This window comes from Macaca mulatta, chromosome X (assembly GCF_049350105.2).
Source record: "Macaca mulatta isolate MMU2019108-1 chromosome X, T2T-MMU8v2.0, whole genome shotgun sequence".
Lineage (NCBI taxonomy): Eukaryota > Metazoa > Chordata > Mammalia > Primates > Cercopithecidae > Macaca > Macaca mulatta.
In genome coordinates, this window is record NC_133426.1 from 80,407,881 (window position 1) to 80,479,969 (window position 72,089).

The 72,089-nt window shown below is 41.3% G+C and overlaps 1 protein-coding gene and 1 long non-coding RNA gene across 10 annotated transcripts; one reads left to right on the forward strand and one right to left on the reverse strand.

The window, feature by feature from the left end:
• Positions 1–10,597: 10,597 nt before the first annotated feature.
• LOC106995245 (uncharacterized) lies at positions 10,598–43,053 on the reverse strand. Of its 9 annotated transcripts, XR_013413109.1 has the most exons (11): positions 40,860–43,053; positions 31,418–31,447; positions 29,912–30,001; positions 27,552–27,615; positions 23,354–23,490; positions 21,167–21,374; positions 20,724–20,891; positions 19,190–19,353; positions 16,202–18,094; positions 12,016–12,157; positions 10,598–10,966 (listed from the first exon to the last, which is right to left on the reverse strand). It is a non-coding gene; the product is annotated as an uncharacterized LOC106995245 (long non-coding RNA). The 9 variants fall into 9 exon arrangements; XR_013413111.1 differs by lacking the exon at positions 29,912–30,001; XR_013413110.1 differs by lacking the exon at positions 12,016–12,157.
• A 22,226-nt stretch (positions 43,054–65,279) lies between these two features.
• Positions 65,280–65,850, forward strand: LOC706801 (putative FXYD domain-containing ion transport regulator 8). Its single transcript, XM_001095176.1, has 2 exons — positions 65,280–65,432; positions 65,716–65,850. Exons 1-2 carry the CDS (start codon positions 65,280–65,282, stop codon positions 65,848–65,850), a joined length of 288 nt encoding a protein of 95 aa, XP_001095176.1.
• Positions 65,851–72,089: the final 6,239 nt, after the last annotated feature.

The following is a 72,089-nucleotide window of genomic DNA, read 5'->3' on the forward strand; positions in this document are numbered from 1 at the left end:
TTACAAAGACAAAAGGTCTTCCTGCCCTCCCCTCTGCCATTTTTCACCCCTTTACAAGGCTTATCAGCTCAGAGACAGTGGCACTCGAAAATCTAGAAAATCTAGGAGCAGATTTTACTCTTCCCATACATTTATCTTCTCACATTTTCCTGCCTCTTAGAAGCCTGAAGATGCTCTCTTGCTTGTCTTGTCACTATAGGATTTATGGCTTTTTGTTAAAATACTATTTAAGCAAGGACCCTAAGCCACTGCCTTAAGGGAGAGATACTTTCAAGCTGAAGCCTCTCCTGCATGATGGGTGTAGCACAAATCAATAAGCTTCTGCTGGTTTTTCTCTTGTTAATTTGACTTTAGTTTTTAGGAGAGTGTCTCAACTAAGAACCTATGAGGGAAAGAAGAGAAATTATATTTTCTCCTCTGCACAGATAATCTGACCACTTCTCTGAGCCCTTCTAAATATAACACAGCTAAATTATCTTAAATAACATATACCCATTAGTCAGCAAGTCAGTACAGTGCCTCTGCTGGCATAGCTATAAACTAAATGACTTGTTTTTATTTCATTTATTTATTTTGAGATGGGGTCTTCCCTCTGTTACCCATGTTGGAGTGCAGTGGTACAATCTAGCTCACTGTAACCTCTGCCTCCCAGGTTCAGGTCATCCTGCCACTTCAGTCACCTAAGTAGCTAGAACCACAGATGTGTGCCACCACGCCCTGCTAATTTTTTGTATTTTTGATAGAGATGGAGTTTCTTCATGTTGCCCAGGCTGGTCTCAAACTGCTAAGCTCAAGCAATCCACCTGCCTCAGCCTCCCAAAATGCTGGTACTACAGGCATGACCCAAGGCACCCAACCAAAATGACTTGTTTTTAGACAAGAGGTTAGAAATTTCTTTCCTCAAAGGGCCAGAGAGTAAGTAGATTAGGCTAGGGTTTCTCAACCTCAACAGTACTCATATTTTGGGCCAGATAATTCTTTATTGTGGAGTGCTTTCCTTTTCACTGTAGGGTATTTAACAGCATCCCTGACTTCTACTCCCTAGGTGCCAATAACATCTTATTCTCAGTTGTGACAACCAAAACATTTTCCAGACATTTCTAGATGTCCCATAGGAGGCAAAATTGCCCCGAGGTGAGAATAACTGGTATAGACTTTGTATTCCATATGCTATCTGTCACAACTACTCAGCAGTGCCATTATAGCACAAAAACAGCCATAGACAATATGAAAACGAATGAACATGGTACTTTCCCAATAAGTACTATGTATGGAAACTGACATTTAAATTTCATATAATTTTTGCATGTAATAAAATATTCTTTAAAAATTTTAAGCATTTAGAGATGGAAAAACCATTATTAGCTTGTGGGACAAACAAAAACAGGTGGTAAACCATAGCTTTCCAACTCCTATTTGTTTTATTTTTGAAAGTTTAATAATATATGTAATTTAAACTACTGTATCAAAATAATATTATTTTAACATGATAATTATAAAAATCAATTCATAAATTCAGTATGTATTTTACACTTACAATATATCTCAATTTGGACTAGCCACATTTTAAGTACTCAATAGTCATATATGGCTAATAGCTAATATATTGGGCCATGATGCCCTAGAGTATTTGCTTTTAGTTATTAGGCATACTTCCTCTCAAGAGGCCCTAGTCATTGGGAACATGAGGTCACTTTCCTTTGAAGGTAAAAGCCTCTAAGTCCTGTTATTGATCTAAACTCACAAAAAGAAAAAAAAAAAAAAAAAACTGTAAGTAAGGTTTAAAAGACCACCATGACAAGATTTATCCAATTTGTGACTGTATTTCTGATTGGCAATTCAAAATTGTATTTGGCTTAGTAATTTTTCTTGCTATCTTGAAGAGGATCAATCCCAGAAGGTCTGATAGACAATGAGTGTTTTGGTGTAACTGGGTTTCTTTATGTACAAAGCTACAGAATTCCCCTTGAAGACACTGTCCTTGACATCCCTGAAACACCAAAATAGCCTTTTTTGTTTACTCCACAGCTATGTAGTATATGACAGTTAGTGCATTGTAGATAGGGCCATCTATTGAAATCTACATGTAATTATACTCTATCGAATATCTACTTTAAACAGCAAACATGAGAGCCTACAATTGACATCTCACTGTTTAAAAAAAACAATTTCACATATATATTCACAAACATACTGAAGTGGTCAATATTCAAAGCAAATAGTAAAGACTCAGATATTCCTCACTTTGCACCATGGTTTACTTAAATAATACAAGTACCCCAACAACACAGTTTAAATTTCAGTTACCATGGTATGTTGACTGTGATACTAAATAAAGTACAAATTTCACTGCTAGGTTTTCAGTATGTAAATTACTATATAACTAACAGATGTGAATCATGATCAATTATGAATCACATCACTTCTTTCAGTCTTTGGTGACTGGTCACTTATCATCTATTCAGTATATGTGCAGAGAACAAATCATGTGTTTATGTTGCCTCTTTGTCTCCCAGTGATAAACCCAAGTGACATTTAACAAAAATGTATAATGAAAGAGGGAATTGGCCAATAAAAGATGGAAGCTCAAGAAAGAAACTAAAAGGCACGATGCTGGAAATGAAATTCAAATCAAAGGTAAATGACGTTATAGAGGAAATAGCTGATGGTGGGAATGTTGACACTTCCACTGGTTGGAAAGGCTATATAGATATGAAGCCAGAGGAACTTAGTTAAATCAGACATGGACATAAATGAGGAATTTGGTTGTGACAAGCAATGCCTATTTTAGACCAATGGCTTGTGTCCTCATTAGGGACTGTCAGTATACCAAAAGAATGGGTGTTAAGTCTAGGAAAATTATAATACATCCTTATGTTGACTTTTAGTTCCCAAGATTTCCTATGACTATAATTACTGTTTTTAGTATTTAGATATTACTGCTAATGGTAAAATGGCCTATGAGTAGAAAATACGAAATTTACATTTCTCTTTATCCAAATTTCCCAGTGGATCCCTGGCCCTAACAATGTTTACCACTTCTTACTGTCCATTTTCACAGATATGGGGTACATGATTATATGCCCTCAACCCCTATGTTTTCTAGGTAACTCTACTACAGAATAAAGTGGTACTCAAATTACTCTCAGCTTGCTTAATATCCACTCTAGGACACTGAAAAACAAACACAAAGGGACTAAACAAGATGAATAGTATGTATCCCATTTCTTTTAAGTCCACTATCTTGATATCATGAGGCCCCCTCACTGGTTTTATGTAGATGTGCTACCGGAATGCATAAGCTAGTGCCAATTCTTATTTTCCAAAGATGTTAAAAGATTAACAAAGGATGGGAGGAGAGTGAGGATCAAAAAAACTACCTATCAGGTACTATGCTCACTACTAGTGTAATGAAATCATTTGTGCATCAAACCCCATGACACACAATTTACCCATGGAAATTTACCCATTGGCTTTTGCTGCAAAAGTACCCCTTGAACCTAAAATAAAAGTTGGAAGAAAAAAAATTAACATAGCAAATTCTTAGACAGTGTTCTGACTTGTTTGCAAGACCTATGCTTTCTTCCTAAGCTGGTGCTGGATAGTTCTTTTGATTTTTTTTTTTTTTTTCATTATCTATCTTCTCCCTCCCTAGCATTGCCACCAAGGGAAACTATTTCATGTAAGACATTCTTTTCCCTCCGGCCACTTGGTTGGCCCTAATTTCTCTGAGCACATCTTTTCTACCTGTATTGTGAACCACAGAGCAGGCCTACGGGAAGGTTATAAAGACTGTAAGATTGGTCTGTATTGTCTCAGTCTCTTTTAATATCTACTCCCTTGTGTATGGTCCTCCTTCTTCTCAGAGACTGAAGGCCTATTCTCTAGCTTCTTCATAATCAGCTTTCAAAATAGGATCTGCTGTCAGTGATTTATCCCTTTAGTGCTAGGATGGTAAATAAATTTTATCTTGCATGCCAACTCTAAATTATCAGTAGCAGTCACCTGAAATGCTACGTGAAGGATTCTGGGGATGCATCCAGTTGAATTAGTTATGAGAATAAAAATTGGTTACTATAGGAAAGAGAATCAACAATTCAATGGATTAAAGAGAAAGAATGTTAATTATTTCTTACATGACAGTATCAATGTAAAAAGTTCAAATCAGAGAGGGAATTCTGTTTCTTAGTCATTCAGGGACTTGATTTCCTTCCAAGTCACTGTACTTTCATCTCATAGGGAACCACTCCCATCTGTATGACTGAAACTGGGTAGCCATTACATCTGAGTTAAAGCTGGTGGGAGAAAGTATGGAAAGGAGAGCATACCCTGTGTCTTAGGACCCAGGCGTGGAAATGGCACACATCATTTCTACTCACATTTTATTGATTATAACAATCATTTGGCTATGCAGAACTACAAAAGAAGCTGAAAAATGTAGTCTAGTTTGGCAGTTACACATCAAGGAAGAATGGGAGAATGTATTTTGGTGGGCAACGAGCAGTTTTTTCCTTACTAGGCTTAACAGGAATCAATGCTGTGATTAATGAATGAAAGTTTCCACGAGTTGGAAAAAAGAAACTGTGGCAACCACCCATATTATGGTATTAGCTGATCTTGCCTTAAGTGTGAAATGGAAGTCTTGTTTTCTTTCCTAGAGGGTTCTGAAGTTTAAATATAATTCAAAAAAATTTAACAGACATTTTCTACTATGAGAAAGGTACTTTTGTTAGGTACAAAAATAAACTAGTCCCTGCTTTATCACTTATTGTAGAACCAAAGATTCATCTCCAGATAACGGAATTTCAGACATCAGCTACCAAGGAGGGCAAATATAGGCTTGGGAAAGAAGGCCTTCTTGTATGAAATCACACCACACAGGCACGAGACAGCTCTAATTACATATAAGTTTAGCTCTATAAAAATGAGATTGGGGTGTTTCAGATATTTTATTAGGAAATGTACAGAGAAAACAGTTGATGGGGCAAAAGCTATAAACACTAAGGTGAGAAGGAATCAGAATATAGGCAAGAGTTATAAAAGCATCTAAATGGCATTTGTATCTGTTTAATCAGCCTATCAGGTAAATCTGCCCACTTTTCTCCCTACCAGTGAACATCTGTTTTGAACCTCTAGGATATGGGACCTCTTGCTTGATACCACAGTCTTTCTGTGCCTACCTATACTAAAGCCTGATGTCATCTTCTGTGCCTTCCCTTACAGGCTTATTTCCTTCAACACTGACCATTCCTCCAGCATTTCTTATTCTAAAGATGAACAGGTAAAGAAACTTCGTTGGAGGGAAAATTAAGCAGCGATTGGCATTAGAGAAGGAGCTGTGCACAGTCCCTGTCTCAACAAAAATAGCTTAAGATGAGATGAGTACCTTACTTAGCATAATCTTGCTACTGAAGGGGCTATTCTAAATGTCCCCCAACCCAACACCATTATGTAAACATTCTCTAACATTCGCTATTTAATTTAGATAATCCACCTTTACTTCTGGCCATTGCATTCCTTATCTAGTAATGCAGGAAAAGGGCAAGAAATCAAAGGGAAGGAATAAAGGGACTTCTGATTCCAGACTGTATTTTGAAGGGAAGTCATGGTTGGTTCACAATTTTCTTTAGCTTTTGCTTTGCCTTTGCAGAATAGTTAATATTATTGTTTTACCTATGGGAACTGGTATCCAATCTAGTGCCTAATGGGGCTATTGTTACTAGAGCTATTTTCTGTGAACCTCATAGCGTACTCTCTTCTGCTGAAAATGAGACTTACTATTCATTCTGGGTTCTCTCGAAAGCCAGCCCGCCATCTACAAGAATTAGCGGTCACATCCGTTTGGCTATAGTTCAGGTAAGTCCCATACTTCATGTCCTGCTTCTCAGCAATCTGCTGCTTAGAGCCAAAAACCCTATCTTAGAACCCCAAAATATATGTCTAGTTGCTGTATTAAAAACCAGGTAGCAGCCTTTACAGAAAGTCCCTTCTCTCAGAATCTAGTTGAGCCAATACTAGGCAGCGGCCACTATATTCTTCTTGGTTCATTCTCTTTCTTTTGGAGGCAACAGCTTAATATGGTGAGGACAACTGGAATCCATTTCTATCTATTCACCACTTTTTAAGTAGTAAAAGTAGTAGCTCAAAAGTAACTTTATTCCCTGCTAAGTCTCGCTCTTTCCAATTATTATTCAAACATGAGAGGTGACGATGAGAAGATTGGTTTGGCATTATAGGATGGTACCATGCAAGGTACTCTAACAACCTGCCTTCTCTCTCATGGTCTATCTCCCTGCAGATTCAGGTTGCATCAGCTGTCCTCCTATGTCCACAATCCAAATGCTATGGGATACTGTGCCAGACAAGTTTTTCAGTTCTTCAGGAAGTAGCAACTGTGAGTACTCTAGCTCACAATGGGAGGAGCACAATGACTGGACTCCAGCCATGAGCAAATACAAGTAAAGGTTTAGCTGAGACTGTCTGCTCCCCAGTTCTCCAACCCCTGCCTACCCCAGGCCCCTTTTTGTCTTCATTTATAGTAGAAAAGTAATAGCCGGCCGGGCATGGTGCCTCACGCCTGTAATCCCAGCACTTTGGAAGGCCGAGGCAGGTGGATCACCTGAGGTCAGGAGTTCTAGACCAGCCTGACCAACATGGTGAAACCCAGTCTCTACTAAAAATAAAATAAAATAAAAAATTAACCGGGCATGGTGGCAGGCGCCTGTATTCCCAACTACTTGGCGGGCCGAGGCAGGAGACTCATTTGAACCCAGGAGGCAGAGGTTGTAGTGAGGTGAGATCACACCATCGCACTCCAGCCTGGGGAAAAAGAGCGAGACTTCGTTTCAAAAAAAAAGAAAAGAAAAAGAAAAGTAATAGTCACAAAACGGGTATAAAAATAGAGGTAACAATGGGAAACTACAGGAGGGCAAATTAATACTTTTATAGTTTCAGCAGACCTGTAGTAATAGAAGAAAAACTGATTTTCACTTGGTTCTGACTATCTCCCTAGGCTAGAAGGTATAGGGCCAAGGTAGAGGAAACGGAGGTAGATGAATTATCTTCCTGTGTCTTCCTTTAAGTAGTTCACATTGCTCCCATTTAGGTACCAGCTAATAGTCATAATTACTATAATCCCTCTCTTTGGATATTCTCTAAGACTTTATTTCCCCATGAGCATAAAGACATACAATAGTACACTGGAGGTTAGCTATGATTAGGAGGAGCCATTCTAACTATAAATTACTCATAATCCAAGCTCTTTCCTGATGAGCATGTATCCATTATAAAAGAGGCTATGATAATATACAGTGAGAAAAGAATTCATTTAGAAATTAAGTGAATTTGGATCTAGGGTCACTTCAGCTATTTTGCACTGTGACATTGAGCGAGTTATTTTCTCTGGGTTTCAGGTGCCTCATCTTTATTTTGTGCATTTAGATACACAATTCTAATTGGTCCAATGGGAATTACACAGCTAACACAATCATGCAGCAAAACAAAATAAAATACAGTGGAATTGAAGTGAGGGAGTAAAACCACCACACTATGCAGATGAGACTATCTGCCTAGTAACAAGACATTTCTTGGACTCTGGTACTTCAGCCAAATGTCCTCTGGGGGTGGGGAGGAAGACAATATAGCCCACTGCCAGATAGAACCCACATCTGTTCCACCACTCTCATTGTCATTGCATTTCCTGGGATACTTTCAGAATAATTCATTAGCAAGGAAAAAAAAGAAAAAAAAAAAAAACAGAAAGAAAAAGGCTACAAGGGGAAGGGTCTCTCTATGTCTTTGGGATATATCTAATCATTTCTTCATGGAATATTATAAAGTAGGGTCCACTCAAAGCTCATCCTTCACAAGCCACCCAACCTTTGACATTCTTCTTCTATATAATACGAGTCTTTCTAAGATTTTTTAAAATCCTGCCTGCAAAGTCTGCTTATGAACTTTTTTCCTTACCACAGAGTTCCCAAAAAGGTACAGGTTCTGCCTAAGTAGTTGACTACCTGCAAGGCTGCTCAAATCCAACTTTCTTTCCCATTCTACTTTGCATTCTACTCTCCCTTTGCTCTCCTTTCCTTAGGTCCTCAAGTGATGCCAGCTTTTGTTCTAGCACTCTAGAAAGGAGTTATAATTTTGATCCAGAGTACACAGGGAAGAGAAACTGGAGTGGGTAAAAGGAAGCTCATCACTGGGAAAGCTGGTACTGGGAGAAAGACTGTGGCAGACCCAGGAAATACTAACAACAAGAACCCCTCAAAAGTTCACCTTTATCAAGCCAATGGAAACAATATAGCTGAGTGGGGTTTAAATTTTGAGACCTATTCAAATGAGTCCTCAGCTACCATGTAAATTGCCTTGGTGCTCCATCTGCTATAATTCATAGGAAAGGTACTAAGGTCCTTCAACTGGTTTTCCTTGCTACCTCCACCTTTGTCAGAAGTTGAACCTATGACTAGCATACTTCCTGCCTATCCATTCACAGTGAATAGAATGGCTGGCTAAATTTTAGACCCCATTTAAATTATTCCACTTTGAAATTTGAATGATAGATGCTTGCCTAAGTCTACTAGCCTCAGTAACATTACCTTTTCTCATGACCAAGGGTAAAAGAGTAAACTGATAGGAGGCACAAGTTTTTGTGGATGTGGGTTGGGCTGGCACCAAATCTAACTACAAGCATACAGTGATCACTTCATACTCACCACATAAAAAATACAAAAGCTGAAAAATACTATCAAGTGCTTTGACATTTTCTAAACATTCCTACTGCCCCTATAAAATTGCCTTGTCTGACCTTTCCTCACTAACCAGGAGACATGGTGTTTTTCATTTCCTCTCCCTTCAAATTTTACAAGAGAATGAAGAGAATTTGAGGACCAAAGCACCACAAACACAAGGGTAAGCACAGCAGATATGACAAGGGGACTGAAGTAAGCCCCTGTGGGAATAGGATCGGCTGAAGGAATCAAGAGGGATGGACAGAGGAACAGAAGACACTCAGGAATAACTTCAGGAAGTCTCCTTACCTCGTCACCTGCTTTCCCTCTGTCCTACACATCTAGCCTTGCAAAGAAATAAGAGTAAAGTCCGTGTAGGACCATCCCAGTTCAGAAGCAACCCCTAGGATAGGGGTCAACTTTATCACCTCAAACTCTACTCATTTATAATGACAAAATTCAACTGTTAACACATAGGTAAGAGTTCTTCAGGCATTGGTTTTGAAGGTACATGTACTGGGACGGGCACAGTGGCTCACACCTGTAATCCTAGCACCTTGGGAGGCCAAGGCAGGTGGATCACCTGAGGTCAGGAGTTCAAGACCAGCCTGGCCAACATGGTGAAACCCAGTCTCTAGTAAAATACAAAAATTAGCCGGGCATGATAGTGGGTGTCTGTAATCCCATCTACTCTGGAGGAGGCTGGAACAGGAGAATCGCTTGAACCCGGGAGATGGAGGCTGCAGTGAGCCCAGATCACACCACTGCACTCCAGCCTGGGTGGCTAAGCAAGACTGTCCAAAAAAAAAAAAAACCATAGTTTCCAGTTTAATTTCCAACAAAGCAGTAGGAACTCTTGCCTATAGAATACTGTGCTGGGGACTCGCCACGGTGGCTTCTGCCTGTTATCCCAGCACTTTGGGAGGCCAAGGTGGGTGGATCATTTGAGGTCAAGAGTTGAGAGACCAGCCTGGCCAAAATGGTGAAACCCTGTCTCTACTAAAAATACAAAAATTAGCCCGGTGTGATGGTACATGCCTGTAATCCCAGATATTCAGGAGGCTGAGGCAGAATTGCTTGAATCCGGGTGGCAGAGGTTGCAGTGAGCCGATCACGCCACCGCACTCCAGCCTGGAGTGAGACAGACTCCGTCTCAAAAATATAATAATAATACTGTGCTGGTTCATTTGCCTATAGTCACCAATCTAATGTTCGGGTATTTGATCATTCCGAATTCTAGAAACACTGAGGATCCTTTCACCTACTCAGGGTATGGGCCTCTTTCATAAATGCTTAATTCCCACAGACTTAGTTTATTTATACCCTGCTCCTCTCCCACTTTTGGTCCTCAATAGTTTTTTGCTTCTCACATTTTTTATTGGGTTTCTGCTTCTCAGTAGCCTTGACCAAAACAACTGACGCTATAAGAAATGAGACTCAAAATCATTTACCCGCACTGGGTGGTTAAGGTAGTTTTAAAAAAGAAAGAAATGAGGCTGGGCACGGTGGCTCCCACCTGTAATCCCAGAACTTTGGGAGGCCGAGGCAGGTGGATCACTTGAAGTCAGGAATTCGTGACCAGCCTGGCCAAGATGGCGAAACCCCGTCTCTACTAAAAATACAACAATTAGCCAGGCATAGTGGCTCAGAACTGTAATCCCAGCTACTGGTGAGGCTGAGGCAGAACTGCTTGAACCCAGGAGGCAGAGGTTACAGTGTGCCAAGATGGCACCACTGCACTCCAGCCTGGGCAACAAAGCGAGACTCCATCTTCAAAAAAAAAAAGAAAGAAAAAAGAAATGAAGAACTTAGGGTAATTAGTGTGGTTAGGGACAGTGAGTTAGAAATTGTCACATCAAAATACAAAGTTTTCAAAGCAGTATATTTTATTTTACAATAGCAACCCAACTCCCCAGTTTGTTTCAATTGTGACATCTAGATGGCTTAAGATTACTTTTTGGTGGTCACCCATGCTGAACAGTATTTTTCAATCTTCAAAACAGCAAAGACTCAAAAGAGATTCTGCATTTCACATCAGTTCACAAGTTCAAGAGTCTTCCATTTATCTTAGCATTTTGGGATAAATTCTCTTTGAGGTAGAAGGGCAATGACGAAGCCACTTAATTCCTTGTGTCTGCATAAAAGCAGATTCATCACTTCATTTATGTGAATAAAGCAGATGATGATAAAATGTTCTCTTATTCTTGTTTAATCAGTAGTGGTAGTGATGCCAGAAACTGTGAAAGGAAGGCTTTTAGTTACTTTCTTCTTTCCATTTTCCAATAATGCATTCCCCATCCCCACCTGAAGAAGGGGGTGTTACTGAGTCCAGCTGATACCACACATTAAAAGACAAACATTAATATTTCAAATCTGATGTCTAACTAAAAATGTACAGAATGAAAGCTAGAAAATTTCAACCCCAGATTATCTTCAACCTTGCTCCCTCGACCAATCATACTTTGACATTTATCTATTTCCTTCTCCACTTATGGATGTAATTGACTTGCCATGGAAACTACAGTTTAGATGCTTTGAAAGTATGTATGAACTACAATGAACAATAAAGTCCTCTTCTTTTGAAGCATATTTTGGCTTCAGCTTTAAGATAATCTTATGACAAGAGGGGTCACACTGATTCACTTAATAAATTCCATTCTTACCTAACACAAGGTTTAGTTGATAAGCACTTGGACAAAAATAATTACTTTTCAAAAATATAAAGCAAACTAGTGAGGACAAAGGATTTTGTCCTCATCTCAACAATGATCAGTTATTGGAACTGCATGAAACTAAACACTTTAGACCTGGAGCTGGTAATGTTCTTAAGGCCAATTCAGAACAAAGGCAGGCTGCCCTTAAAACAAGTTTGACCTTTTCCTTCACTCTTCCTCCTGTCCCACCCTCTGTGAGTGATTTAAAATGGAAAAGGTCAAAGCCCAGCCAGGCCTACATTTAGAGAAATTAAAAAAAAAAAAAAAAAATTTCCTTTCAATTTTGGCCAATTATTTCCAATTTTTATTTTATTCTTAAAACTTAAGCATGGTAAAATGTTAAGCTGTTTTCATCCACTGATATTATTCTACTATAAAAAGCCCCTCTTGAGTAGATTTGATAAAAAGGAGGACATTTCTAAGGTATAAATTGAGAAGCTGTTGCATGAGAAATCATGTCTCCATCTCCATTTTGCTATGCGTTAGCTGAGGATTGTTTCTGAAAGAGATCTATTTAGGCAGTGTATGTATGTGTCAGCACGTAAAAAGTAAATAACTGAAAATAGACAAACCTTGTAAATGCACTTCAAAACCAACTGTGGCTCAAGTATGGGTGGTTCCCCAAGGCTGGTACCAATGAGACTGGGGTTTGGGAATTAGTCATCATCCCTCCTGCTGCCCAGCAGTGGTCAGTCATTTTTCATGAGGGATGGGCTAGGAAAATGAAGTGTCTATTATAAGGAGAGTTCCTTCGACTTAAAGGAGCAAGCTCACTACAAAACCCAGCTACCTGCTTATTGTAGTGGCCAGAGTGGTAGAAGAGATATGGAGTAGGAAGTAAACCACACAATGTTATTTAGGGACTAAGCCATGCCCCTAACAAGAAAACAAGCCAAAAGGAAAGTATTAGGCATTCTCTGGGAAGGCATGCATTTTTTTTCCCATGTCTCTGGGGCCAAAAACCTTATACCAAGTACCTACTGGCACCCAAATATATTTGTAGAATGAATGAATACATGAAAAAAAAAAAAAAACAGTAACCTTTCTCCTATATTCTACTTTCCAAGCCAGTTAATAAGCAAGTGTCTTTTAGTCATGATCTTTTTTGTTTTCTGTCTAGGATTTAACACAATGGTTGATATAACAGTCACTTCTGTTTGATGAAGAGTATCACTTCATTCCATTTATTGTGTTTTTGTTGCATCTCCAAGTCAAAATAAATGACTTTTGGAGCAGATATATTTCATTTAGCATTTAGTATCATCTTCATCAATATTCATATGAATGAAAAAATAAAAAGCCCTCTCTTATTCCCACTCTACAGAGCATGTCAAAGGTGATCTATTTAGTTTTTCCTTAGTATCGAACATATCACAGCTACTCAATGAAGTTTCCTCTCAACTAAAGAAACACAGTCTCTTAGAGAATGTGTTCCTGTGTTTCCACCATAAGATAAATGACATAAAGTGCACTTTGGTTTAGGTCTTTCAAGCACTTAAGAACAGCACTTTATTCAGTTTTAATAAATTTTTACTAAATATGGTAAATGGGAAAGAATTTTTTGTATTGCTCAAATGTCTTCCTGTCTCTGAGCCAGACCAATGAGCAAATACCTTTAAAACTAGTTGTTTCATCTTGAACCATGTAACTGTAATAAAAGCAGAATGTTTGCTTAATAAATTAAAGAACAAACCCTGAGCCCTTTTATCAGTCTCCTGGCTTCAAACTAAGCCAATGAGCAAGTGATTTGGGGGATTCCTGAAACTAGGAAAAATGTCTCTATTTTGAAAGAAACTTGCCTTTTTCTTTCTTTTTTATTTTTAAATCTCAAAGGCAATTGAGTGTGTCTTCTGGACCAGACCTATTTAATTTACTAATTTACCAAGCATAGTACCTTGCAGAGAATAGGCACTGAAATATTATTTACACAATCAAACTAAAGATGTTCTTCTATCTTCAGCTGTCAATGGTCTAATGCCCTCACCTCTGTCATCCTCAGGACCCAGAATGGTACATTCCACATAAAGGATGCTTTGTTTATCAAATGAATCAAAAAGCAAACCTGAGGCATTTATTTACTGTCTGTAAATTTACTGTCTGTAAACCTGAGGCATTTATTTACTGTCTGTATTTATTTACTCCTTTGCTGTCTATAAGCCAGACCAAGGTGGGTCTAATTCACTTCTATCATCAGCACTTAAGAAACTGAATGGAAGACCACAACACCTTGTTTTTTGCAAAAATTTTCCGTCTCTTCAATCAGGCCAGGGAGCACATATCTTCTGGACAGGACTTTATCTCTCTACTTAGCTTAGTATACTGCCTTATACTAGTCCATTTGTCCCATGTTTTCATCACTGAATAAACTTAAGTGACTTTTGGTCTGGATCTCACACCTATTACTTCATTTCCTTCTGTGAGCACTCTATAATGATGACATCATTTTTTTATATCCTAGGGCATGTAGTTCCGAGCCCCACAGAAAGTAATCACCATTCAGTAAGCCAATAGTTCATTCCTATCTGTACAGAACTGTAGGCTTTGTAAATCAAAACGTAATCACCATTCAGTAAGCCAACAGTTCATTCCTATTTGTATAGAACTGTAGGCTTTGTAAATCTACACAAAGGTCTCTGTTGTAGGTTCAATATGATAATAAATGTTTGTGCCCCCAGTTGTTATCTCTAAGGATATGAGTAATCAATGATCATTCAGCAGATACTGCTTATATATGGGTGGCAGTTTAGAAATTATAAATTGATTTTACACATATTTTCTTCTGCTACCCAGGACACAATAAAGATGGTTTATCTTTGCATCCCCAATGCCTAGCAATGAGATTGGCACACAATAGATAACTACTATAGTGGCATTCTTCAGACAACCAATCCCTTGCATATGTGTATTCAAAAGTTAATCATTGTTACTCAAATTTTCCTACTTTATTTGCACAATATAATAACTATCATACAATTGTATAAACCTAGTGCTCAGCACCAAGTAAGAAAATCAACAGTTACATTTATATGGTGCCTTAGAGTTCACAAAATGCTAACATAGGTATTGCCTTATCTTTGGCTGTGGGTAAATGAAATATGATAAATTTTCAGTGCCTTTAACAATGAGTTCACATAGTAGACAATCAAAATTGATCCATTTAACAGGTATTTAAACCCTTGGTTTGTATAACTACGTATAGAACCCTTCTCACTGTGGTTTAAGTATACAATAAGAATTTTGTAGAGACAGTACCTATCTTACAGAAAGTTTTATTCATATAGAAAGCATCGAATTTTTCACATTTACAAGTGCTTTATAATTTAGAAAGCACATTCGCAAACTTAATTAAGTGACTTTTGGTCTGGACCTCACTTCTATTACTTCATTTCCTATACTATCTCCTTCCCGGTTACCCGGGAAAATGTACCGGTAGTAATTTAACTTAACCTCACCAGTAAAGTCTTGATTGTTTAAAATTAAGCAATATCTCATTCCTTACATCTGAATAGTCTAGAGGATAAACTTTCCTCTTATTATAGGAGAATTAATCTTGTATTTCACAGTACCCAAAACAATAGCTGGTATGTGAGAGGCAGTTAATTTCATTCATTCATTCATTCATTCATAAGTATGTAGCCCATTGACATTTGTATTGTGCTTTAGTTTACAAAGCACTTTAATGTGCACCTTTCTGAAATTTTTTGTTCTATGAGAGTATTTTTTTCCCCTTTGGTAGCTCTAGTGCCCAGCATGGTATCTGGCACATTATAGGTGACCACAATAAGCTGAGTCCCTTATGTATTCAGTATACTTTAAAGTTTAAAAGCAGTTTCCATGTGTTTTCATTTCTGATACCTGGAATACTGCATTTTTACTCAAAATTACCAGAGCAGCAAACACAAATTGGCCTCAAATACACATATAATTTATTCATTTATCAAACAATTCTTTGTGTCTGCATAGTACTATATCCTTTTGAAAGAGCACTTTTTTATGCTTGCTCCTTTGTATCCACAATGTTAATCACAGTAGAATACAAGTGCTTTATAGTTTACAAAGCACATTCACTATTTTTCTTCAGGTCACCTACATGTGAATCATCGTTGCATTTTGAGTGCCTAGCACAGGGACAGGCACAGAAAAGGAAATTAGTAGTATTCAGACATTTTCTCTGAATAACGAATAATACATCAGGGGATAGTAAGCTATGAACAGCAGGCCAAATCCAATTGGCTCAAAAACTAAGAATGATTTTGACCTTATAAAAAGGTTGTTTAAAAAACAAATATGTAACAGAAACCGTATGGCCCACAGTCTAAAGTATTTATGATTTTGACCCCTTACAGAAAAACTGTGGACCCCGATTTACATAATGCTTCACAATTTCCAATGCACTTTCAAATGTTAACTATGCATGATTGCCAATGCACTATTAAGGAGCACGCCTTGGTTTTTCTCTTACGTTTTACGGTGCTTTCATATACATTATCAGTCATTTAAATCAACTTCCCACATAAACAGGAAGGAAAAAAATCAAGGAAAGTATTAAATGTGCTCAATAGTCCCAGGTTCTCTTGTCTTTAAGCCTAGAGATGGGTATTAAACCCAGGAGTAGGGCTGGCACAGTCCACCAAATTATTTGGCCACTACTATGAGCAGGGAGTTCAGGCTGTCCCCTTGGGAACTCACTTTGTCCCAGGCCCAGTCATCCTTTCCATAACCATCACTAGAAATCCCAAACCCCAGAATCCTGCTCACCTAAGCTCAAAGAAGGAAGCTGTTGCTGGCAGGTGCTTCTCAGAAGTCTGGCACATCTGTGTATTTCTTGTCTAATTCTTCTCATTGGCCTGCAGCATCTCTTCACATTTTTCTCTAGAGGGCCTGGCACTTTTTTTTCCCCAACAACCTGACCATTTTATCTTCTCAGTCTAGGGATTCTGGGGTTAAAAGAGAGGACTGAAATACAGTATCACCTATATGAATGTTTGCTCCTGAGGGGAATAACAAAATCCAGATTAGATACTGACTGGATTCTGGTGTCTCTCTCAAGTGGAGTAGATGTGAATAGAAACAGAAGTTTACAAAACACTAAAGCCTAACAAATAGGTAAAAGCTGTGATTTAAAGCTGGCTCAAGACTGGCCCAGGCATAATACTGTCAATCTAAAGATATGTTCCTTTAAGGTAACTGGCAACATCAAAAAGTACATCTCAAAAGAATCAGGCTTAAAGAGAAACAGGAGAACTGGAAATATATAAGAGTAAGAAGTGTAAACAATAGAAAAGAGGTGGGGTTTAGGGTTCTCATCTTGGGATTTCCCCAGGTCTTCAAGCTTCCATCCTTCCTGGGTTCTAGGTCATGGACCTCCAGATTCCGGCCTTTAGTCTTGAGATATCTGTTTCACTTGGGTCCTCTATCCATATAGGTAGGGTTTGTGACAGAGGCCTTCCATCCTTGGGTTGTAGGTCTTCCAACTACAACCCCGGGCTAATCTTAGGTCTTTGGCCTTGTGTCACAAGTCTCAGTTCTTAGGCCTTCCATGTGTCCTGTCCCAGGTCTTAAGACTTCAAACTCAAGACTTGAGACTTCCATCCAACTCAGGCCTTCTGTCCAATTCAGACCACCCTGTTTTCTTGGCTCTTGAGGCTTTTGTTCGTTTCAGGCCTGAGGCTTCTATCTATCTTGGAACATGGGCTTTCCATCTTAGTCCTCGGGTCTCGAGTCTCAAACCATCTGTCTTCTACTTTGGGCCTTTTATCCATATGAGCCTTCCACCTTCTGTCCTACTTGAGTATTGGGTTTTACTGCAGTCTAGACTCTAGGGCCTTGTTTTGGTCTTGGATCATCTCACATGGCAGCCTGGCATAAGGAACCGCTCCACAATGCTCATTCTGATAGCCGACGTTCTGCACCTATCAGGCAGGGCTTAAGAAGCCCCTCTGCCACACATGACACACACACGTACACAAGCCCACATATGCAAAGAAATATTTAAGGAGAGAAGATTACATGAAATCAAAGAGAGGGAGATAGATTCATGAAGAGGCTGAAATACTCAAAGGTGAGTAGAAAGGGAAGAAGCAGAGAAGAAACACAAGCCAACAGAGATTAATACTGAAATAGAAAATCACAAACAGCAAGAGATGCTGAGGCACACAGGGGAGGAAAAAGAGAGAAAATAGCCCAAGAGAGGCAGAAAGGAAATGTAGAAATGAGAAATGTGAGATAAAAAGTAGAAACAGCAGAAAGGAGGCCAGACTCAGAAAAAAGGTGAAATTTAAAACGAACAAGAAGGGGAAGGGGTAACAAATAATCACAGTTCACAAAGAGAAAAGAGAGGTAGGCAGAGAAAGGAGAAGTAGACAGAACAACAGAAGGACAAAAAGCACACACATGTGACCCAAAAAGGAGACATGAAATAAAGCGTGAAAGAAGAGCCACATCTAGGAGAGCAAAGAGAAACAGCAACAAAAGGAAAAATGAGAGATACGTCTAAGATAAGGCACAGACCAGTCTTGTGAACAAAAAGAGAAAATGAGGCAAAGGCACACACGAAAGAAATTAGCAAGAGAAAGATGGAAATGGGTAAGACACACTTTAGATAGAGAACAAAGAGCAAAGACAAGGAAGAAAGAGACAAAGAAATACACACTTGAGTGCAAGAGATAAGCAAAGGCAGACATTCAGAGAAAGTAAGTAGTAGAAGAGACAAGATACAGTGAGGGGCACAAGAAGCATGAAAAGCATCACAGAAAGATAAAAAAAAAATCAAAAAATGTCATTAGTAATTATATTAAACTATTGTTACTACCAATACTATTTATACTACTACAATAATAATAATTATAACAACCACCAACACCAACACAGATGCTCTTCTATTTACAAACTTTTACCTTAGGGATTTCTTATGTAGAACCAAAGCATGCCAACTCTGCCTGCTACCTGATAGTGCTAGTGGTCACTTATATTGTGGGAAATGAATTTATGAGTCTTCTTGGCTTACCTTTTACTTGCCATGTGCCAGGCACTGCAATAGGTGAGCACTTTACATACATGATTTCATTTAACCCTCACAAACAGGCAAGTCTAATCAGAGACTTTAAGTTGCCAAAGGTCATATACCTAATGAGTAGCAGAGGATTTAAAACACACAATGTGTGCCTCTTAACATTCTGTTACAACTATTCACTAGGATTTCTGGAAGAGCCAAATGGGAGGTCACAGATGACTAAATATTTTCATAAAGGGCTCTTTGATAGGACTTGCTCAATCCCCTCCTTTAGCATCACCTTTCCCCAACTCTTTGGAAAACTGACTTCATTCTCACACTTTTATAATGGCTACTTCAGAGTTTCGTCTTCTTTTTACACTAATCTTAACTGACGACAGAGTCTCTCACAAATGGAGATGAGAAAGGGTTACCCTTTCAGCAGAAAGCAGAAATGGTGTTTTAAGCTTCTCAATGTTTAAGGCTCTAAGAACGAAAGAGAACGTATACAGTGAAGACACAGAACACACAAGCAAAGGCTAGATTCTTCTATGATACAACTGGTAAGAAGACCATAATGTCTTTGAGTTGCTTCAGTGAACTTAGTAATACGGAAGACAGGTGATCTTTCCATCTCACATTTAGCCCCACTTCACATTAGACCAACACACCACATCCAACACCAGCTCCCAAAAAACAGCTGTTATTAATAGTTCTGAAGTGATCTTCACAGGACTGCAACACCAACAACTTACTTCATTCGGCTATCCTAAAGTGCTAGAGTGCCAAGCATGTTGATCCTCAGGTAGGAAGGCTGACCTCCTTCAATGTGTTCAAATTTCTTGGACCTGCTGAAGACTCAGTTCTCTGCACTGCTTGTAGGAAGTGTAATGATTTGGCAGATAGGAACAATGAAGAGCTATAAAAACACATGAGATAAACCATGTAAATGCCGTAAGTATTGAGTACTGTGCTAGAGTTATGTAAGATTGAAATTAATAAGCAACAGAAAACGTTTCCACAGAACTTTGAAACCTACAAAGTCAAAACTTTAAGGTCTTTAGAGAGAAAATTTCCTCATTCAACAGAACAGGAAACTGGAATAAATGGGAAAATGTCTTGCCAAATATCACTTGATGAGTCACTAGAGACACCACCACCAGTCATAGCCTTATACCTTAAAGACTAGAACTGCCGGGCGCGGTGGTTCACGCCTATAATCCCAGCACTTTGGGAGGTTGAGGTGGGCAGATCACCTGAGGTCAGGAGTTTGAGACCAGCCTGACCAACATGGAGAAACACTGTCTCTACTAAAAATACAAAATTAGCCCAGTGTGGTGGCGCATGCCTGTAATCCCAGCTACTTAGGAGGCTGAGGCAGGAGAATCGCTTGAACTCGGGAGGCAGAGGTTGCAGTGAGCTGAGATTGCACCACTGCACTCCAGGCTGGGCAACCAGAGCAAAACTCCATCTCAAAAAAAAAAAACTACAATCCTGTTTTAAGTGCCAATCAGCTAGGAGTCCCTTTAAATGATTAGTAACTGAGATCACAAAAATAATAATTATGAGAGGAAAAAACATAAGGTATTTCCAATGTTTAAGGCTCACTTCAATGTTTTAGGACCACCTCAAGTTTGCTTTATTTAAGTCTCCTGGCTCAGGACTAACAAAACACAGCCACAGAGCAGCATTTCCAAAACTCATAATACTGCTCTTTGAGATAAAGGTGAGTCACTCTGGAAGGCAAATATTCTCACAATAAGAAAATTCACATAGGTTGTTTAACATTGCAGCTAAAATACCAAAAAAAAAAAACAAAAAAAAGAAAAAGAAAATTTACATAGGCTACTGGCCCTAGGAGAATTTATCTAAAGATTCTGAGTACAATAGATAGATCTTCCTAGATAACTCTCAACTTAGCTTTCTAGTTCCTAGGCTTTCTAACAATTTGTTAGTAACTTTCTCTATTTCTAAATCTACAGAGCTTTCTAGTCAATTATAACATTTTGAGAGTTCTTACCCATGAAAATATTTCATGAAATTTATAGGTACCCACTATTTATGAAGAATGCTGGGCAAAGCCTATACGATCAGGATTTATTGCACTGAATGGTCACCTTTATCTGCCAATCCTCACTCGCTAATCAGCCTCTCCCAACACTGACCAAGAGAATGTAGGGTCCTGGTTCTTTAGCTCCTGCCTGATGACAGATAACTTTGTGCCATTTTTAGTCCATTTGTATTTATGCAGCTTCCATCAATCAGCAACCATAGCATAAAAAGACACACCTCTCACTTGTCGTATTATATCCCATGGCATCCCAAGCCATCCCGAAGTATGTAAATGATTGGCAAAGTTCTTCTGTAAGGCTTTAAGAGAGACTTTGGGGACCAGATGGAACAGAATGATTTGCCCATGTGATCAATGTCACTGATGTGACAGTTGTCCATGTTCTCCTAAAAGAAAGAACAATTTAGCTGTAAGCCTCTGCCACACGTTATAGTCCCACTCTAAATACCCGAACACATGCAACCTGCTACCCTCTTTACATCATCAATTTAACCAATCTCACACCCACTTGCTTCCCAGGTAAATTAGGAAGCTGTCTTTACGAAATCATACGCAGAATAATGATGAATACAACCTCAGTGAAACGCTAAGTGCAATGTATACTGGAAAACAAAATCAAAATTAAGACTACTTATTATGCTTTTAGGGACAGCTTACGCACCTTGACGTGTGGTGGTTGTTTTTGAGACTTTATCTTCCTATCTGGGACCAGGAAAGTATCCTGACAGAACCTCCTGACCTAGGGTTGTTGCCCAGTGGTAGTGAGCTTTCCCCTGGAGGATCCTCATGCCCCATCTCCACCTAGGGATCGTCAAAGGGAATGGATCACTAACACTGTAAAGCAACAAGCCTATTCTTCTGAGGAAGATCTGAAAAAGAGATAAAAGAAAAGTATTGAAATGGAGTACACTGGGAAAGTATCTCCTAATGGGCAACTAGTGGTTGAGTTCAACCATGTTTACCCTTTTCTTCATGTGGATTGAAGAGTGGACATTTACAGTTGTGCGGAGCTGTTATATTCTGGCTACCAACCTAACAAAAAAAAAAATTGTCCTATTTGTCCCAGCTCTATTCTGTATGTTTTCCCTCATTTCCAAGAGAAATTTAGAACTGAATAATTGGCAATACCCCCATGCTGCATTTTATTCCCCAGTCTTTATTAATGAGCGATCTTCTAGAATGTGGGTTGTTAATGCCCTTGTGTTCTCAGCACAAAATATAGTAGAGGGATCAAGAAATCAAGAGGTTGAAACTAATGGAAGGAGAAGCTAATGCTTTCTCAACCAAGAGAGCCATGAAGCCACACAGAAAAGGTCCAATGTGGTCTAACCCTACGAATTCTGTAAGAATTCTCCTCCACAATGCCTCTGGCTTCTTTTATAAAGCGCTATTTTAAGAACTGAGCAATCCACCTCAATCAAAGTGCCTGTCAGCTAGTTTTGTAGCATTCCCCTCTTTTAATTTGTACTTTAAGTAGTGCCATGCCATAATATTGCCAAGATAAAGAGAGCTGTTTTCTACTCAATCCACATGGTAACATTTCTTCAACAACCTGTGTAATAAGGAGCCACCAAAGTTCTAGGATATTCAGAGAAACCAAGAATGGTCACAAGCATACAGAACTCCAGTTATAACAGCAGCTGGTCAGGCGCAGTGGCTCACGCCTGTAATTCCAGCACTTTGGGAGGTCGAGGCGGGTGAATCACCTGAGGTCGGGAGTTCGAGACCAGCCTGACCAACACAGAGAAACCCCGTCTCTACTAAAAATACAAAATTAGCCTGGCATGGTCACGCATGCCTGTAATCCCAGCTACTCGGGAGGCTGAGGCAGGAGAATAGCTTGAACCCGGGAGACGGAAGTTGCAGTGAGCCAAGACTGCACCATTGCACTCCAGCCTGGGCAACAAGAGCGACACTGCATCCCGAAAAAAAAAAAAAAAAACACAGAAACAGTTAAGCAAATCTATGCAGAAGGAAAAACAAGGTACAGAAGACTAGAGATTCAGTAAATTCCTTACACAGCCCCCCGCCCAGGGCTCTCCTATTCTACTTTTTAAAAATTTCAATTGTTTTTCAAGCTAAGAAACTTTCAATTTCTTAAAACAAGAAAATGGCAGTGATAATGGAATTAGGCCTACCAAAACTGAGCTAATACAGATGAAGTTGGTCTTATTTGTAAACAAATCCTGAGAACTTAATATCCATCTGCCAAAGGAAAGTGGGAATAATTTAAAAGCCCACTAATCAAAAGGTGTTAAGTTCATTGTATCTCTCTTGCTAACTATGTGGTGAGAAAGGAAATAACTTATTGCTTTGCATCTCTCATTCTTCATTTATGAAATGGGGATCAAGTATGCTTGCCCTTACAGACCTCACTGGAGCCCAGCTCTGAGGGATAAATGAAACAGGCCAAACTCATTATGAAAAGTTAAAATGTATGTGTATATGCAAAAGAAAAAGTATAGGAATTGATGAAAACTGGCTCATGTTCTGCTTTTCATTTTAAGAGACTGGGTCCTGCTCTGCCACCAAGGCTGGAGTGCAGTGGCTAATCATGGCTCACTGCAGCCTTGAACTTCTGGGCTCAAGTAATCCTGCTGTCTCAACCTCCAGAGTAGGTAGGACTACAGGCACACACCACCATGCCCGACTAATTTTATTTTATTTTATTGTAGAGACATGGGTCTTGAACTCCTGGCCTAAAGTGATCCCCCCACCTCAGCCTCCCAAAACCCTGGGATTAAAAGCAGGAGCCACCGTGCCCAGCTGTGCTCTGCTTTAAAAAGGAGAGTTATAGGAAGTTAAAGCCAAAGACAGAAGCCCTACAACAATAAATTCCCCGAACTACCTTTTTCTCCAGGTGGCTGGCAACCCATCCAAGTAGATTTGCTGGAGCTTGGCCAGATTCTCAAAAGGAACGATATGCTGAATTTGAAGCCTCTTGCAGCTGTTTGCAGTCCTCGGGTCTCACATGCTCAGAATGTCCTTGAGAAGACAGACAGGGTTCAGTAGGCTACCAAAGCACCGGTAGGATACCAAAAGAGTTACAAAAACCCCAACGAAAAACACCTAGGAAGTATAAACTGAAGCATTAGACATAGGCATTTCCTGTCTCTACTTTCTAGCCTGTTTGGTTTCCCTAAAGTCCTCTAACAACAAGCCCTGGCGGTATCATGGGAGGATTAGACAAGAAAAAGAACTACATGAAAATATGGCTCAAACTAATACCGACCTTAAGGGCTGACGCTAAATTTGTGGCTCATGGTCATCCTGTTGCTGAAAATACTTCAAGATTCAAGGTAGTGTGGCAATTGCTACTACTGCTTAGAGGTGCAATTGTCTTGATTGTTTTTAATAATTGGCTATCTACCTTTACTGTAGCACAGGAGCTCACTAAAGCGGATCTAAGCCAAACTTGCAGCCTTGAAAGCATTTTGCATGGTATGGTATGGTGTGAGAAGCACCCAGTATGTTAAACCCGAGGACCTTAAATGAATACAGGCTTCCAGATTCCTGATTAGGGATTATTGTATCATGACAAAACCTTTATGTCAATGTCAAACAGGAATGTATGGAAGATCCCTTATTCAACTCTATTCTCTAGCTTTAAAAAGGCCAAACTGTTCTATGATGTTCTCAATATGAGCAGAACAAGCTTCAAAATCTCTTGCCAACATCCTTCCCCATCCTAATTTAATCTAAGATTAGATACTTCACTTCCAAATGCAGGCTTCCAGTTAAACATGGAGGTTCATACATGTTTATGCATTTACTCTACTGCTTCCTGAAACTCCATTAATGAAGAGTAAATGTGCACTCCATGTGCAAGCAAACTGACCTAAAGAAATTTTAAATCAATGGATCCTAGCTCAAATTCATTTATACACTGGCATCTAAAAGGAAACAACTATTCCAGTCTCCCCAAGTCTTCTTAACCATATTTATGGAGTATCTTGCTTTAGCATCAAAGCCCTCTAGTTTTGCCTGTCACTATGGTGATGACATACTCAAGGAGCATTCTCTTTCCCTTAATGGGAATCTAAGGCTAGAGAAAATGGTTACATTTTGGAACTGGGAATCTAAGGCTAGAGAAAGTAGTTACATTTTGGAACTGATACAGAATCATACATTTCACTAGGGTTCAATATTCACGGACAAGAATTTTGAGAATCTGTCATATTGCAGACCAACGAAATATCAAAGTATTATGGAGAGAATAGCCAAGTGGCATAGGCAGCCATCTGGTTCAAATACTCCAGCATCAGACAGAATTGTCGCAGATAGAAGTGATATTAATAATCACATACGCCTGCTGCAGTGGCTCATGCCTGTAATCCTAGCACTTTGGGAGGCCAAGGTGAGTGGATCACCTGAGGTCAAAAGTTCGAGACCAGCCTGGCCAACACAGGGAAACCTCGTCTCTACCAAAAATACAAACATTAGCTGGGCATGGTGGCGGGCGCCTGTAATCCCAGCTACTTGGGAGGCTGAGGCAGGAGAATTGCTTGATCCTGGGTAAAGGAGGTTGCAGTGAGTCGAGATTGTGCCACTTTACTCCAGCCTGGGCAAAAGAGCGAAACTCCATCTCAAAAAAAAATTTTTTTTTAATTAACATAATTCAACATTTTCATTCTCTAAGGAAACTGGGAACTCAGAAGATGAAACCACCTCAATGTTACACAAATAGCAGGTGGCCAAGTGATACTTAAACCCATGTCTTCCCTCAATTCAAAGATCTTTTAACTCTGGGGTTTGTGCATGGATTCTCAGGATGTATGGGAGCTTTCTACAAAACTTTTACAATACTCTCATTTCACTGTAAGGATAGTCTAGATCAGCTATATGACTATCTCATAATATAGGACCACATTGCCAAATTAGTGGCAAATGTTCTAGTTTTGTTGCCTGGGGATAATAGAAAAGAACAGAAGCAAACAATATATAAATGTGTTTTGTGCCAAATGAAAGCCAAATAGCATTGCTATGTGCTATAACAGCAGGATTTAAAGCAGTTTGAAAACAGCAGTTTGGTGAAGTGCATCAACACAGCATGTGATAGTACAGACACACCACTCAAAAGAAACTATAATACTATAATAGTAGTACCATATTTGCATTTTAGTTATCTATTAACTATTAATTTGTACATCTGCTATGTTTTATAGTTGTATTATAGATGTAGACAAACAGATTTCATCCCAAGTTTGTTCATACACTTTAACTTAACAATTATTCCCATAAACCTAAAGAGTACATAATAATATTTTTCTTCTACAGAAAAAGTTTAATCAAATATAGCAAAATATTAATTGTAGAATCTAAGCGATGGATTATGTAGGTGCACACTGAATAATTCTTTTCTTGAGAGAAAACCTCCGTACTATCAAACTTATTATACAGACTTGAGAAACACTGTCTCAAACTAATATCTAATATAAAATACTAAAATTATACTCAACACAATTTCGTGTTATTTTAAATTGCCGATTAATATGCAAGGCACATGGCAATGCTGTTAATCAGGGCAGTTTTTGTAACAGCACACCAACTTTCTTGACTAAAACTGAAAGGTTAAAAATTACATTTGGGTTACAATTGCCAAGGAAGACATCTACTCCTGGGGTCTTAAATAGGCACTTTGGAAGGCTAGCTGGAGGTCAGTAAATGAACCTTTCCTATCCACATGTGAACATGCCTTTCCCCTCCTTTCTCACCTCCAATGTTCTCAGGGTCCTTTAGCTCTTAGAAAAAAACTGAAAGAAGAAATGCAGAAATGCATACCCAAGTAACAGCTTACCTGGCGATATCAGAATAATTTAATCTGAAAATCAATGTCAAAATGTGGATTGAAGTAAATTCTGGTTCTTAAGATAAAAGTTTGTTTCTGCAACCTATTTTATGTTTCAAAATTGGCAGAAACATTTAGGGCAAAAAGGTCATTTCTAGTTTCAAGAATACCCTACAGCTAAACTCTCCCTAAACTTAACCATAGAAGCAAATGTCAAATACTCACTACCCTAATATTAACAGAAAAATTTCCCAACCAAGCCAGGTTTCTCACTGTAGAAATGGGAGGTAACAGATAAGCAAGGAGGTGAGACTATAATGATCCATGTGGCAATGATTAGAGTTGGAGATGTAGGTATAAACACATTTAGTTTAATATAGATACAGATGGTTATATATATTTATAGATATGTGCATATACACAAGTTAGAATGCAAACATGTATCTCCTTGCTCTTGTCAACTGAAAAGGTCTTGAAGGAATGACACTCCAGTAGCAATGAGCGCACCTAGCACTCACTTCTTGATTTCTAATATTACTCTCCAATAAAAAGTATCAAGGCTCCTTGGAGAAATATATCATTCTAGATCCAGGCAGGAGATATGCAAATGAGCCTGAAGCATCTTGTCGTGCCAAAAATAAGAAAGTGCTCAAACAAAAAACCCACATTCATGGGGTTACATCAAAGCCAACTGAAAGAACTCCCAATGGCCAACGCTGGAACAATTTGAACAACAGAATAAAGTAATACTGTATTATAACCCAAAGTATAAAATACCCCTGAGATCATACTAATATAAACGACTGAATAAACACAGTACATTGTGGAGAAAAGACATCCCACGCAAAAGAATTCCAAATAATTTATGTAAATACTCTGCCCTCAACAAAGTGGAAGATAATTTCCCATTCCTTAGTGCCAGCTGCACATAGTGACTTTCTATGTGAACAGTACAGTATGGAAATGGAGAAATAAAGACTAATTTTATGCTGGAGAAACCTGACTAATAGTACCTCAGACAGGTGATTAAGGATAACATAAACAGTTATAAGTCATGTTGATAGTATGTACTCTTGATAAATGATAAGAATGGCACTCTACCTTTGTGGTCTTCCTCCTAAACACTCATAAACCCAATCTAGTCATGAGAAGAACATCGACAAATTCCAATAGAGAGACATTCTATAGAATACTGGACCATTAGTCCTCAAAACTGTGCAGTTCATCAAAAACAAAGAGTCTGAGAAACTGTCATTACCAAGAGGAGCCTAAGGAGACACGAATACTAAGGACACATGCAGCATGGTATCTTCAGTGGAATCCTGGAACACAAAAAGAACATTAAGGAAAAACTAAGGAAATCTGAATAAAATATGGACTTTAGTTAATAATAATATATCAATATTGGTTTGTTGTGATAAATGTACCAAACTAGTTTAAAATGTTAACATTGGGAAAAACTGGGTGTGAAGTACACAAAAGCTCTATCTTCAGAATCATTCTGTAAATCTCTACACTGTTCTAACATTAAAAGGGTATTTTTTTCTAAAAAATCTCCCAATCAGATGCTGAAGACTTATAAGATACAGTTTTTAAAAAGCAAGCAAAACAGAACCTGAGAACTGGTAAGTCTATGTTCCAGATTTTGCTACAGTAGGTACCATCATTGTTTGCAGATCTGACCTAAAGACTTACTCTCTTTCTTTTCTGTTTATATGGATTTATAATAGGTAATTTTGATGTTAAAATATACAAGGCCCAAATAACCAGGTATCCATAATATCAAAAAGTTATTTTTTAAAAAACATTAGCAATTAAACTTTGTTTTTGTACATCAACAGATTTCCCGGAAAGACCTAGTCAATCTGCTGTAAAAAGTAAGTCAGTGAGTTAGTAGCTCATTTTCAGTCAAGGGAGATCTATAAGGCTGGAAAACTTTAATGATATATAGATTGTAGAGTGATTATATCCCATCACTGTTCAATGCCAATCACACTAATAGCATACTATAAAATAGTTTTATAGTATGTGCAAATAGTTTTCAAAGCTATGGGGTAAAGTAACATAGATAATTTTATAATGGGACCTGGTAAAGTACAGTGATGTTCCAGTCACATCCCTATTTTTAAATTGTTATATACACTTGATTAGATTATGTAATAAGAGAGTATTACTTGGGTCTACTGCATAACCTCTCATGTTTCTGGGGACACTAGAAGAATAGCATTCTAACTGGTTAAGGAAAATAATACTTTAAGTCTACTCATAATTTAAGAAGTCTAGCACTGTTCAAATTTATATTTTGTTTCAGTCTCTCATCCTAACATGAAAAAAAAAATCAAAAGTTATTTCCAATACAAACATCAAAACAGTAAAGAAGAGGCTTCTTTACCAAACTCATTTGTATAAGATGCAAAAGGAGCCCAGGTTCCATGTATCAGTACTCAATTTGGAAAGGTCAAGTAAGAACTATCAAATAAAGCCCAAGCCACAACAAAAACATATCCAACTCAACAGTCTAATACACATATATATAGTGATATATAACTGTACATGGCCACTGAAGTTTAACGTGTTAAATTCAGCAGGCCAGCTATGTCTTAAATACATGAGCTCCAACTTCAGTTGGATTTTGAAGGAAACCTGTGTAAAATGCTACTTGCCTACACCCCAACATATGGTAGTGAGAATATCAATTTTCTCCCAATCCAGTCTTTAAGACAAGGCAAAGGAAGGCATTAGCTCTGTTTAACCAGACATATCATTACTCTTTGCCATCCAAACTTATAAGGTTTGGGGGAACAGAAGAGGCATTAGCTCAGTTCAGATATAATCATTAGTTTCTGTTTAAGCTGGTAACACATTTCTCCAGGATGTTTTCACATATAAGAATATTTTAGCAGTCAACAAAAGTCAACTCTTAATTCATTACTTTAAGACACGAACTCCCTCCAAGCTATACATTTGATAATTAGGGCACAAACACCCTGAAAAGAAACTATGAATGCCTCATCACAGCAGCCCTGGGTCTCATAGTCTTCTGTAATTTAGGGAGGTGGCTAGAGAAATGGAAGTTACAGAAAGATAAAGCTGAAAGAGGATATGAGAAAATGGTAAATTTCCCCCAATCCTACATGTTAAGGTTTTATAAAGGGAAAAGTCAGAAAAGAAATAACAATAATCATTTAGAGAAATGCCACAAAAATGTTTCTTTTATTAGACTTTTGAAAATTTTCCAAATCACAAAATGTCAGGGATTTAGGTATTTGATTTAAGCCCCTATCTTATTTCACTAGCAGTCTCGAGATGGTCAGACTGATGGTGATTTGAACCCAAGTCAGAGCCAGGACTAAAGTCTAAGCGTTTCTGCCCAACACCATAATGATTTCCTTCTGCATCCTCCATAAGAAAGCAAATTCCTTGATATAAATCCTGTCTTTGGTTTTGCTATTTATTCCAGCACCTGGAACAATAATATTTGCTGAATTAACACAATAATTATCTCTATTTTGAAGATGCCCACATTTCCAGAGCATCCCTTTTTACAATTGCTAGAGATTTTTCTTAAGGGTAGAAATTATTTTAAGCAATGAATTTAAATACAGCTTCAAGATTCACCTTTGGATGCTATCTAGCAGAATCAATCCACCTAAAAGCAAGCCATCCTTCCTCTTGAGTTAAGGTACAGAATCACCTCTAAATTCATTCCTTTAAAACAAATTCCAATAATAATTATAATTGTATGTCGACAATGAATGACAATTTAATTAGCAACCCAAGATTTCATAAGCATAGACCAGTATTTCTCAAATTGGGGTGATAACCCTGGGGATTTGTGAATATATTCTAATGGATCCCCAAGTTCTACATAAATTATATAAAACACATCTTTGACAAAGACAATGTGAAATTGTAAAACATATTTCCATTTCAAATACCTTTGTTAAGTCAGTGTTCCTCAAAACACATTTTTTTAGGATCTCAGAAAATTCTGTTCCTTTAGGTATTTCATCATGAAGCATTACTTGAGTTTGAGAAACAATGGCACAGACCATGTTTCCAAGAAGGCTCAAGACCATGATGTATATTACCCCCAGTCAGCCAGACAATGTTGTTAAAGCATCTGGAGTGGGGGTGGGGGGCATGGAAACAAGCCATGAGGAAATATGGATGTGAATTAAAATGGCCTATAAGTGAAGCCAGTTCATTTATATGGTTCTCGTTGCTCCTCCTGCGATGCATGAATGTGCACCAGAAAAAAAGTTTCAAATGTTATGTTAAACAATATTTTTTCAGCTGGAAAACATTAAGGAGGCTAAGCTGCTTTTAGCTTTACAAAAGCTGGGAGGAAAGAGGGTATATAAACTACTGCATAAAGTAGGCAAGGAAGGTCAAGGTTTTGACTTCATTTCTCCACTACGCTCTTGGCAAAAAGATTCCAAACTAAAAAAGTATTTATGATATGCATTATCCATGGTCATCTGTTCTTGGGCAGAAATGTAGTAAAATTGTGGAAAGAGCCGAAGTATTAGATTTATACCCCCAATCTCTGAACTTTAAAATACTCAAGCTTATGAGATTTAACAATCACTAATTTGCCAACCTTGGCAAAAAGCCAAACACAATGGCTATGCCCTATCCCTTTCATCTCTTTCCATGGCTCCAAAAGAGGTAAAAAATGAATGAAATTAAAATAAACCAACTGGACTATCCAGATGGCTGCAATATTAATCCTATCTTGGCTTAAAGAGAAAAAGCAAACCCACTTCCTTAAGTTTTTTTTATTCTATCAACTTCAAATCCTTGTGGGTTCCCTTCTTAAAACTACTACTTATGATTCACACAAAACAGCACTTTATTATTATTTTCTAAAGTTATTTCAAATGTGCTTATATTAGCTCCTCAACAATAAAACCGTCTCAGGAATGGAATTATATAGGATATCATTCCCACCCAGGTTATCAGTGTAACCTAGCATAGAGCTGGGTCCACAATATTAATTCTACAGTTCTGCTGGTTAACTCACATATGTGTATTTATGTATGTATGTATGTATGTATCTATCTATCTATATACACATATATATATATTGCAGATGAGGTGGGAAGAAGGAAAGAAACTTACTGGACCCTCTGACTTTTCTATAGGTGGCATCTAAGAGAAAGAAAATAGAATAGGAAAAAGATTACTTAATAGCTACAAAGTAGTACTTACAGTATTCTAAAGAGCCAGAGACTCTTCTTACAGCTGTCCGAGGAGCTAGTAGGGCAAACTGCTCCCTGAGCTGGGCCGATCTTTTGACATCCTTCTCAGAGAAACAATATTCTTTTTCAGTTATTACAAAGAACTGCTGTTGTGATGACTAGTTATTTGCTTGAGCAGTTCCATGTTACATACTCCTTTGCCACAAAACACCCTGTACACTAGTGGCTGGGATATTATTCATTTCCACTAGGCAGCTATCTCACTGTTGAAATTTATATCCAAAAGAATATTTAATTTTGGCTTATTTTTCCTATAAAATAGGAAACTGGTCTTATCATTTTTAAGTCCTCACCTCAGTGTGGTACTTCGAACTACTTCAAATTATTAGTATAATTAAATGCTTCATTTTATATAATAGACAAATTAATAAAAAAGGTGGCATATGCTTTTTAAAAGCACCTCTGCATATGTTCCCTCATTTAATCGTTTTACTGCAATCTTCTTGAAATAAGTAGGGGCAGGTGCTCCAGATGAAGAAATTTAAGGATTATAAAATTTAGGTAGATTTTCTAAAAATGAATCCTGGTAAAGCCCACACAAAGATACTGGTCTTAAGAGTTCCGCTCTAGAACGCCTTTGATAATATTAAAATAGCAAGAGTCAGTGTTCTATCCACAGACCCACCACCCTCAGTTAAAATGAGACACTGGTCATCAGGTACATAGTATAAACGGATTTTTTGGCTTCAAAAAAATAATGACCAGGTTACTGAGTCCAGTCTACAATCCAGATGTCTTTCTTAAAAATTTTTTTTAATAATAATAACAGCAATTTTTCTGGCTGTATCCTGCCATTTGGCACTTTACAATAACAATATACAAAGGGGACAACAAGAGATTCTTAACCAGACAATCTGCTCTGGAAAGAAGAATGCAGAGAAAGTGCCAACCTTCCTTCCTGGGGAGACAATTTGATAGTGTATACTGGAAACACAAAATAAAGGATGGCAATCCAGCTCCCTGGGTCTGACTTGCCTTGAGTGTTTTGCACAGTAAAGCAGTAACAGAGGTGGGCAAGAATGGTTCTTGTCCCCAGAATCTGACAATAATTTAAACTGGGATCATTAATAAATGAAAGAAAATGAATGAAGGCTTATCCACCTAGTTCAGGCCTGCTTTTCATAGTCAACACTGCACAAACACACCAAAGTGGTAGGGAGATCTTGGACTGATGGGCTGAAAAATGGGACAATCAGTACTGTGTTCATTAAGAACACAGAAGGGGCTTTGGGTGGTCAGCATACTCAGAAGCAATGCAAATGGAAGTAGAGGGGTTCATGTATAATGGGTGGGACCAAGGAAAGTGCAACTGAGTATTTTTTAAGTCCAAGAGAAAGGGTCTTGTCCAGTCAAGATTACCCAGCAAAGAGGCAAATGGGGCAGGGCAGGGGGAAGGGAGGAAGGAGAGAGCACAATCTTATCTAATATCTGGATATATGGATACCTAAGATTGTGAGCAATAGTCTGTAAAAAGGGGCCAAGGGCACACAAGGGGCAGAGAGGGAAGACTTCGTACATAAAGCATGACACCATGGCTAACTGTGACTTTACACACTGGTGCAATGCAAAAGTGGTGGGAGTATGGTCCACTGTTTGATGGACAAGTGCATGGAATATTCCAATGCTTATACTTTATTATGCCATGGGAAACTAAGAGTGGGGTGGGGTGCTTAACAAGATCAGTGAGGGAAAAAACCATTGATAACTGCCATTGTGCCTATTAACAGTCCCAGGAGAAGTTTTGAGTAGTCGGCAGCCCCTGCAGTAATGCAAAGGGGATACTAAGGCATAATATCCCACTCTAACAGAAGGAGACATGTATAATTGCAAATATGCACATTAACAGTACAAGGGGCCTTAGTGGTTCAGTACCCCTGATATATGCATGAGGAGGCAGGAGTCTTATCTAATGATCAGTGCCCTGGATAATTGTTATTAATGCATATTAATTGTCCAAGAGCTGAGATTATGAGTAGTTAGCACTTTTCGGCAGCAACCCAAAGGGTAGTAGAAGGAACATAGGGTCTTTTTCTACTACACAGGTCCACAAATAAAATTGTGACATTAATATTAAAAGGGTTCATTCATAATTAACATGCCCCTGATGCAAGGGGAGTATGTGGAGATCAAGTCTTAGTCTAAAAGAAGAGGTAGACAATTGCATTAATGCATATTAAGTCCAAGAGAAGGGGCACTAAGTGAATATCATCCCCCTGCTCTAAAGCAAAGGTGGTACAGGAACATGCTTAGAGAATTGTGTTTGTGCACATGAACATTCCAAGTGAGAGAGTCTTGAGTAGTGGGCACTACCTGCTAAAAACGCTAAGAAAGTAGGTAGGATCCTTGTCTAGTGCACAGACCAGGAGCAAATGTAATTGCGCATATTAACAGTCCAAAATAACACGACTTTGGTTGATCGGGACACCCTGCTGTACTACAAAGGAAAGGTGATGGGGTATGACTTTAATCTACTGACAAACACAAAAGAAAATTTCAATTATGTATGTTGATAGTCCACCAGAAGGGGCCTTGCAGGCAAGCAGTATATCCCACAGTAATGCAAAAGAGGTGCAATGGTCCTAGAAGTGATAGGGTTGTGGACAACTGCAATTATTCCCATTAACTGTTCAAATGTGAAGATCATAAGGAGTGGGCACCCACTATTGAAAAGAGGTGGGGCATCCTTGTCTAGGGCACAAGAACCCACATAAATGCAATTATGCATGTCAATAAGCCAAGAAAAGGGGACTTAGGGGTCAGCAACCCTGGTATACTGCAAATGGAGGGTGAGAGGGTAGGACCTTGTTTATTCAGGATGAACCATGTGGTGATTATATACATTAACGTCCAAGGGACATTGTTGTGGTCCATTAAAACCATGTACTTTGGACAAATATAAGAATCTGAAAGTAGTGGGTACTCCTTCTTGAAAAGCAAAGGGAGTCCATGAGAAGGTATCCTTAGCTAGTACACAAGAATACAGACAAGCCAAGAAAAGAGGCCTTAGTGATCAGCACCCCAGCTATACTGCAAAGGGAGTCTGAGAGTAGGACTTTATTCAAATAGGACAAGCCGTGTGCAGTTATGCACATCAATTTCCAAGATGCATGGTTGCGGTCACTTACAATTGTGCACCTTGATTGTCCAAATGTAAAGGTCTTATGGGGTGAGCACTCCCTGCTGGTAGGAAAAGGAAGATTACAGGTAGGTAGGGTGGGGCAGAGGAGGCTTCCTTGTCTAGTACACAGAAACCTGGACAAATATAATCACACACATAACAGGCCAGGAAAATGGGCCTTGGTTATCAGCACCCCTGATGTACTGCAAAAGGGGTCTGAGAGTAGGACCTTATTCAGACGAGATAGGCCGTGTGCAGTTACACACATTATTGTCCAAGGTGCATGGCTGTGGTCACTTACAATTGTGCACCTTGACTGTCCAAATGTAAGGTTCTTATGGAGCGGGCACTCCCTGCCAGAAGGAAAAGGAAGATTGGGGGTGGGGTGGGGCACGGGAGGCTTCCATGTCTTATACACTGGAACCCAGACAAATATAATCACGTAAGTTAACAGGCCAGGAAAAGGGGCCTTGGTTATCAGCACCCCTACTGTACTGCAAAAGGGGTCTGAGAGTAGGACCTTATTCAGATGGGATGGGACATGTGCAGTTACACACATTTATGTCCAAGGTGCATGGTTGTGGTCACTTACAATTGTGCACCTTGATTGTCCAAATGTAAGGATCTTATGGAGCGGGCACTCCCTGCTGGAAGGTAATGGAAGACTGGGGGTGGAGTGTGGCAGGGGAGATTTCCATGTCTATTACACAGGAACTGGAAGAAATATAATCACACATAACAGGCCAGGAAAAGGGGCCCTGGTGATCAGCACCCCTGCTGTACTGCAAAAAGGATCTAAGAGTAGGACCTTAGTCAGATGGGATGGGTCATGTGCAGTTACGCACATTAGTGTCCAAGGTGCGTGCCTGTGGTCACTTAAAATTGTGCACCTTGATTGTCCAAATGTAAGGGTATATGGAGTGGACACTCCCTGCTGGAAGGGAAACGAAGATTGGAGGTGGGGTGTGGCAGGGGAGGCTTTCATGTCTATTACACAGAAACCAGGACAAATATAATCACACATAACAGGCCAGGAAAAAGGGCCCTGGTGATTCAGCACCCCCGCTGTACTGCAAAAGGGGTCTGAGAGTAGGACCTTATTCAGATGAGATAGGCCATGTGCAGTTATGCACATTAATGTCCAAGGTGCATGGCTGTAGTCACTTACAATTGTGCACCTTGATTGTCCAAATGTAATGGTCTTATGGAGAGGGTACTCCCTGCTGGAAGGGAAAGGAAGACTGGGAGTGGGGGCGGAGGGGGGGAAAGGCTTCCTTGTCTAATACACAGGAACCCAGACAAACATAATCACCCACACAACAGGCCAAGAAAAGGGGCCTTGGTGATCAGCACCCCTGCTGTACTGCAAAAGGGGTCTGAGAGTAGGACCTTATTCAGATGGGATGGGCAATGTGCAGTTACACACATTGATATCCAAGGTGCGTGCCTGTGGTCACTTACAACTGTGCACCTTGACTGCCCAAATGTAAGCGTCTTATGAAGGGGGCACTCCCTGCCGGAAGGGAAATGAAGGTTGGGGGTGGGGTGTGGCAGGGGAGGCTTCCATGTCTAACGCACAGGAACCCAGACAAATATAATCACATACGTAACAGGCCAGGAAAAGGGGCCCTGGTGATCAGCACCCCTGCTGTACTGCAAAAGGGGTCTGAGAGTAGGACCTTATTCAGATGAAATGGGCCGCGTGCAGTTATGCACATTAATGTCCAAGGTGCATGCCTGTGGTCACTTACAATTGTGCACCTTGATTGTCCAAATGTAAGGGTCTTATGGAACAGGGACTCCCTGCCGGAGGGAAAGGAAGATTGGGGTGGGGGTGTGGCGGGGGAGGCTTCCACATCTAGTACACAGGAACCAAGACAAACATAATCGCATGCATACCATGCCAGGAAAGGGGGCCTTGGTGATCAGCACCCCTGCTGTACTGCAAAAGGGGTCTGAGAGTAGGATTTTATTCAGATAGGATGAGCTGTGTGTAGTTATGCACATTCATGTCTAAGGTGCATGGTTGTGTTCACTTAACAATTACACATCTTGACTGTCCAAATTTGAGAGTCTTATGGAGTGGGCACGCCCTGCTGGAAGGGAAAGGTGAGACTGAGGTATGTGGAGAGGACCCTCCTTTTCTAGTGCATAGGATCCCAGACAATTATAATCACACATAACATGCCAAGAAAAGGGAACTTGGTTATCAGCACCCCTTCTGTAGTGCAAAAGGGGTCGGAGAGTGGGACCTTATTCACATGGAATGAGCAGTGTGCCATTACGCACATTAATGTCCAAGAGGCATGTTTGTGGTCACTTACAATTGTGCACCTAGACTCTCTAAATAAAAGGGTCTTATGGGGTGGGCACTTCCTGCTGAAAGGGAAAAGTGGGGATGAGGGGAGCACTTTCCTTCTCTAGTGCGTAGCAACCTGGACAAATACAGTCACACATATTGAGAGGCCAAGAAATGGGGCCTTAGGTGTCACCAACCATGCTGTCCTTCAAAAGGAAGGATCCTAATGTAATTGTCATTAGGCACATTAACAGTTTGAGAAAGAGGCCTTAAGTGAATAGTACCCCATGCAATAAAGAGGGTGTGAAAGGTCAGAAACCCAAGTCTAATTGAAGGACCATTGACAACTGCAATTACATGCATCTACAGTCCGAAGAAGGACTTAATGTTGGTTAGCACTCTCTGCTTTGATAAGTACAGGAGTCCTGATAAAAGGCACAGCTGTGTACAAATGAAAATGTGTATATAACAACTAAGATTATGCATGCTAACTTTGCTAGTCGAAGGGTCTTAAGTAGTAGGTACTTCCCGCTGGGATGTAAATAGAGTGGGTGGAGTCCTTACATGATAAAAAGGTACAGGAGCAAATATAAGTATGCACATTAACAGTCCAAGAGAATGAATTCAGGCTAGTTAGAAGCTCCTGCAGTAATGCAAATGGAGCAAGGAAGCGGGAATTCCACTCTAACACAGGGGCACATCAACTACTGTTAATTATGCGCATTTAAGCAGTATAGAAGAAGTAGCACTAGCTAGTTAGCACTCCTGCTGCTATGCCAAGGAGGGGTGAGGGGGATGGGATTCCAGGGCAACTGTTTTACTTTATTTTTCTTTAATGTTGGCCAGGCTGGTCTCAAACTCCTGGCCTTAAGGAATCCTCCCACCTCAGCCTCCCAAAGTGCTGGGATTACAGGTGTGAGCCACCACACCCGGCCTCAGGGCAATTTTGCACACTGGAAGTTCAAGAAAGACTTCAGGAAATCAGTACCCCCTGCTATGATACTGAGAAGTCAAGATATTAGCTTATTGGGAGGGACCACAGACAATTGAAAATATGCACATTAAGAGTCGTGGACAATTAGAAATATACACATTAAGAGTCTCAAGAGAAGGACTTTGGGTTGCCAGCATCCCTTTATATAATATAAAAGGGGTAGAATATTGGTTTAAAGGGAGAGACCACGAACATTGGAATTTTGCACATTCATAGTCCCAGGGAAAGGTAACATGAGTAATTAATATCCCTTGCTGTAAAACAAGGAGGGTACAATGGATCTGATCTGAAAGACATTGCTGTGATCAACTGCCATGGTTCACATTAACTATCCTAGTGCAAAGGTCTTGAGTAGAGGTCATCCATTCCCGAGCACAAGGGAAGTAAGTGGGGTCTTTAGTGCACAGGAAGAGGGACAAATGCAAGTAGCACATTAACAGTACAAAAGAAGAGTCCTTGTGATTAGCACCCTCTACTGTAATGCTAAGAGGGTTGGGATCTTAATTTAATGGAAAAGACCATAATTGCAATTATGCGCATTAACAGTCCCAAGTACCCCCTGCTGTAAGACAAAAGGAATATGAGGGGATGAGACCCCAGACTAACAGCAGATAGGGAAATTGCATTTTGCACATCAATAATTTCTGGAGGAGGGGCATTAGGTAACCAGCACCCTCCTGATGTAAAGCAAAGATGATGCAGGGACCATGATATAAAAGACTCAGTTCTAATCACTTAGGATTGTGCACATAAACTGTCCTAGTACAGAGGTCTTAAGTAGTAAGGGTCCCCTGCTGGAATACAAAGGGAGTGGCAGGGTTAGTGCACAAGATCGTGGACAAACACAATTATGAACATCAATGCACAAGAAGAGTCCTTGGGTGATCAGCCCACATTGTAACATGCAAATAGGATACAGAGCCCAGAGTCCCTTTCTAATGGACAGGACTCTGGACAATTGCAACTGTGCAAATTAACTGTCCAAAGGCTGTTATTGAATAATCTGCACTCGTTAGCAATATCCCACAGAAGGTGGGATGGGGTGGGAATCCATTTTTATTGCACAGAACCATGAATATATGCAATTATGCATATCAACTGTTTAAGAGAAGGAAACTTGGGTAGTCAGAACTCAGCAGCAATGGCAAAGGGGATATCCTAGACTAACGAGTGGGACCATAGGCAGTTAAGTGTTTTACATATTAATGCCAGGTGGTAGGCAGTTGACACTAAGTAGGAGCAATGACAAGGGCATACATATAAGTGGGTCTCTTTTGTTAGGCAGAACCATGAATAATTACTATTGTATCCATTAATATTCCAAGGGAAGGGGCTCTAAGAATGAGTCCCTCTGCTGTTACGCAAAGATGTTTGCAAAGGCCATAGTGTAACTAACAGAACTATGGATAACTGGGATTTTACTCAATAATTTAAGAAACTCTTAAATCTCAGGTAGTCAGCACTGCCTCAAGGCAAATGCAAGGGCGACTGGTAGCCTTCAAGATTAATGGGTGAGACAATTAGCAATTACTACTTTGTTCTTTAATCGTCCAAGAACAGCAGGATTCTCCAGAAGCACAGCAAAAAGCGCAGTAGGGTGCCTTTGTTTAATACGCAAAGCTATGACAATTGGGACTGAGCATTTTAACTGTCCAACAAAAGACGGGTTGTCTGAGACCCTCTGCTGAATGCAAATGGGGTTCAGAGTGCTGTCTAATCCAATGGGTAGGATTATTGGCAATTAGAATTTTACTCAATGCAAAGAGTTTTAGGTGGCCAACACAGTACACAATAAAAGGTCACTACTCAAAATTGGGACTGTGACTACAGAAGCAATGACAGAGAAATGGTTTCTCCTTTAAGGGCAGGGGATTGAGAAAATGATTAGTAACTCAAATTGTGGGCAATAATGCTCTGATAGAAAGCTCTCAATTGACATTCCCTAACTTCAACGTACCGAGTAAAGAAATTCTGTTGAGATCACAGACAAATGGGATTGTATGCATTAACTTAAAATGGTCAAGGAGTCAGTACTGAAGATCAGCGATGCCAAGGGTAAACAGAATATCCCAGTATAATAGGATAAGCAATGGACAACTTATTTTGAGCCCTGAATCAATGAAAATTAGAGTGACTTTCCAGAGAAGCTGGTCGGGACTGAGGAACTAGGACTGGGACTGGGGCTGGGGCTGGGGGCTTAGGGGGCTGGAGCTGGGGCTGGGGCGGGGCTGGGGCTGGGGCAGGGGCTGGGGCAGGGCTGGGGCGGGGTGGGAGAAGGGCTGGGGCTAGACTAGGGGGGTTTGCTGGGAGCAGGGCTGGGGAGGAACTGGATGCTAGGCAGGCAGGATACAACAAAAAATTGAAATGTGGACATTAATACTCCAATATAAGTCTGAATAGAGGACACCAGACCACAGCAATTCAAGTTTCCTGCCTGATAAGTAGGTGATTAGTCAATAAGTGCCGCATCAAGGATGGGAACAAAGCAAGGCCTGGACCTGTGTAAACCTTCAAACACTCTTTTTTACATTAGATCATGAAGTTAAATTTTTAACTGTGTCTGTGCTACAGACTTTTCAAAATCCAAAGGAAAGTAGTTAAGTCAATTTCAAAGAAAATAATCAGCACATTTTTTAAAAATTAGAAATGATTTGACTTTGACTATCTACTGCCAAAAGGTTAAGGAATTTGTAAAGAGAAACTAAAAACTTTAAGGAATTTTAAGGAACTCAAAATAAAAACTCATTAAATGTAATTAAAATGAATTCTACAAATAAAGCCTCAATACAATTCTATAACAGTCACTTAAGACTTAAATTCAAACACTAGCAAACCACAAAATCAGACTGTATGACTGACATCCAAAAGATAAATATAAATCAAAATCCGACCCCAGCATTAGCCAAGGGGTAGGTGTTCCTCTTGAGGAAGGCAGGAATTCCTCTTCTGCCACCTGTTGGCCAACGATCATCTGTGATCCATTCTGGTCCTTGACACGGGTCACCACCATGTCCACACCAAGCAGGCCTGGAGCACTGCCCATGGCCACAGTGCAGTGTAGGGCAGACCAGAGGGGGTGGGGCGGTGGGGGGTAGGGAGTTGGGGGAGTTGGGGGGGGTGGGGGTGGGGGGAAGTATACTTAGCCTTAGGTGAGGCACCAATACAGAGGAATGGAGTGAGGTTCAGACCACACAGCCAGATATCCAGCACTGCAAGAGGCAGCACTGGACAGGAGGTGACAAATGAGAGGGGACAGAGGCGGAAAGGCCAAATGTCCTTGAAAAGACCTTGAAAACACCTGGTGTACCGCCCACTGGGAGACATACACGTGGCCCCTCCACTTCTGTCTCTTGACTGGCTAAAGACAGCTGCGAAGTGCTATGCTAATTCACCCAAGTCCTCGCTGAGTAGCTGGACAGTGTGTCATCAGTCTAATTCCATCTTCTGCTCTAATTGGCTGTGATCAATTCCACCCCCATTTCTAATTGGTTGGGTTATGCGACAATCCAGCACTGTCCATCCCACTTTCTCTCCCGCTCTGCATGGCACTAGGCGGCAAAACCCGCCATCTTTAACAATGCGGCAAGCCCGCCAAGATTGCACCGAGCAAAAGCCCGCCATGATGTCCACGTGACAAAAGCCATGATATACACATGACAACGCCTGCCATATTGTCCCTGCGGCAAAACCCAACACGAAAAGCACGCAGCAAAGACAAAGAGGCCCGCCATGTTTTACACTGCGGCAAGACCTTCAGCCGCCATCTTTTCCTGTGTGACCGCACATGTCCACCACCATGCTAACCACTTAACAAAGCCTCGCCCATCATGATGTGGCCTTCCCGCCACTTGAACACTGCGACAGAACTGGATCCGCCATTTTGGAGAACCTAACAAAGCACAGCCCGCCATGCTGAGCAATGCCACAATGTCAAAATCGCCATTTTAAGCCTTGCACCTTAGTCTTTTCTAACCTTTCATTTTCAACTAGTGCCTTGTACTGACAAAAGACGATTCTGTCTTACTGCCTCCCGATACAATAATCACGCAAAGCTCGTAACAAGCCCCAAATCAACTTATTCAGATAGATTTAGCTCATGCAATGCACATGACTTCCTCTGCCTGACGTATCATCCATCTTGCCTCCCTAGTTCAAACTTAGCACAAACGACTAGCCCTAAGCTGAGTTATGCGGCAAGTCTAAAATGGCGGCCACTTTTCCTCCACGCCCTTAGCTTAACTGCAGAGTCATTCCCTGCCAAAGCCGTAGGTACACTCACACACCACCAAATGATCAGCAGCAAAAAAAGTGTAGATATTCCAGAGAGTGCAACAACCCACAAAACCAACATTTTTTCATCCATAAAAAGCACCGACGGGCGATGAAAAAAAAAATCAAAGCAGGTATCCGCGGCCCCGATGGGCCAGAAAAACAAAAATTAAAGCAGGTATCCGAGGCCCCGATGGGCAAGGAAAAATAAAAAATAAAAGCAGGTATCCGAAGCCCCGATGGGCCAAAAAAACAAAATTTTTAAAAAGCAGGTATCCGCCACCCCGATGGGCCAGAGTGTTGGGGGGTCAGAGGGGAAGGGAATCAGCAGGTATCCGATGCCCCGATGGGCTAAGGAAAAAAAAAAATAAAAAGCAGGTATCCGCGGCCCCGATGGGCGAATAAAAAGGAATTAAAAGGTAGGTATCCACAGCCCCGTTGGGCAAAGAAAAAATAATAAAACCAGGTATCCGCAGCCCCGATGGGCAAAATATAGAAAAGAGAGTGGAAGAGTAGAAAACTGATCCACAAAATCAAAGATGTCAACCAAAAATGATTCCAAAAAAAAATTCCTTAAAAATTAAAAATTGCCTCAAAATATTCCAAATACTTTTTTTAAAAAAATATGGAGGACGTGTCAAGAAAACACTAGGAGAAAGTATAGAATTTTAAAAAATATTTTATGGAATTTAGGTGATTTTTTAAAGAAATACGCCATAAGGGGTGTTGGGGGACTAGAAAATGTTCTAGAAAGAACCCCAAGTGCAGAGAGATCTTCAGTCAGGAAGCCTCCAGCCCCGAGAGAGGAAGAAATATGGCTGCAGCAGCGAATTGCAGCGCTTTAAGAACTGAGGGGGGGCTGAGGGCGGAGAGAGCATAAGAGGCGTGGCCTAGAAGATTGAAAGCCCGACATCTTTGTGATTTGGTTGGTTCAAAATTTACCCAGTAAGGACAAAAAAGGGAAATTTCGAGAAAGCAAAGACATACCAGAAAGAACATTAACTGGAAGAAGACTTCATTTCTAGACCAGGAGTCACAACTTCAATGGGTTTTCCAGTTCTCATCTATAACATGGGGACATTGAGTAAATCAAGCAATAATTAATGCTAAAATCCTCCATAAACTACATAATAAATGTGAAGATGTTAATTCAGTTTGGTTTTGAGATTGGGGGAAGGGATAGGTAGAGCTCTGATGTGTTGATAAAGTATCCAAATGTATCATTGAAACCAGAATTTGTAACTCCTCCACCAAACTTTTGAACCAAAGAAGCTAGAAAGGAGTAATACATTGAGGTTAGTACCATCTTCAAGGGACTTCCCATTCCATTATCCAATGTAATAGATAATGGAATATGTATTACATAGATAGTAATAAACGATTATTCCTGTTTTATACATTATAATAGAGTCCTATAGAGGTTACATCATGTGTCTGAGGTCACACACCATGATTCAGAGTCAATGTATTTTTTACTCCACCCTACCTTGTATGGCTCCCAATCATAAGAGAACGTCTAAGTGCTTATGAGTCAATTGGTGAGCAAGAGAGAAAAAGGAAAGAAAGACATTTCATAGAATGGCTATTCAGTTCCTAAATAATCAAGAAAGACTACTGTTTGTGACCTGTTTGTAATTTTTTAACTATGACTCCTTAATCTTTACTATTTTCCTATTTCCTCCATGAATCTGAGGAACCCAACACTGGACCAACCACAATGGCACAGTAGTGAAGTTGACCCTCTGTCAGTAACTGGTAAGTGGTAGGAAAAAAAGCTCATATAAAAGCCAAAGCTGCCCTCAGAAACCTGGCTATTTCCGTAGGAAGCAATTAATCTCATAAACTCTTCTATATTATTCGAGAAGCAACAGAGAACCAGACGGGAGACAATGGCAACTTAAGCATTATAGAGCAACTTCTAGAAAGTCAAAGGATACGTTACCCTCCCAGTGGCTGAACTGGAAAGTGTAACCATCAGCCCAAATCTATCAGGTAAGCTTGCTCTTCAGTTTCCAGATAAATAATAAAGTATGCAAATTTTCTTCCTTAAGAAATACCTTCCATCTTCTAAGTGTCCTTGGATCAAACAAAAAAAGTAATCTGACTTGTCATTCCAAATGAGGGTTATTGTATTGTAAAGTGGTACAATACAATGGTACCTTTGAGAAAACAATGCTTAACAAAAAGTGAAACTACCTACGGTGACACCTATGAAGCAGCTATCAGAAAAACTGGATTACCAAACCTCTAATACATCTTTATCTACTAGAAGTTTCTGCAGGTGTGGAAATGTTCTATACTTTTAAGAAATTTGGTTGGCCAGGCGTGGTGGCTCAAGCCTGTAATTCCAGCACTTTGGGAGGCCAAGGTGGGTGGATCACCTGAGGTCAGAAGTTTGAGACCAGCCTGGCCAACAGAGCGAAATCCCGTCTCTACTATAAATACAAAAATTAGCCAGGCATGGTGGCAGGCACCTATAATCCCAGCTACTCGGGAGGCTGAGGCAGGAGAATCACTTGAACCCGGGAGGCGGATGTTGCAGTGAGTTGAGATTGTGCCACTGCACTCCAGTCCAGGCGACAGAGCAAGACTCCATCTCAAAAAAAGAAAAAAGAAATTTGGTTGGGGAAAAATTTTCTAAAGACTCAAGTAGCATCAACTATAAAAGATTGATAAATTTGACTCTGAAATTAAAACCTTTTGTTTCACAAAAATACCTTTTAAAATAAAAAGGCAAAAAGACAATTTATAAACTGGTTGCCCTGGGTTTCTGTGACCAGGCCCTGGTTCCAGGTGGGCAGTCACACTAGCAGATCACTCTCACTGGTTGCACTGGATTCTTTTAAATGGTAATTCTTAAGGTTAGGCATGCAAAATGGTGCTCATGTGCCGTTATGGGGTGACACTCACATTGGACACAGGACACGTTCAGAGCTGTGGCCTACCTAAGTCCACTGTTGACCCTTAGGCTAAAGAAACTGCAAAAGCAAGAAATTTATAGTTTCAATACAAAGAAGTTCCAGAGTGCCGTTGCAATGGAAGTAGTACAGTGTTGCTATGTTTTTCTCATGGAGGGAGATATGAAATTAGCCAGGAATGGTGCATTTAACAATAAACATAAAGAGATGATTTCTGGACCTAAAAAGGAAGATATGGTGCAAGGTCATTATAAAAATTGGTATGTGAACTGTTGAATAAACAAATATGTAAGCATCTCTTCTCCACCTGGTATTCTAAATTTTCATTGATAAATCACTACACCTCACATGGGCCCATGTATTTGTAATATATTTTTAATCAAACTGTTTACATTGAAAGGAACTTCTGAAAAATATTTGCCTAGGCCTTTGCCCTAGAGCAGTCCTGCCCTCTTCTGCCATTTATTACCTTCAGGTTTTACTTACGCCCCTGCCCCCACTAGCTTTCAACTCACTTTACTTCCTCCCCTTCCCGACCTGGCCTCACCTTCACTACTGCTTGGCTCCATTTTCTAAACCTGTTAGAATCAGAAGTATGGAAACTGAGACACTAGACGGAAAAGTGACTTGCTCAAAGTGAATTAGCTACTAAGAGTTGGGCTCTGATGGGGATGTTTCAGGCATATTTTCTGTGGCCATGCCATAGCTGTGTTAGCATCCTCTTCTTGGGGCTCCCAATCACGTGGCACGCAATAGGAAGAAATCAGGTCTTCTTTTTAAAGATTCAGATTATTCCAGTTCTAGGATTGTCACTATGTTAATCTGTACATCCTCTCGCCTGCTAAATTAGGACCCAACAAAAGCTGGCACTGTCGATTTAGCCACGAGATGGCAGCATAAAATCATCAAAGAAGGACTGAGCCTGTCTGCAGGAAAGGAGACAAAGGCGTATACCGGGCAGGACCAGAATCTGATATAAAAGGGAGAAAGTCTGATTCATACGAGGTTAATATCAGAAGAAAGGGTCAAAGAAAAGTGCTCAACCCCCTCTAATTTGAAGAGCACCCCCCACTAAACAGGAGTCTGTCCTTGGCTTGAGGGCAATGCCATTTAAAGAGGATTTTGATAAAGCCTTCTAATTAGCAGGCTGGTGGGGGCCCTCCAAATCATCACCAGTGAAAAGCAGTTAAAGGGACCAGGACATATTATGGAAAAGAAAATAAAAGACCTGGGGAAGGACTCTTTACAACTCAAAGGGCTGTCTGCAATGGGGGAAGTTGATGAATAGTCTTGTTATGTGTAGCTCTAATAAATAAACGTCTGAATACTCTGAGCTGTCCAAAGATGGAACAGTAACACCTCCAGAACTGGTGAATGCCAATCTCTGAAAACCTGCAAGCCAATAGTGTATTTTGTGAGGATGCTACAGAGACAATCAACAGATAGAAAAGTTGTGCTATATTCCTTGTAAGGGTCTTCCAAATAGCCCTAAATCCTATGAACCTCATCACGGTATTTGGGCCATTCCTCTAGCCCTCAAACACACTATTTATGATATCCTTCAAGAGTGTATTAGGATGTTGGGAAAGGTTTTATAGTTTATCGAAAGAGAACAAGGGGTTATACATATTAAAGCTCAGTGAATGTACTCTTAACAATTGTATACATACTTCACGTCAACATTAAAAATACCGTAAATGGGCTGGGTACGTTGGCTCAGACTTTTAATCTCAGCACTTTAGGTGGCCAAGGCAGGAGGATCTTTTGAGGCCAGGAGTTTGAGATCAGCCTGGGCAAAATAGCGAGACCTCTGTCTCTACAAAAATAAAAAATAAAAAAATTAACCAGGCGTGGTGGTGCATACCCGTAGTTCTAGCTTCTCAGGAGGATGAAGCAGGAGGATTGATTGAGCCCAGGAGTTCAAGGATACATTGGGCTGTGATTGCCCCACTGAACTCCAGACTGGATGAGAAAGCAAACACTACCTCAAAAAAATTACAATCTATTAAAAACATCACCAGTGGCTGGGTGCGGTGGCTCACACCTGTAATCCCAGCACTTTGGGAGGCCGAGGCAGGCAGATCACGAGGTCAGGAAATCAAGACCATCCTGGCCAATATGGTGAAACCCTATCTCTACTATAAATACAAAAATTAGCTAGGCATGGTGGCACATGCCTGTAATCCCAGCTACTCAGGAGGCTGAGGCAGGAGAATTCCTTGAACCCAGAAGGCAGAGGTTGCAGTGAGCCAAGATCATGCCCAGCCTGGCAACAGAGCAAGACTCCATCTCAAAAAAAAAACAAAAAATTCACCGGCAAACACTAGGGAGAGGGAGGAATTTTATTTCCCAAGGTATCACATTATAATATTTAAATGTGCAGTTTTCATTAAAAAATTACAAGGCATACAAAAAACAGGAAAGTATAGCTAATATACAGAAAAAAGGTAATTAACAAAAAATGGTCCCTGAGAAAGTACCAACATTAAACTTACTAGAGAAAGATTTTAATTAATTAATTAATTTGCTTATTTATTTTCTCATTTTTAGTTTTTCTAGTAGTTCTTTTTCAAATGTATTTTTAGTTCACAAATAATTGTATATATTAATGGGGTAAAATGTGGTATTTTGATATATGCATGCATTGTAGAATAATTAAATCAAGCTACTTACTATGTATCTCAACTCACATACTTATTTTATGATGAGAATACTTAAAATTTACTCAGCAGTTTTTGAAATGTACAATACCTTATCACTGTTGTCATCTTGCTATGCAATATATCTCAAAAACTTATTCCTTCTCTCTAAAATTTTTATCCATTGATCAACACATTTTCACCCTCTCTTCAGATTATTAACCACCAGTCTACTCCCCATAAGTTCAAGTTTTGAAAATTACACATATAAGTGAGATAATATAGTATTCATCTTTCTGTGCGTGGCTTAACTTAGTATAATGTCCTCCAGGTTCATATATGTTGTTGCAAATGACAGATTTTCCCTCTTTTTAAGGCTGACTAGTGTTCCATTGTGTATGTATATCACATTTTCTTTATACATTTATCTGTTGATGGGGACTTACATTGATTTCATAGCTTGACTATTGTGAATAATGCTATAATAAACATTGGAGGGCAAATGTCTCTTCAACACACTGATTTCAATTTCTTTGAACAATACCCACAAGTGGGATTGTTGGATCATAAGGTAGTTGTATTTTTAGTGTTTTCACAAGCCTCCGTAATGGTTGTACTAATTTATATTTCCACCAACACTGTATAAAGTTTCCCTTTTCTCCACACTGTCACCAATCCTTAACTTTGGTCTTTTTGAAAATAGTCATTCTAACAGGTGTGAGGCAATATTGCATTGTGGTCTTGATTTGCATTTTTCTTTTTTTTTTTCTTTTCTTTATTTTATTTTTTTAATTTTTATTTTTTTGAGACAGAGTCTCTCTCTGTCACCGAGGCTGGAGTGCAGTGGTGCGATCTCAGCTCACTATAACCTCCACTTGCTGGTTTCAAGCGATTCTCGTGCCTCAGCCTCCCAAGTAGCTTGAATAATAGGCACCTGCCACCATGCCCAGCTAATTTGTGTATTTTTAATAGAGACAGGGGTTCACCATGTTGGCCAGGCTGGTCTCAAACTCCTGAGCTCAGGTGATCTGCCCGCCTCGGCCTCCCAAAGTGCTGGGATTACAGGCATGAGCCACTGCGCCCGGCCTTATTTATTTATTTTTTTAGACAAAGTCAGGTGTAGGTTCCATCGTGTAATGGTTAGCACTCTGGACTCTTGACACAGTCTCATTCTGTTGCCCAGGCCACAGATAATGCAGTGGTGCCATCTCGGCTTACTGCAACCTCTGCTTCCCAGGTTCAAGGGATTCTCCTGCCTCAGCCTCCTGACTAGGTGGGATTACAGGCACCCACCACCATGCCCGGCTAATTTTCGTATTTTTAGCAGAGACAGGGTTTCACCATGTTTGCAGGCTGGTTTCGAACTCCTCCAGCTTCAAGGGATCCGCCCACCTCGGCCTCCCAAAGTGCTGGGATTACAGGCATGAGCCACAGCACCCGGCCTGTTGGCCATTTGTAAGTCTTATTTTGAAAAATGTCTATCCAGATTCTGTGCCCATTTTTTAATTGAGCTTTTTGTTTTCTTGATATTGAGTTCTTTGAGTTCCTTCTGTATACTGGATATTAACCCCTTACTGGATGTATGGTTTACAAATATATTCTCCTATTCCAAAGGTTGTCTCTCACTCTGATCATTGTTTCCTTGCCTATGCAGAAATTTTTTAGTTACATGTAATCCCATTTGTCTATTTTCGCTTTTATTCCCTCTGCTTTTGTGTTCATATCTAAAACGTTATTGCCCACACCAATATGATAAAACTTTGGAACAATGATTACAGTTTAAGAGTATTCTGAATTTGACCATGTGTTTACTTTTACTGGTAAGTTTTATACTTTCATATCTTTTCATTTCATTAATTAATGTCTTCTTCTTTCAGATTGGAAAACTTTATTTAGCATTTCCTCTCAGGCAGGCCTTGTGTTGATGAATTCCCTCAGCTTATGTCTGGGAAAGTCTTTATTTCTCATTTAATTCTGAAAGACAGCTTTGCTGATTATAGTAGTCTTAGTTGACGACTTTTGACTTTAACACTTAGAATATATCCTCACACTCTCTCCTGGCCTGTAAGGTTTCTGCTGAGAAATCTGATGGTAGCCATATTAAAGCTTCCTTGTATGTGATATGCTTCTTCTGCTCCTTTGAGAATTCTTTCTTAGTTTTTGAATTTTGATAATTTGATTATAATGTGTCTTGATGAACTCTTCTTTTGGTTGAATTTAATTGCATATTCCTGAGCTTCTTGTAATTCAATATTCTCTTTTCCCAGATGGGAACTTTTTGGCCATTATTTCTTTAAATAAGCTGTCTGCCTCTTTCTTGCTCTCTTCACTATCTGTAATTTCAGTATGCAAATAGTAATTTTCTTGGTGGTGTCCCATAGACCTGTAGGCTTTCTTAATACCTTTTCATTTTTTTTCTTTTTCTCCTCCGACTGGATGATTTCCTATCATCTATATTTGCATTCACTTATTTGTTATTCTGCTTGATTTAGTCTGCTGTTGAAGTATCTTTGGTATTTTTTACTTCAGTCATCATATTTTTCAGCTTGAAAATTTATCTGGTTCTTTTTTCAAGTTTTGAATCTCTGCCTACCTTCTTGTTTTGTTCATATTCTGTCTTCCTGATCTTTAAAATTATTTTTTTTTTTTTGTAATTTGCTGAGCTTCTTTAGAACAATTGTTTTGAATACTTTGTCAGGCAATTCATGTACCTCCAATTCTTCGTGGTCACTCACTGGAAGTTTATTGTGTTTTTCTGGCAATGTCATGTTTCCCTGATTCTTCCTCATCCTTGTAGTCTTGCAAAGGTGTCTGCACTTTTGAAACAGCAGTCACCACTTTCAGACATTATGGCCTGGCTTTGACAAGGAAAGTCCTTTACCTAAGAAGGAAAAAGGGAGACATACTAGGTGCACTGTGGCACTGGATCTAGACCATAGGAAACCAAATGTGAGGGCATAGTGTGGCTCTGGGTCTGGTGGTGTGGCGGCGGGTGGGAGCTGAGTCTAGTCAGCTCAGGCATGCATGAGTCATTGGCAACTGCATGGTCCTTTGTGTCAAGAGCTGTGGGAGGTTCGCAAAGATTATGAGGGCTGTTGGGGTCCTCAGCTATGTATATGTGACAAACAGCTAGGGTCTGGGGCTGGCAGCAGTGGAGGCCAGAGCCGAAAGTGTGCACATGCTCCACCGTGGAGTCTGGTTGCAGCAGCCTGTTGTAGCCTCACACATGGTAGCAAGAGCTTGGGTCATATGCTGAAGTTGGGCCTGAATGTGAGCGTAGATGTGGTGGTAGGTGCTGCAGGTTGCCCATGCCTGATCACAAAGGCCAGATGCATGTGGCAACAGGGGTCAGGCTGTCCGCATGTGTGTATGTGGCAACTGCAGGGCTCAACTGGAGGTGGGTAGGCATGTGCAGCATAGTGATAAATGCAGGACCAATGGGGCAGGGCCAGCAGCTTATGCATGAACCACTATAGGAGCCAGGGCTGGCAGCATGCAGTAGTCCTGCAGAGATCAATCTTGAGTGTATGTGGGGTCAATTCCTGAGGTGAGGGGCTTTGGGGCTCTTTGCAGGCACAGGTGCAATAGCTGCACTGGATCTCTGGGCCAGAGCACCCATGTAAGTAACATCAGGGGTGGCTTTGGAAAGCATGGTTGTCTTAGGCACCTGGAGTATATGAAGGCCACTGCAGTGGTACCCTGGGCTGGGACAACCACAACAGGAGCAGTTCAGGTGGCTTTGGGGAGGAGCGTGGTTGGTTAGGCACCTAAAGACTTCAAGGCTCCTGGGTTGTGTCACCAGGCTGAGGAAACTGCAGCAATAGCAATCCTGCCCTAGACGGCTCCTGGGAATGGGAAGGGGAGGTGACTCCAGCACCTTAGACTATGAATGTGAAGAAAACTGCAAGGCCTTCAGTAGCAAAAGTGGCAGGGGGGTTTATTGCTGGTGTGCTGGCATTTGTTTTTCTCAGTAGTAAAAGCTGCTATGTTCCTCTGCAGGACAAGCTGCTGGGCTCCACAATTTCAAACACTGAGGAATCTTCAGCAGTTAAGGCTGTGGAGTCTACACAGCAGCTCCAGGGGCTGTTTGGGTCCTCAGTGGAGAAGTCTGCTGCTTTCCCATGTCAGGTAGGCCACTGAGGGTCACAATAACTTGCACCTTTTGACTGATCCTAAAAGAGCTCATGCAGGCCAGGCGCGGTGTCTCACACCTGTAATCCCAGCACTTTGGGAGGCCGAGGCGGGCGGATCACCTGAGGTCAGGCATTTGAGACCAGCCTGGCCAACACGGTGAAACCCCATCTCTACTAAAAATACACAAATTAGCCGGGCATGGTGGTGGGCGCCTGTAATCCCAGCTACTCGGGAGGCTGAGGCAGGAGAATCACTTGAACTTGGGAGGTGGAGGTTGCAGTGAGCTGAGATGATGCCATTGCACTCCAGCCTAGGCGACAGAGCAAGACTCTGTCTCAAAAAATAAATAAATAAAAATTAAAATTAAAATAAAACCTCATCCCTTGTCTTTGTTCTCGGCTGTCTCCAGATATCTCAGGTATGCAGGTTACCACCAGAGATCTGGGTGGGCTGAAACTGAAGCTAGTCATATAGGCAGCGTCCTAAAATACCGGCAAAACTGGTTATATACCTTGCTCTGCTTTGTCTTGCAAGGCAAACTCAAGCTAGGGAGGTCCCTCTCCATGCTGAGCAGTGTCAGCATGGAGGATGGAGTGATGGAGGTAAAATGAAGTTGTTCTTATTACCATTTTTGTGTGGCTCTTTTTGAGTTTTCTCTTCTACTGTATTGTTGTGTCACCTTAAGTGGATCCTAGCCTCTTCCAGAGATATTTTGGTTCATGGATAGTTGCAGAATTGTTCTTCACAGGGAGAGGAAGGCTGAATCTCCTACACTGACATCATGCTGACCTCACTCCACTAGACAAGGAATTTAAATTAAGTATTTCAAATATGCTCAAAGACGTAAAAGAAACAACAGACAAAGAACTAAAAAACACCGAGAGAATGATGTCTCAACAAACAGAAATTATAAATAGAAATAGCATTTATAAAAAGGAACCAAATAGAAATTCTGGAGCTGAAAATGCAATAACTGAAACAAAAAATTCATTCTAGGCAATCAACAGAAAATTTGAGCAGCCAATAGAAAGAATCAACTTGAATAGGTCAAGTGAAATTATTCAGTCTAAGGGGCACAAATAAAAAGAATTAAGAGAAATGAACAAAATGTGAGGGACCTATGGAACACCATCAAGATGCCAACATACATAGTATGGAAGTTTCAGGTGGAGACAGAGTGAACTAGCATAAAAAAATAAAAATAATAAAAGATAATTTTAAAAAGGAGAAATAATGGTTAAAAAAAAAAAAACAACTTCCCAAATTTGATAAGACTCATTAATCTACACATTTAAAAAAACCTCAGTGAGCCAGGCCAATCCCAGCAGCCCCAGGCTCCAGACCAGCTCACCACTAGGCCAGCCCCATAGTCCCAATCTTCAGTTCCACCCCAGCAATCAGCTGTTCCCTGCAACTGTAGTCATCAGGCTGGCAACCACAAACCCACCTCCAGGCCAGCCCCTGTGGTGCCAGGTTTCAGACTTGCTCCAGCACCATGTCAGCAATGCTGGACTCAAACACCAGGCGGGCACCCACAGACACAGGCTCCAGGCCTGCCCAGCACCAGGCCAGTCCCCATGACCTCACACTCCAGCTGGACCCTGTGGCTTCATGCTTCAGCAGACCCAGGGTCTAGGCCTTTCCCAGTAGGCCCCTGTGCTGGATTTGCCCCTACAGACACAAGCTTAAAGATTGCCCCAGTGTATCCAGGTCACAGGAACCCTCAAGTCCCCCAAACCCAGGCCAGCCCTCACAGTCTTAGCATCTAGGCCAGCACCTACACACCCAGCCTCCAGGCTGGGACAAGTGGACGTGAGCTCCAGACTGAGCCTGACAGCCCCGTGCTTAAGACCAGCCCCAGGATCTGCAGGCACGAGGCCAGTTCCCATAGTCCTAGGCTTCAGACTAGACCCTGTGAACCTAGGCTTTACACCAGCCCCAGCACCAGGTTAGCCCAGGTTGATCCCAGTGGAAACAGGCTCCAGAAAACACAAGATCCAGGCTTGTTCCAACAGACCCAGGGTCAAGGCCCACTGCAGTAGACTCCAGTGCCAGGCTAGACCCCATGGACTGAGGCTTCAAGACTATATCTGCAGACATAGGATCCAGGCCAGGCCCTGTGGACCCAGGACCCAGACCTGCACCATGGACTCAGGGTCCAGGCCAGCCCCAGTGCCAAGCCAGTGCTTGTGGACTCAGGCTCCAGGATCATCCCAGCACCTGCCCAGCCCCTGTAGATGTAGGCCTAAGCCCCACCCTACCAAGTGCTAGGTCAGCCTCTGTGGACCAGGCTTCAGGCTTGCCCCTGGAGACACAGGTCTCAGCCTCAGACTCATGGACCCAGGCTCTGGGCTCAACAGTGCAGTCCCAATTAACAGATTCACCCAAGTGGATGCAGGCCCAGACTCAACCCTGCAGGTGTAGGAGTCAGGCCTGTCTACCTACTGACCCAGGCGTAGGCCAGCTTGTTCAAGGACTCCAGCAGCAAGGTTTTCTTCAAATCACGCCTGAGAGCCTGCCGAGAATATTTGGATGAGCTGATTGGTGAAGGGCTTTCCCAGGCAAAGCATTCTATAAAAACTGAAACAAGGCCCAAATTGTTCAAATCCACAGACATCAACTGAAGGCAACAAGAAACATGAAACACCAAGGAGACATAACTTCACCAAAAGAACACAATAATCTCTCAGTAGGCCAGGCGCAGTGGCTCACGCCTATAATCTCAGCACTTTGGGAGGCCGAGGCGGGTGGATCACGAGGTCAGCAGTTCAAGACCAGCCTGGCCAAGAAGGTGAAACCCCATCTCTACTAAAAAAAAAAAAAATACAAAAATTAGCCAGGCATGGTGGCGGGTGCCTGTAATCCCAGCTACTTGGGAGGCTGAGGCAGAGAATTGCTTGAACCCGGGAGTTGGGGGTTGCAGTGAGCCGAGATCATGCCACCGCACTCCAACCTGGGCAACAGAGGAAGAATCCATCTCAAAAATAATAATAATAATAGTTTCTCAGTAGCTGACCCCAAAGAAATAGAGATATACACACTGCCTGGCAAACAATTCAAAATAATTATTTAAGAAAGTTCAGGCTGGCGCAGTGTCTCATGCTTATAATCCCACCACTTTGAGAGGCCGAGGGGGGCCAATTGCTTTAGCTCAGGAATTCAAGACCAGCCTGGACAACATGGTGAGAACCTGTCTGTAATAAACATACAAAAAAAATTAGTCGGGTTTAATGGTGCACACCTGTAGTCCCAGCTACTTGGGAGGTTGAGGTGGATCACTTGAGCCCTGCGGTGGAGGTTGCAGTGAGCTAAGATCTCACCACTGCACTCCAGCCTGGGTGACAGAGTGAGACCTACCCAGTCTCCAAAAAAAAAAAAAAAAAAAAAACGTTCAACAGCTTAAAGAAAACAATTAAAAGTAATAATGACTAAAAGAAGAAATTTAACTGAGATTGAAATTAATTTTTTAAAAAATCAAACAAATTCTGAAGCTGAAAAGTAAAAGGAATGAAATGAAGAGGAAATCTGTGAACTCATAAGACTAGAAATTTGAAAATATATCATCCGAGGCTAAAGAAGGAAAGGAATGAAGAAAGCTTACTACATTTATGAGATAACATCAAAAGAACAAATATTCAAGTTATGGAAGTTCATTAAAGAGAAGAACAGGCTGGGTGTGGTGGCTCACACCTATAATCCCAGCACTTTGGGAAGCTGAGGCAGGTGGATCACCCGAGGTCAGGAGTTCGAGACCAGCCTGGCCAACATGGTGAAACCCTGTCTCTACTAAAAATACAAAAATTAGCTGGGCATGGTGGCAGGTGCCTGTAATCCCAGCTACTTGAGAGGCTGAGTCAGGAGAATCACTGGAACACAGGAGGCGGAGGTTGCAATGAGCCGAGATTGCATCACTGCACTCCAGCCTGGGCAACAAAAGCAAAACTGTGTCTCAAATGAAAAAGAGAGAGAGAGAGAGAGAAAGAGAGAGAGAGAGAGAGGAAGAAGAAGAAGAAGAAGAAGAAGGAGGAGGAGGAGGAGGAAGAAAGCTTATTTAAAGAAATAATAGCAGAAAAAAATTCAAATTTGGAAAAGATGTAAATATCCAAATACAGGAAGGTCAAAAGTTTCCAATCAGAGTCAATCCAAATATAATAAGACTACATCAAAACATATTATAATGAAACTGTCAAAAATCAAAGACAAAGAAAAAATTCTAAAAGCAGCAGGAAAAAAGAAACAGATAACATATAATGATTTTTCCAATAAGGCTAGCAGGAGATTTCTCAGCAGAGACCTTACAGACCAGAAGAAACTTGGATGAGATATCCAAAGTGCAGAAAGAAAACTGCCAACCAGCAATACTGTATTTGGCAAAGCTGTCCTTTAGAAATAAAGATGAGGTTGGGCACAGCGGCTCACGTCTGTAATCTCAGCACTTTAGGAGGCCAAGGTGGGCAAATCACTAGAGGTCAGGAGTTCCAGACCAGCCTGGCCAACATGGTGAAACCCCGTCTCTACTAAAAGTACAAAAAATCAGCCAGGCATGGTGGCACACACCTGTAATCCCAGCTACTCGGGATGCCGAGGCACAAGAATTGCTTGAACGTAGGAGGCAGAGGCTGCAGTGAGGCAAGATTGCGCTGCTGCACTCTAGCTTGGGCAACATAGTGAGACTCCATTTCAAAAACAAAACAAAACAAAAGTAAGTGAAAGATCAAATGCTCTAATAGTGTAATCATGGTGGTTTGTAAATCATTTTTATTTTTAGTATGAAGGTTGTAAGACAAAACTATTAAAATAATAGTAGCACCTTGGGAGGCTGAGGTGGGAGGATCGCTTGAGCTCAGGAGTTCAAGACCAGCCTGGGCAACATAGTGAGACCTTGTCTCTACAAGAAAATTTTTTTTTAAATTAGGTGGAGTGGTGCCACATGTCTGTGGTCCTAGCTACTTGGGAGGCTGAGGCGGGAGGATTGCTTGAATTCAACAGTTAGAGGATGCAGTGAGCCATGATGGTACCACTGCACTGCAGCCTGGGTGACAGAGTAAGACCCTTTCTGAAAAATAATAAAAATAATAATAGCTGCAATAATTTGTTAAGGGATACACAATATAAATATATGTAAATTGTGACACAAAAATTTTTAAATGAGGGAGGGAACAGAATAAAACGTAGAGTTTTGGGTTTTTTTTTTTTTTTGGTTTTTTGGTTTTTTGGTTTTTTTGAGACAAGGTCTCACTCTGTCACCCAGGCTGGAGTGCAGTGGTGCAATCTCAGCTCACTGCAACCTCTACCTCCTGGGTTCAAGCGATTGTCATGCCTCAGCCTCCCAAGTAGCTGGGATTACAGGCACATGCCACCAAGACCGGCTGTTTTTGTATTTTTTGGTAAAGATGGAGTTTCACCATGTTGGCCAGGCTTGTCTCGAACCTGACCTCAAGTAATCCGCCCGCCTCGGCCTCCCAAAGTGCTAGGATTACAGGTGTGAGTCACTGCACCCGGCAAACGTAGAGTATTTTTATGTGTCTAAGTTAAGCTGTTATCAGCATAAAAGAGACTGTTATAACTATAAGAAGTTTTATGCAAGCCTCATGGTAACGACAAAGCAAAAACCTATAGTAGATACACAAAATAGAAAAAGTAAGAAATGAGTCAGACATAGTGGCTCACATCTCTAATCCTAGCACTTTGGGAGGCTGAAGTAGAGTATTCCTTGATGCCAGGAGTTTGAAAGCAGCCTGGGTAACACAGTAAGACCCCCTCTCTACAGAAATGTTTTTTAAAAATTAGCCAGGTTTGGTAGTGCATACCTGTAGTCCTGGCTACTCAGAGGCTGAGGCAGGAGGATTACTTGAGCCCAGGAGGTCGAGGCTGTGGTGTGCCATGAGCATGCCACTGCACTCCAGCCTGGAAAACAGAGTAAGACTCTGTCTCAAAAAAAAAATTAAATAAATAAATAAATAGTAAGGAATGAAAGCATGCTAATAGATAAAATCATATAATTACAAAGGAAGAAAAGACAGGAAGAAAGAAACAAAGGATCTACAAAATAACCAGAAAATAACTAACAAAATGGCAGTAGTAAGTCCTTACCTATGAATAATTACCCTAGTGTAATTGGATTAAATTCTCCAGTCAAAAGAAAGAGTGGCTGAATGAGTTTTTTTACAGCCAAAAAAAAAAAAAAAAAAAAAAGCCCCAGCTATAGGCTACCTACAATAAATGCACTTTGCCTGTAGGAAAACACACACAGTAAAGGGATGGAAAAAGATATTCTATGCAGATGGAATCAAAAGAGAGCAGAGCACACTGTATTTATATTAGACAAAATAGACTTGAAGTCAAAAACTATAAAAAGAGACAAGGGAGATCACACTGTAATGATAAAGGGGTCAGTTCATTAAAAGGATATAACAAATATAAATGTACATGTACCAGCCGGGCATGGTGGCTCATGCCTGTAATCCCAGCACTTTGGGAGGCCTAGGGCAGGCAGATCACTTGAGGTCAGGAGTTCGAGACCAGCCTGGCCAACATGGTGAAACCCCATCTCTACCAAAAATACAAAAATTACCCAGGTGTGGTGGTTTACACCTGTAATCTCAGCTACTTGGGAGGGTAAGACAGGAGAATTGCTTGAACCTGGGAAGCAAAATTTGCAGTGAGGCGAGATCTTACCACCGCACTCCAGCCTGGGTGACAGAGCAAGACTCAGTCTCAAAAAAAAAAAAAAAAAAAAAAGCATACACACACACACACACACACACACGCACGCAACTAATATTGGAGCACTTAAATATATAAAGCAAATGTTAATAGATCTGAAGAGAGAGACTATAATATAATAAAAGTAAAGAACTTCAATAACTCACTTTCAACAATGAACACATTCTATAGAAAGTAAATCAATAAGGAGACATAGGACGTTGTTTTGAGACCCCCCCCCCCAGTTAAATTAAGGTTCCAGTACTAGAGTGGCTAGCAACCTTGACCTAGGGGAACATGAAAGGGAGTTAGACATGGGTGTTTACAGTGTGCCTTTCGTGGGATACTTCTTTTACCTGGTTGACAGCCTAATGCCTAGCTGTCTGACCTGTAACCAGGGGAGTGCCCTCACACAGGAAACTTGTTTATACTGGTAGAGACCAGACCACTGTGACTGTTGTCTGACTTGTGTACAATTTATGCCATGCTTGCCATCACTCTGCTACTGGGAGCCAGATATGATTTTCTCGCCAGCATCCTGGGCAAAACTCAGCCTGGAGCAGCCCCAAGTTCTTCGGGTGGAAGGTAAAAAATCAATACATACCACAGTAGGAAACAAGTTCAAAGATTTTTACTTAGATTCTGGTCAGGTGGCCAGGCATGGTGGCTCATGCCTGCAATCCCAGCACTTTGGGAAGCCGAGGTGGGTGGATCACTTGAGGTCAGGAGTTCCAGACCAGCCTGGCCAACATGGTGAAACCCCATCTCTGCTAAAAATACAAAAATTAGCCGAGTGTGGTGGCGCGTGCCTGTAATCCCAGCTAATCAGGACACTGAGGCAGGAGAATCGCTTGAACCCGGGAGGTGGAAGCTGCAGTGAGCCGAGATTGCACCACTACAGTCCAGACTGGGTGACAGAATGAGACTCCGTCTCAATAAATAATAATAATATTAAAATAAAATTATATTCAAAATGGATATTGAGGCAACATAAAATTTTAAGAATTTTCTACAATCCACCCATTCGTGCCTCAGCATTATATTTTAAGTCTAAAGCAGCTGTAGTTGAATGGTGAAGATATATTAACTTTAAGGAGAAAGAGAGGTTGTCGTGGTTATATTTGCAAGGTGAGAAACCGTGGTGGAAAGCTGGAGGGTGGTAGTAGAAAAAGACATCAGGGAGGCCGGGCGCGGTGGCTCAAGCCTGTAATCCCAGCACTTTGGGAGGCCGAGACGGGCGGATCACGAGGTCGGGAGATCGAGACCATCCTGGCTAACACGGTGAAACCCCGTCTCTACTAAAAAAATACAAAAAACTAGCCGGGCGCGGTGGCGGGCGCCTGTAGTCCCAGCTACTCGGGAGGCTGAGGCAGGAGAATGGCATGAACCCAGGAGGCGGAGCTTGCAGTAAGCTGAGATCCGGCCACTGCACTCCAGCCTGGGCGGCAGAGCAAGACTCCGTCTCAAAAAAAAAAAAAAAAAAAAAAAGACATCAGGGAGTGGGTAGTCCTCCCCTAGGGTGTCAAAGGGTTGATGAATATAGGGGCTGGTGTTTCCTGGGGAAAGTATTAATCTCCATTAATTTTAGTAACATGTATCAGAGTCCCTTGTAGGTATGAGAGTGTGAGGGTAACAGAGAGCAAGAAACATACTAGAATCATGGACTAAGCAAAAAAAGTCCTACGTCCATTTGTGTCTTAGGAGAAGCAGTCCATGGACATCACTAGAGTGCAGGTTTAGTGCAATTGGGGAAGTACTCTGCAGCACAGAGGCAGAGTCATTCCCAACACCGAGGTCTTGAGTTGGGTGATACTGTCTGCGGCAATGTCATACCCAGCAGTAAAGTTTTGAGTTGGGGCAATTTCCTCTGAAGCTATGTCATCTCCATAGGTGAGATTTTGGGCCAAGACAAGGTCATCTAGGATATGGGACTGGGTATCCTTTACAAGTGGGTACCCACTCAAGTAGATGTGGGCCTCAGCATTTTTCATGTTTACTTGAAACAGTCATCTACTGGAGGGTTTGGGCCTCTGGTTCTAAACCAATTAAAGGACCCAAACCACTGGTAAGAAGACCAACAATCAACAGAATAGTGTGCAGTTGCACCTGATAGAGTTTTGTTTTAGGTGGAAATTTAGGTTCAAATGGTACCCTATCGTATGTGAAGCTGTCTGGTCTATGGGAAAAGCTATGGTTAATGAGTCTGAGAAGAGTAAGTGTCTTCGATCTGGTCTCCAGCCTTTATGGGGTGGGAGTAAGATAAAAAAATTATTTCAAAAAATAGACTAAGGCCTGGGGCAAATTAGAGAGCTTTAGGAGTGTATTTGTTGGACTGGAATTTGAAAAGAAATTGTTGCCAGGTGCGGTGGCTCACGCCTGTAATACCAGCACTTTGGGAGGTCGAGGCAGATGGATCGCTTAAGGTCAGGAGTTCGAGACCAGCCTGACCAACATGGTGAAACCCCATCTCTACTAAAAATACAAAAAAAACTAGCCAGGCATTGGTGGCGGGCACCTGTAATCCCAGCTACTCAGGAGGCTGAGGCAGGAGAATCACTTGAACCCAGGAGGTGGAGGTTGCAGTGAGCTGAGATCATGCCAATGCACTCCAGCCTGGGCAACAAGAATGAAACTCCGTCTCAAAAAAAAAAAAAAAAGAAAAGAAAAGAAATTGTTTGAGGACATCATTGTGTCGCCCAATTAAATCAATTATTTGGAAACTATCAGTGCATAAAAGTTTAATTGAGTGTTTAATGCCTTTTCCAAGAGCCCAGCATGGTATAGTATAACAAGTAAAATTTGTGTTTTGGTTAATATTACTAAAGTCTGTAACTCTGAAGGGAATAAGGAGTGTCCTGGCAAGGTCTTGCATTGTGGCCTTAGTATAGGTGAAGATGGGTGATTTTGATTTATAATTTGAGTGTTTGTGCAGCAAGAGGTTCTCAGAGTTGAACCTTGAAGGGAACAATTATTAGGTAATGGCCTAATAATTTATAATAAATATGAAGATGAGATCATTTGTTGATTAGGGCATCTAGTGCTAAGATGACTGCTTGAAGTTTGGCTAAGTGTGTTGTTCCTTAGGCCTGGTCCTTCGTTAGGGACATCCAGGCTAAGGGATAGAAAAAATAACATTTCATTAAGCTGTGTCATGTATGATAGTTAGAAGTGCTGTTTGCTGAGTCTGAACTCCCATTGCTGTTCACTCAGTTTATCCCAAGGGACTTCCTAGGTACTCCAGAAGTCTGGGAGAGGAATAATGTCCTTTAGCACCCCGGAATTTGTCAAGGGACAAAGGACAGGAGAAGCCACCCCTTTCTGCAGGTGGAATATACCAGAAGGCCCAGGTTTGGCTCAATTCTGTCTCAAGGAGGCCTCAGTAGCCAGGCCGAGCTTGTGAGGTGCTCACTCCATGACCCAAAGGATAATGGACAGCTGGGTATGGAAGATCACAGGGTCACAGGCTCAGGGTCCATGAGAGCCTCTATTTGTTTTATTTTATTTTATTTATTTATTTGAGACTGAGTTTCACTCTTGTTGCCCAGGCTGGAGTGCAATGGCATGATCTCGGCTCACCGCAACCTTCGCCTCCTGGGTTCAAGTGATTCTCCTGCCTCAGCCTCCCAAATAGCTGGGATTACAGGTATGCGCCACCACACCCAGCTAATATTGTATTCTTTTAGTAGAGATGGGGTTTCTCCATGTTGATCAGGCTGGTCTTGAACTCCCGACCTCATGTGATCCGCCTGCCTCAGCCTCCCAAAGTGCTGAGGTTACAGGCGTGAGCCACCATGCCCAGCTATTATTTATTTGTTTATTTATTTCTTGAGACACTCTTGCCCTGCCACCCAGGCTGGAGTTCAGAGGCTCGATCTTGGCTCATTTCTACCTCTGCCTCCTGGGTTCAAGTGATTCTCGTGCCTCAGCCACCCAAGTTGCTGGGACTACAGGCATGCACCACCATGCCCAGCTGATTTTTGTATTTTTAGTAGAGATGGGGTTTCACCATGATGGCCAGGCTGATCTCGAACTCCTGACCTCAAGTGATCTGCCTGGTTCAGCCTCCCAAAGTCCTGGAATTACAAGTGTGAGCCACCACACTTGTTATTAGAAATAAAGTGAAAGCCTTTATTTCTAGGACAGCCCAGTTAGCCAGCCGTGTATTATTTTAATGGTGCATAGCATGAGAATTTCTTGCACTGGAAGCCCTGAAGTAACTAATGACTATCATGAGTGGTCCAGAGACTCCATGAGGCATGAAAAAGGTTGCTGTGAACAAGTTTTTTGAAAGCACTAACAGGAGTGATGGTTAATTTTAATTTATAAGTAAAAAATGACATTGGACTTATATATACTTATTGAGTGTGTCAGATGAATCTCCTTGAAAAAGGATGTAATTACTGTAATGGCATACTTGTGTTCCTGGAGAAAGGTAGATGCCATCAAAATGTTATCTGCACAGCCTGTCCTAAGCAAGCAATCTCTGAGGAAACTTGTTACCACTAGATCAACCTTAAAAGTAATTGTCAAGGAAGTTCTAAATCTAGAAAAAAAAAAAAAAAGACATTTGCCATCGTAAAAACATGAAAGGATAAAACTCACTGGTAAAGTAATCATCACACAAAGAAGGAAGAAGGAGGCCTCAAATTATACCATTGCAGAAATCCACCAAACCCCAACAATAAGCAATAGGAGAAAACCTAAGGAACAAAGAATATATAAACAGCCAGAAAACAATTGACAGTATGACAGGAACAAAACCTCGAACATCAAAAATAACCTTGAGGCCGGGTGCGGTGGCTCACGCTTGTAATCCCAGCACTTTGGGAGGCTGAGGCGGGCAGATCACCTGAGGTCGGGAGTTCATGACCAGCCTGACATGGAGAAACCCCGTCTCGACTAAAAATACAAAATTAGCCAGGGTGGTGGCACAAGCCTGTAATCCCAGCTACTTGGGAGACTGAGGCAGGAGAATCTCTTGAACCCGGGAGGCGGAGGTTGTGGTGAGCCAAGATCGCACCATTGCACTCCAGCCTGGGCAACAAGAGTGAAACTCCATCTCAAAATAAATAAATAAATAAATAAATAAATAAATAAATACTAGATATAAAGAGATAGACTAATACAATAATAGTGGGGAAATTAAACAATCCATTTGCAACATTAGACAGATTATCTAAACAGAATATCAACAAAGAAGCGTTGGATTTCAACTGCACTCTATACCAAATTGACCTAACAGATGTTTACAAAACATTCTATCTAGCAACTGCAGAATATATATTCTTTTCATCAGCACATAAAACATCCTCCAGGATAAACCATATGGTAGGCCACAAAGCAAGACTCGACAAATTTTTTAAAAATCGAAACCAGATTGGATATCTTCTTAGACCACAATGAAATAAAACTAGAAATCAATACCAGGAGGAACTTTGGGAACTATACAAATACATGTAAATCAAACAAAATGCTCCCGAATAGCCATTGCATCAACAAAGAAATTAAGATGAAAATCAGGTTCTGATTCAAGATGGCTGACTGGAAGCCGCCAGTGGGCACCTCCCTCATGGAGAGGAGTTAAAATAGTGAGTAAATACTCACATTTCAAGTGGATCATGTAAGAGAGCATGCTGAAATTCACCAGAGAAGCAATAGGAACCATGGAGAACACAGGAGAATGAAGCTGGGCACTATGCTTAGCCAGGATGGATGTGGAGCCAAGAGAGGCTTCCTAACATGGGAGACGGGCGAGTGAGTGAGAGATTCAAGGGGTTCCACATCTCCACCCTGGACCATTACAATCCAAGTCATGGAAGAGCCCCCTTGACTCCCCTCAGGTCTCCAGACTATCACAGGGAGCCACCTGGAGACTGAGCAGAGGTACCACTCAAGCCCATGTGTAATTCAACAGACTTTTGATCCCCAAGCAGCCTTAAGCCAGGTGCTGCTGCACTGCCAAGGAGGGAGGTCAGGCATTTTCACATGCTCCTAGGACAGATACCATGGCCATGGTAAGAAGGAATGGGTACATGACAAACCACATGGCTCCCACCTCTGCTGCACCCTGCCAAACAGGGCTTGCCTGCTTTGGGGGCAGAACGCCAACAAACCAACCCTGCCCCCAACTTAACATTTCTGGCACAGTTCAACTCCCAAAGGTCCCCAGCTCCCAGAAGCCACCGATAGGCCCTCTGTAGCCTCTGCTACTGCTGCCTTAACCCCTGCCACCCACAGGTCAGGGAAGAAATGAGGAGGCAGGAAACTTTTGTGCACCCCAGTCGTGATGCAGAGGAGTGGGCAGGCTGCACATTGCGTGATCCCTCACCTCCATGGCTCCCCACCAGACATGACATGCCTGCTTCAATGAAAGTGCCCCAGCACAGCACAGCACAGCACAGCTGCCCTGCTTTTGCCTGAACACTGTGGCTATATCTTGGCATTCCTCTGAGGGCCCAAATCCCAGAGGTCACTGTTAGGCCCTTCCAAGTTGCTGCCACTGCTGCCTCTGCTCCTGCTGCCTGCAGGACAGGGAGGGAGTGGGAGGTTGGGCACTATTGAACACCCGTAAGACAGAACCAAGGCTCCTCAGGACTTAGCATGTCCTCCTAGGATTGTCTTGGAGGGGACCAGCTGTGCAGATGCCATGGAGGTGGTACTGATCTTTGTATGCAGCCTGCTGGTCCCTGTGGTCCTGGCCAGTGCAGCTAAGAAGGAGAAGGAAATAGATCCTTTTCATGATAACTACCAGACCCTGAGGATTGGGGGACTGGTGTATGATATGGTCCTCTTCCTGCTTGTGAGCCTCCATAGAGTCTTGATTTGTTGCCCAGGCTGGAGTGCAGTGGCAGGATCTCACACTGCAACCACTGCTTTCTGGGTTCAAGTGATTCTTGTGCCTCAGCCTCCCGAGTAGCTGGGATTACAGGTATGCACCACCATGCCCCACTAATTTTTTTATTTTTAGAAGAGACAGGGTTTCACCATGTTGGCCAGCTGGTCTTGAACTCCTGACCTCAAGTGATCTGCCCACCTTGGCCTCCCAAAGTGCTGGGATTACAGGCGTGAGCCACCATGCCCAGTCGAACCTCCATCATCTAAGTCACAGATGCAAGTGCAGTTTCAATCAGAAGCCCCAGGATCCAGGAGATGAGGAAGCTCAGGTGGAGAACTTCATCATTGCAAATGCAAAAGAGCCCCAGATAGCAAAAATCTGAAGTGCAGCCCACAGATAGGCAGCCTCTGGAACCAGAAGGTAGCTGCTTGAACCTTTAGATGCAAATGTCGATGCTTAAGAAAACCGGCCACTGTAGCAACAGATATTTTCCCAGGAGAAGGCAAGAACTTGTGCATCTCCCTGTGCCCATCCCTATCGCTTCTAACAACATTCTTCAACCTAATGATGCAACTAACATTTGCCTCCCTCATGCATCCTGTGGTCTTGCCCAACTCCTGTTACGTGTCTGTGTATGTGCATGTTTGTCGACTGTGGTCTTCATGGCTACTTGTTCATGGATGATATTATGTTAGTCAACTGTGGAGACTCACTTTTCCAGGCAGGAGAGGAGCCATGTCACCATTGATCCCTCCCTGCCACCATGAGCCTCCATCATCTCCTGTTTCTAGGCGTTCACTTATTCCATGAGAGACCAACCCGTTTTCTTGATTTAGGGGGATGGGTTTGGGTAGGAGCATGGGCAGGAATCTCCAATTATCCTAGGACCTGGGGAGGTTTGCATCACCGCCATTATAATTCCTCATGGACCCTCTTCACTCCTCTACAAGAAACTCGCTTCCTTATTTCACCCTCACATGAGTCTACCCTGAAGGTCTCTTAGTATTAATAATTGGAGATTCAAAGCAAGGAGCCGGTGAGCCCAGCCATTGCCTTCAGGCGAGCTACTCCCTTTCATGATCATTTTTTTTTTCCAGGAGGGTTCCACAGAGAAGTCTGCATCAACCCTGCCCTTCTGCAGAGTTCCCAGTGATTTTAGGCTAAGGGCTTCTACTCTATCCCTGGGGAATATGCCCCTTGTGTATCTTCTCAGCAATAACCCCATGGGCGCTGGGACTGTACCCCTTTCCAACCTTCCCTGCTTCTGAGATTTCAATCTACAAGCCAGGCCATCAGGATGCAGACTCCTATACATAAAGTTGGGTATCTGGCAGGTGATGGCTGAGGGACCCCCATTCTGTTGGGGCCAACACACTGGGATGGGCAGAGTGAGAGTAGGGGTCCTTTGATTCACTCACTGCCCATGTTCCCTTGGTCAGACAACAGAGATAAATCCTGCATTTTTTGCTCTGCCTGTCAGTATTCAGAGTTGTGAGTGAGGAGGGTTAGAGATCTGGAAGACTGTATAGCCCCACTGTGGAGGGAACAGCAAGAGGTCAGAGGTTACAATAAGAATAGTGACTCAAACCAGTTTCTGCCCCTACTGTCCTCCATGTTCCTGTGGAAACCAAACAAACTGCTGCTATGACCATACTTCTGTTCTCTCTATTGTGATCTATTCTCTCAACAACAGAAAAAAGACATAAAATATTGTTTCCAAAAGAAAGACACAACCTGCAGCCACAATGCAAAGGAGCAGGCAGACTACACCCGGTGTAAACCCATGTTTCCATGGCTCCATGCAAGGTAAGGCTTGCCTTACCTGTTACCAGTAACAGGCCCCACATGCACCTACCCCACCCTTGCCTGAATGATGTGGCTTTGGGTGAACTCCCAGAGGCTGCCAACTCCCAGAGGCCGCCGATAGGCCCTCCGCACCCTCTGCCACTGCTGCTTCTGCCCCTTCTGCCCACAGGCCAGGGCAACAGGCACCTTCATAGGCCCCAATAGTGAAATCCAGAACTGCTTCTGTGGAGGAAAGTGCAAGTAGGCCACATGCTCCACAGCTGCCAGTCTTTATTGCCTCAGAAGAGGGGGCCTGCCCTCCCCACTGAAAGCCTAACAGCACAGCCACCCTGCTCTTGCCAGACCACTTCAACTGCAGCCCAGCCCCCATAGGCCTGTTGTCTCCCTGACCCTGCCTGAGAGTTCTGCCAGTGACCCAGGGACCAGACTACCATTCTCTCTCATAGCCAGCACCTGAAATCTGGGCTGACTGACACAGTCCTGGTCCAGCCCCTTTCAGACTCATACATGCCATTCAATGGGCCATGTGGGGGCCTGAGAATAGGGGAGTCATCTAATCTAGTCCACTACTGCTGGCATCTGACCACCCCCACCCCCAGGGTCGGAGATTGGACCAGCCCAACCAGCCAACATCACCACAACTGACACTCACATACACAGGCCAAATGGCAGAGCCACTACTCCTTTCTATATGAAGCAGCAGGGTTGCTCCATCAGAGAACAGGCAAGCCATAAATCTGTCTGTATTGAGCTGAGTGAAGAGGTTCCATCCCCAAACCACTCCAGTGGAGAACTCTGGGTCAGGTAATTTCCATGGCTCTCAGCTACACTGTGGCCTGGAGATAGAAAACTGCATCTGAAAGGAGAGTCATTAGCACCAGGACAGGGGTGTAAAGGAGAAACAGATCACATTCCTGCATATCTAAGGTGTGAAGTCAGTGCAGCTTCCTTACCCCCTGCAGAGACCTTAGTGCATCTCACCAGGAGCTCCCCCAGTCACCCCAGTCGGGGCTGGTGCCTTCACTTGTCATTGGGATATTAGTGGGCAAGGCAGAGCTGGTGCCTTTGCTTGTCATTGGGGTATTTATGGGCAAGCCAGGAGCGATTCCATACACAGTTGCTTGTGCCCCAGCTGGGTCTTTGTTAGTGCCACTTACTGGCCTGCAGGTCTAACTGCACAGCCCAATAAAAACCTACTAACAAAAGTGCACAAAGGCAAATAATTTACCCAACATACACTACAGTCACACTCTCTAGAGGAAATATATGTGTGTGTGTATACGCACACATATATATGTATACACACACACACATATATATAGGAAAAAAATCTCACCTGAATGAAAATAAATTTAAAAAGAAGTGGCAGCCTCTCTAGGTGAGAAGGAACCAGCATAAGAATTCTGTCACCATGAAAAATCTGAATGTTGTAATGCCACCAAAGGATCACTCGAGCTCTCTAGAAACAGTTATTAATGAAAGTGGAAAAACTCAAAAATGACAGATAAAGAGATCAAAGCATGGTTTGCAAGGAAGTTCAATGAGATCCAAGAGAAGGTTGGAAATCAACACAAAGAAACCATGAAAGCAATCCTGAAAAGGAAGGAAGATATTAATTTATTTTTAAAAAAAACAGAACTTCTAAAAATGAAAAATTCATTTGAGGAATTTCAAAATGCAATTGAAAGCTTTAACAATAGACCAAGCAGAAGATGAAGATAGGTCTTTTTTTTTTTTTTTTTTTTTTAATTTTGTAGGGATGGGATTTCACAATGCCGCCCAGGCTAGTCATAAACTCCTGGACCCAAGAGATACTCCTGCCTCAGCCTCCCAAGTGCTGGGAGTACAGGCATGATCCACCACACCTGGTAAAAGATAGGTCTTTCAAATGAACCCAATCAGACAAAAATAAAGAAAAAGTAATTTTATAAAACAAACAAAGCATTTGAGAAATATAGAATTATGTATAATTCAAGAAAACTTCCTTCACCTTTCTATGGAGGTAGACAGCCAGATACAGGAAATTCAGAGGACACCTATGAAATACTATACAAGGGGAAACATTAGCAAGGCATATAGTTATCAGACTATCTAAGGCCAACACTAAAGAAAAAATCTCCTTTTTTGGTTTTTTTTTGTTTGTTTTCTGAGACAGAGTCTTGCTTTGTTGCCCAAGGCTAGAGTGCAGTGGCACGATCTCGGCTCACTGCAACCTCTGCCTCCTGGGTTCAAGCAATTCTCCTGCCTCAGCCTCCCGAGTAGCTGGGATTACAGGCGCGTACCACCATGCCTAGCTAATTTTTGTATTTTTAGTAGAGATGGGGTTTCACCATGTTGGCCAGGCTGGTCTCGATCTCTTGACCTCGTGATCCACCTGCCTCAGCCTCCCAAAGTGCTGGGATTACAGGCATGGGCCACCATGCCCAGCCCAAGAAAAAATCTTAAAGGCAACTAGAGAAGAGTCAAATCACCTTAAAGGAAAACCCATAATACCATCAGCCGACTATTCAGTTGACCTTCTACAAGTCAGAAAATACTATGGGCCTATTTTTACCCTCCTTAAGGAATAAAAATCCAACCAAGAATTTTATACCCTTCCAAACTAAACATCACAAATGAAGGAGAAATCAAGTCTTTCCCAGAAAAGCAAACACTAAAGGAATTTGTCACCTCTACATTGGTCCTACAAGAAGTTTTCAAAGGAGTTCTAAACATGGAAATGAAAGGATGATACCATCATAAAAGGACACATAACCACAAGCTCACAGATCTCATAGAACAACTGAAAAATTAAAACTCCAAAACAACTAGCTAACAACACTATGACAAAAACAAAATGTCATATATCAATGCTAACCTTAAATGTAAAGGGTTGAATGCCCCTCTTAAAATATACAGATTGGACTGGGTGCAGTGGCATATATATATATACAAAGTAGCAAATTGGGTAATAAAACAAGACCCGACTATCTTCTGCCTAAAAGAGACCCACTTACTGGCCAAAGATACCTTTAGACTCTAAGTAAAAAGATGGAAAAAGTAGAATGATTTATAATCCTTTGGGTATATACCCAGTAATGGGATTGCTGGGTCAAATGGTATTTCTAGTTCTGGATCCTTGAGGAATTGCCACACTGTCTTCCACGATGGTTGAACTAATTTACAGTCCCACCAGCAGTGTAAAAGCATTCCTATTTCTCCACATCCTCTCCAGTATCTGTTGTTTCCTAACTTTTTAATGAGCACCATTCTAACTGGTGTGAGATGGTATCTCATTGTGCTTGATTTGCATTTCTCTAATAAACAGTGATGATGAACTTTTTTCATATGTTTGTTGGCTGTGTAATGTATTCTTTTGAGAGGTGACTGTTCATTTCGTTTGCCCACTTTTTTATGGGATTGTTTGTTCTTTTCTTGTAAATTTGTTTAAGTTCTTTGTAGATTCTGGATATTAGCCCTTTGTCAGATGGATAGATTGCAAAAACTTTCTCCCACTCTGTAGGTTGCCTGTTCACTCTGATGATAGTATGCACACATATGTTTATTGTGGCACTGTTCACAATAGCAAAGATTTGGAACCAACCCAAATGTCCATCAGTGATAGACTGGATATAGAAAATGTGGCACATATACACCATGGAATACTATGCAGCATTCAAAAAAATGAGTTCATGTCCTTTGCAGGGACATGGATGAAGCTGGAAACCATCATTCTCAGCAAACTATCACAAGAACAGAAAACCAAGCACTGCATATTCTCACTCGTAAGTGGGAGTTGAACAATGAGAACACATGGACACAGGGATGGGAACATCACACACCAGGGCGTGTCAGGGGGTGAGGGGCTAGGGGAGGGATAGCATTAGGAGAAATACCTAATGTAGATGATGGGTTGATGGGTGCAGCAAACCACCATGGCACGTGTATACCTATGTAACAAACCTGCACATTCTGCCCCTGTACCCCAGAACTTAAGATATAGTTAAAAAAAAAAAAAATTAAAATAAAGAAACAAAAAAATGAAGAAAAAAAACAAATGGAAAAAGATACATCACACAAATGAAAAAAAAAAAAAAAACAAGAAAAAAAGAAAGCAGGAAAAACTATTTTCATACCAGGTAAAAGAGACTTTAAAACAAGAACAGTAAAAAATAAAAGACAAAGAGGGGCATTATATAATACTAAAGGTTTCAGCATGGCAAGGAGATTGGACAATCTCAAATATATATTCATTCAATACTGGAGCACCCAGATTCCCAAAGCAAATACTAATAGTCCTAAGAAAACAGATTTATAGGAATAAAATAATAGTGGGAGACATCAAAACCTCACTAACATCACTACACAAATCATCAAGATAGAAAATCAACAAAGAAGGCCAGGTGTGGTGGCTCATGCCTGTAATTTCAGCACTTTGGCAGGCTGAGGTGGGTGGATCACCTGAGGTCAGGAGTTCAAAACCAGCCTGACCAATATGATGAAACCCCGTCACTACTGAAAATACAAAAATTAGCCGGGCATAGTGGCATGTGCCTGTAATCCCAGCTACACGGGAGGCTGAGGCAGGAGAATTGCTTGAAGCTGGGAGGCAGAGGTTGCAGTGAGCTGAGATCGGGCCATTGCACTCCAGCCTGGGCAACAAGAGCAAAACTCCATCTCAAAAAAAAAAAACAAAAAAAAAAAAAAAGAAAAGAAAAGGAAAGGAAAGAAAATCAACAAAGAAACTCTGGACATAAACTATAGACCAAATGGACCTAATAGACATTTACAGGACATTTCAGCCAATGACTTCAGAATATACATTCTTCTCATTTG

Bases quoted from the DNA above. Each gene is read 5' to 3' on its own strand.
- LOC706801 (XM_001095176.1), top strand. From the start codon at position 65,280: ATGGAGGTGGTACTGATCTTTGTATGCAGCCTGCTGGTCCCTGTGGTC. The intron at 65,433-65,715 runs GTGAGCCTCCAT...CACCATGCCCAG, and splicing joins ATATGGTCCTCTTCCTGCTT to TCGAACCTCCATCATCTAAG.